The sequence below is a fragment of the Nuphar pumila genome, chromosome 16 (genome assembly GCF_984573655.1).
Source record: "Nuphar pumila chromosome 16, dmNupPumi1.hap1.1, whole genome shotgun sequence".
Taxonomy (NCBI): Eukaryota; Viridiplantae; Streptophyta; class Magnoliopsida; order Nymphaeales; family Nymphaeaceae; genus Nuphar; species Nuphar pumila.
In genome coordinates, this window is record NC_143264.1 from 5039189 (window position 1) to 5111277 (window position 72089).

Below are 72089 nucleotides of genomic sequence, written 5' to 3' on the forward strand. Positions count from 1 at the left end.
AAATTTTGACCATATAGATGTGACCTCGTTTGAACTGGGGAAAAATGGGGTCCCACCCCACCAAACCCCATTTGGACAGGAGATCCAAGACATAAAATAGGAATGGAGTTTAAAATCAAAACCCCTGTGAGAATGATGATGGGGATGAAGGGCAGCCATGACTAAAGAGAGTGTAGTGGCAATATACCTGACATGTACTTGATGGGCTTTTTTAAAAAAGAAATTGACCTCACGGATGTGTTATGCATAATCGATTCACTAGAAATAGGCTTTGGATCATGCATTTTGGATGAAAAAACAGTTTTTGAAGCCTCAAAAGTTTTTAAAAACTGTAAATAGTTGATTCTGCAATCTTATAAAAACCTATCCATGCATGGGAATCAAATGATCCAAGACTCAATTCTTATGAAAATGAGCTATAAGGTTAGAATTTCAAAAAAATACCTAAATTAAAAAAAAAACTCATCTAATATGGATCGGGCATGGATGAAGTCAGATAGGCTTCCATTTTAGTATATACATATATCCCCATTTTTTATTCTGGCCCATAGTTTTGAAGTATTTTATGATAGATCTGAACCATTAGATGTGTTTAGCAAGCTCAATTTAGTGGAAATCGACTCTTGGATCATGTTTTTCGATGAAAAAAGTATGTTTTTATGAGCTGAGAGAAACTGGTACCTTCATGGCTATTGATTTTGGATCACCTAAAAAACCTGTATACAGATCAGATTCGGATGATCCAAAAAGCTGGTTCCCAGTAAACAAAACCTATAGATGGCATCTATGGCGTTAGATGTGATAAAAATACCAAGAAAATGTGATTTTGAGGGGCAAAACCAGTGTATATATATATATATATATATATATATATATATATATATATATATATATATATATATATATATATATATATATATATATCGCATCTAGCACATTGTAGGCTATTGATTTTTTAACATTTGTAGAATTTGACATATATATAAATCTGAAAAAAAAAATACATTTTTTCACTAGGGGTTCCTTAAACACCCAGGTAGTAAATATTAATATATAGATGTATGAGTTTATCTAACATCAAATTAGTTGGGTTTAACATTAAACAGAATCAACCTTATGAAAATAACTGAATGCCCTTAAAAGATTGGTAGGGCTACTTTTTGAGCCAGGTCTTTTGAATTTGGAGGAATTGAGAAGTCAAACACCAATTATAAAAAAAGTAACTTTATGAATTCATCAAATTTTACCTTTTGACATAAAAATAACTATACATTTTTTAAAATATCACTTTTAAGGGTATTTTAATCATTTTAATATGATTAAATTCATCTAATATTAAACACAATTAGTTTAATGTTAGATATATATACAATATATATATAAAGAAAGGATTTATATTTGTTACATGCAATTGAGTGGAAATCTCATAATACAAGTTGTTTTAACTAAATCTAACCTTATAGATGTATTCAACATGCTGGATCTAGTAAGAATAGACTCTTGGCTAATGTTTTTTATTGAAAAAACATGTTTTTTATGAGTCAGAAAAATCAATTCATTTATAAACTTGTATACAGGTCAGATCCCGATTATCCAAAAGTTCATTTTCACTAAATAAAACATGTAGATTAGTCCCCCTACTTTGATTAGTCGATTGCTAAAGTATCCAACATTTTATTCCACACGCATGGGTCCAACGACGTGTGTGCAAGTGTCCACATGGTTAAATCTCTCTCTCTCTCTCTCTCTCTCTCTCTATATATATATATATATATATATATATATATATATATATATATATATATATAGAGAGAGAGAGAGAGAGAGAGAGAGAGAGAAGAGCCCGTTTCATCAAACTGTTAAACTGTCCAACACAAATATTTCTGTATTTTACACATTTTAGCAGTGGTAAAAAACCATCACTAAACAGTCATTTTTGAAAAAATTTTGGGGAGCACGACCGTGTGGCCGAGCCTAGTTGAACAAAAACTCCTTAGATGATATATATATATATATATATATATATATATATATATATATATATATATATATATATATATATATATATATAAACTCATATCATCAAACACATAAATCATCCGACATAATCGAATGTTGATTGGCACCCACACTTCTCTGATCACACGTTGATTGGCACCAACACTTCTGTTTTAACGTAAAAAAGGACCTTTAGCGGCATTGACCGCTGCTAAAAGCCATTTTTTTGCCCATAGCATTAGCGGTCGTGACCGGCGATGCTCATTTTTTTGTACAAAATCGATCCACAAGGCACATCCGATGATTGTTCGATGATCATTGCGGGTTTTCGTGTGTGTATTATATATACATAAGAAACAGTGTATCGTCAGATACACAGTGTCTGATGATAATCGAGCAAACACAATTTGTCGACTTCTGGAGGCTTTAGTGGCGGTCCAAGACTTAAAGCCTTTGAAAATGTAAAAAAACAAATCCATAAACATTCCAGGCACATCCTATGGCTGTCGGACTAGGAGGGTCTCACGACACCCACACTCTCTCTCTCTCTCTATCTATCTATATATATATATATATATATATATATATAAGGGAAAGGCAGGTCACGCGTTAGGCGTGAAATCATACATGTTAAATGGGTTTTTGTGCCTTTATGTGTTTTTTTCTCAGTTATGACCCCATAAATGTGTTGGGCATAGTCAATTTACAAAGAATCCACACCTGGAACATGTGTTTTCGATTAAAAAATTTTAATATTTGGATCCTCAAAATTTTACAAAGCTTTGGGCCATTGATTTTTTGAACCTTATAAAAACTGGCCCATGTGTCGAAATAGAACCCTTCAAGAACTGGTCCCTATAAAACCAAGTACATAGATTACATCCGTACGGTCAGAATTTAAAAATAAAATGTGAGTACCTCTCTCTCTCTCTCAGAGAGAGAGAGAGAATATCCATTACTATCCATGTTTTCCTTTGTTTAATGCATCATTTTCATGAAAATGTGGCCGCAAGCGTTCTTCCCATGCACATGATGTAAGGCATGCATTTTCCTGCACCAAAAGGAAATTCTGATGTATATCATATTGGGTCCATCCCTATCCCTCATTAATGATATGGGGAAGTGGAATAGCTACTCACTGCTTCTCATTAATGCATGAAAAGTTGAAGGGCCAAAACCTCTAGAAGGTTCACATCTAGAAGGCTCTATGACATATATAAGTAGGAGGGCAGAGTGGTGGTGTGCAGAGAGAAAAGAAGTGAGAGAGAGTAAAGAGAAGAAGAGGGAAGAAGGTTAGTCACCACGCATTGATCCTCAGAGAGAGGTGTTGGTTGTGGTGTGGGTTTTGACTCGGGTTGTGCACCCGAGATGTAATCTTATATCCCTCTCTTTCTGTGATTCCTTTGTTGTTATTCTCTTTAGCTTTTGACAAGCTATTGGACGTTGTACTCTATACATTGTACTCTTTACTCTTATTATAGTGGATTATTCTCTCTGTGCCCCGTGAATGTAGGTCGTGTTGACCGAACCATGTAAACCCTTGTGTCATGATTTAATTGTGCCTTTATTAGATCTTATATTGCTTCCGCTCAAATTTTTGTTACCCTCATTACTCAACATATCATTCACTCTCTAGAAAGGTTTTGACAGAAAATTCAAGACATTTCCTCTTTGTTCTCACAAGCAAAGAATGACGCAGTTTGCTTTTCAAAAAATAAAAAAAGAATCAAAATTTCCAACCTTAATGATTGAAGGTCTCTCTCTCTCTCTCTCTCCATGTTTCAGCAACCAACTCTTATTTTGTAAGCCTGTCCTTAGTTGGATAGAAAAAGAGTAACTCCAAGAAACTACACTGGCAACCATATCTCTCAAAGGCGATACATTATTTATGATCACATCGGTCATACATCATAAACTGCCACTAATATCTCCAATATTTGGAAAGTACCAAGCAACATTCTCCCACAGGTTTTCTTTCAAAATGAGAATATCCAAGATTATCCTTATTTTTAAAAATATCTATATCTGAATTTAGACATTATCTTGTTATTATCACAATAATACCACAAGATTACTTTTACATAACCCCAGAACATGGAATATATAAATTTGTGCGTGATTTCTTAGGAAAGCATCTTTATTAAGATCTCTCAATATATTATTTCTCAGACCTACAACTGTAAACTAGAAATTTTGATTTTCTTCATAATTAGATTCATGTGATGCCAACAACTTGTTAGACTATGTGACTAGGCAGAGTTACAATGCAATGTAGCCCAATGTTCCCAAGTTCAAGGCTAAACAGAGATGTCGCTTAAATACCAAAACCCATTGTAGATCCTCAGTAGGGATGGCAGTGGACCGGGGGATACCGGGGCTCCGCCCCGCCTCACCCCGTTTAGACCGGGGATGAAGGGCATGAAACGGGGATGGAGGTGAGGCTGAAGGTTAAAATCTATCCCCGTGCGGGGATGGACTTACGCTTTCCCCCGCCCCGTCCCTGCCTTTCCCGGTCCCGACCCATCCCCAATCCTTTAAGGAATGACTATAGACCGAGGGGAAACGGGGCCCCGCCCCGCCTCAACTCCGTTTGGACTGGGGATGGAGGACATGAAACGGGGATGGAGGCAGGGGTGGAGGTTAAAATCCATCCCCGTGCGGGGATGGAGGTGGGGATGAAGGTTCAGATTTTGAAACGGGGCGGGGGTGGATACCTTGTCCCCCACCCCGGTCCACTGTCATCCCTAATCCTCAGTGGTTCTGGCCTGCGCCCAAGTAATTTAAGCTATTTTTTCAGGATGCAACAGAAACCAACTTTATAAAAGCAAAAAGAAAAGGATACACTAAAACTAAAGTCTTTTATTGTAGACCTTATTTTTAGTGAATATAGCACAAAACTGATAGTTCTTTAAATCAGAAGGGAATTTACAAGCAGTTTCACGTTTATTCCTATTGCAATATCCAAATGTTTCACCGAGTGTGAAGATACAAAATTCACTCAGTTCCAACTCCTCTTAACACCTAACTGTATCTATATACATCCTCAGAGCAGCCCAAAGATGGCACCAACATAATCAATTACATATGTTTAACTATTAAAAAAGGGCCTCACCAAACTAGAAGAATGAAATATGGAAAAGGAAGGAAAGGGCAAAAGAAGGAATGAAACAAAAAAACAAGGAAAGAATAAAAGATCATTATTGCTTTGCTTTCTTTGGAGTACCATTAAGATCTGTTCCACTTCTCTTCATCATCTTCAAGTTGCTCTCAGTAGCTTCAGCTTCCTTGAGGATCACGGGCTCATCTTGTCTAGAAAGCTCTGCACTGCTACTGTGTAAATCTTCCTTCAGGCTTACCATCTCACCATCTGTCACACTGTTGCATTCAGGGACTTCGGCGTCCTTCAGGATCACCGTTTGGTTGTGCGTCTCAAGGCCTATGATGCTGGTTTCAGGACCATCTTCCTTACGGACCACTGGTACATTTTGTCTCAAGAGGCGTGTCCCATTGCTTTCAGGAACTCCATTTTCCTTGAGTATCTGGTATTCATCATGTCTCAAGAGGCTTGTTACCATGGCATGTGTAGTTGTTAAAGTATTTGAAGAAAGTTTTCTTTCAACCATAGCATGCTTCCCACATTGTGAATCTTCGAGTGCTGCATCCCTTAGTTGTTGGAAAATAGAACTCTTTTCACAATTGAAACTCTCATGAGAATCCTGCATGACATCACACAGGACCTCATAAAGCCTTGTGGATTAGGAACATCATGAAGCATTAAATTGAGCTTCTATTCTCATGTAAGAGATTCTGAATTTTTCTGTATTACCACAACAAGATACAGGTCCTAACAAGCATGAAAATCATACACCTCATATCTCCCACAGTAAAGAAATCTGAAATTTTCACTAAGCCTCTTGACTATCCAAGGATGAGGTTCAAAAAGGTTTCAAATCATTGGGCAATTTGGCTACACTTCCATTTATTAGATGCTCACATGATCCATATGCAGCTTCTGCAACAAAAAGAAAGACCAGTTTTACGGGCAGTTTTTGCTCACCAGAAAATCGACTGTCCTCTCTATTTTAATGGATGAACATCCACAACCTTCAACAAAATTGAGCTGTAATACCATCTTAAATGCTTTTGACCTAATAGTCTCCCTAAAAGAAACAACAAAGAAAAAGGACAAATAAAAAGATGCATAAAATTCAAACTATTCAAGAATAAAAAAGATAATGTACATTAATAACTGATTAAAGCACCTTGTTAAGGAGAATGGTTGATCACATAGAAGTGCATTTTTCATATCGGGTCTTTCTGGAAAGGATATCTATACAGCAGATCAAGTTGAAATGCCAACAGACTTTAGATGAGAGCCACATTGACTGAATTTAAAAATAAACAGACAGAAACAAGTAGAAAATTTCATAATAGACAATTGCAGGAGAAATGCCATCAGATTATTAGAATAAATAAAAACGACCCAAATTTGACTAAGGATTCATGATATTAATAGCAGTTATAGGACTAAACAAACATTTCTTACAACATGCATGGAAAGAAAAAATACAAGTGCTCAGCATTACATCAACTGATTTGAGGAATGGCAGTGGAGTCTTTTGTTCATCCACACTTGAAATCATGATAGTCCACTTTATAAATTTCCCCCCTGCAATGCAAAGTAATGGATCAGGATGCCTCAAAATTGGACGTCTTTAAAATAACACAAGGCACTAACCGAGATTTCAGAGAAACAAGAAGCATTCAAAGGGACCTCAAAAAGAAGAAATTCAGTGAATCATCATGAAATAATTAATACACCAAGAAAATCTACCAAAATTTGATTGTAGTTAATCAACAAGCAGAATGGACATTGCACTGGACCATATGTAACAAAAAATTGTTCTAGCAACACCATTTACCAATCACTTCAATCTTGGGTTTTCAATCCTTATCCAAATACTCGAGTGGCATACTTTACTCTGTACAGATATTTTCTTGATTGTTCCAACCAGAAGGCTATGGTTTAGAACAAATTCTTCACGCCTTAATGGAATAAGCACAGCTGCCCGGAGGTGAAAGAGAGAAACAGTATGGGAATCAGAATCGGGAAGCATGATTTTAAATTTCCAGAGGATTCAGAAGTGAAAATTGAGTAGAAAGTGACATGAGGAACTATTTAGACAGCGATAATTGTTTGGAAAACAATATAAATTTTGTCACATATCAAAAATCAATGGAGACAATAAAACTTTTATGAAATGAAAATCACGGTCAACAACTATATTTGTCTATTAGAAAATCTCTAGATCACTTATTTAAGAGAATACCATGCAAATATGTGATTCAGAAAAAGTATAAAATATTCCAGCCATCCATGAGTTGCAACAATCTTATCAAAGCACGAACAGCTGCAACTTTCAGCTACATTATAGGACATACCTCTCAGAGGATGCATACCTGCCATATTATAAGGCACATACCATGGTCACATGGATGTAATAGATTGGAATCACAAGAGAGCTACAAAGGACAAAATCTAAGAGTAGTGACTGATTGGCTTGAACATATTGGAAGAGCTCCATACAGTTGATCCAAGAACGATATTGAAAAAATAGTATGACAACAGATCTAATTCTTAATGGACATCTATATCACCAAACTGGTGAGAGATGTTTAAAAAGAAAAATAGCGAGAAACAGAAAGCAGTAGACTTGCAAATGTCATAAACATCTTCTGTGAATTCCATACCAGAATAACATAAAAAATTGATTTTACTTGTGCAAAAAATATCTTTATTGCAGATGGGTGTAACACAAATTTCAATCAATAGGATCTACTACTGATGCACTCAAGTAGATAACAGCATGGATATTATCATAATGATAATAGGTTAAGACGACCTAACTTTGAGCAATTGATATAATACCGTTAAGGATAACAGCGTGGATATTATCATAATGATAATATTAAATCAACAAGAGGACACTTGGAAACACCTTTTGCAATTTTATATAATATTAGATATTAAAATTTGTTGTCGTATTTTCATCAATTTTGGCATGTTTAGCTACCCTTTTCATATATTGTGCAATATGTCAAAAAGGTAAGATTGTTGGTAGGTGCAGAATATGCATGTAGAACCCAAATATGGCGAATGGAATACTACAATCTAAAGAAAAAATTAAAGTAAAAGCTATTCATCCCCCCTTATTCCTTCAAGCCCTTTTTCTCTTCAAAAACTAAGAAACTACCTCCCTCTTCATTTTTTATCTCTCTTTCCAGATACATCTCCTAACATGGTAATAACACAACAATAAGAAACTGCAAAAGCTTTTATCTGATGTTAAATATTTTGACGAAAAGATTGTTTTTCTTCCTGTTTTATCAAACTTGGTCATCTTATTGACTAACCAAAGACTTGAAAGACTCCACACAACTTGATTAATACACAGCGCTGGGTCAACAAAGATTTAGAACAAGTCAACCAAAAGTTCAGCTGATCAGCCCCCTTCTGGAAGACTAAGAATTCCATTTTGTATCTTTACTTCATGCAACTCTTGTCTTTTTTCACTGAAGCGAAAAAAGCACTCCTGAATTAATAAAAAAGGAATTACCGGTGATAGGTCTTCAAGTGTGTGCATCAATACTTGACAGAAGAAGAGTGAGTCACACGACGGAAGTGCCTTGCTTCATTCTCATAGCAAAATAATACTAGTGTGTGCATCAATACTTGAGAGAAGAAGAGTGAGGCACATGACAGAATTGCCCTTGCTCATTCTAGTCTAAAATTTAAATACAATACATACATGAAACAAAAGAAAAGGACATATACAAATAAAGAATGTCCCCTATATCCTTAATGTAATCTAGACGAAAACAATAAGACAGAAACAGAAGAAAGACATTTATGTCCTCAAGCAAAAATGAACACTATGTCCCTGATATGAACATACAACAACATACTCAGTAAACTGTACACAGGACACTATTTTCCACAAATAGGAAGTTCTAACTCAGACTTTAAGTTTACTTCAACTTAAAGTTGCAAATCCAGTCTTGATAAAATGCACATGATACAACCCAAGAATCAACCAAACAGGTAACAGCTTCCTGCATCATCAAGCTTCAAATTCAAAGCTTATGTTGAAGAGGAGAAATCATTAGAAAATGAAAAACGTATGCTTACTTTTGGGTGATTGAGAAAGACTAAGTTGAATAAGATCAATACGAACATACGGAGGGATGCGCAAATTAAGAAAATCCATAACACCTGCAATAATCTGCAGATAATCAAGTCAGAGATATATCACAATAAGCATCCTAAATGCACGATCATGGCAATCTGTATACATGCAATTTTAGAGAACTCGACATAAATAAAATAAACTTATATGTTATGGAAATTTCCAAACACCAATAACTACATAAACAAAATTAGGGTTATTCTCATGAAGAAACACCTCAATAATAAGATATTATTCAAAATACACTAGGTTAAGAAATTGCAACCTGAAATTAGTATTTCTCCTACATGCTGGCCAATGTCTACAAATCTAGGCAAGAGGACAACTGAAGGAATTTGTAACCTAATATGGCAGTGCATTAGGTGCTACTTAGACGTGCAACTGATGAACTCACGGAGTAATGAACTATGTGAAGGCAATGGCAATGCCCCACAACTTAGTATGACAATATTCCCTGTGCAGTAAGAGATAAACGATGCAAGGTCATTGCTTGTCTGCAATCCCCATTGTCATTCACAGATGGGAGCTAAGCAGTTGGTTTAGATATCACCATTCCAAAATAAACCATGTTGCTAACCTGTCATCCATTTTGCAAACCATCAAATGAGGATTTCCTATAGCCCAGACCAGCTTCTGTACCTAAACTTAGAGGGGGCTCATACTTGACCCTTAAAAAAACTGACAAAAAAAAACTCCCTAATAAGTAGAGCTGCAAGTAATCTGGTCATTTCCAAAAGCTGGCATATAAGTTGGTCAGCCTAATTCTCCAAGTCATTTAATAGACAGTGAGCACAAGATGAGATGAAAGCCCAACACTTCTTGACAGGTCAGATAGGCTTTAAGTATTAGACTATTAGTAATTCAACTAAGATGAGAAATGAAAGCATATATCCCAAAACAAGAAAGGAACAATAAACAAAGCAAAGAAGAAAGAATACAAGCCTAGATAAAGGAGGGTTGGTGTCAGTGGCAAACGGCTGTGAAACTTTAGCCACGTCCTTTGAAAATGAGTCCTAAGCAGTGTTGTTAAAAGCGCACCTTGAGGTGAGGCCTAAGGCATGCTTCATCAAAAAAAACTTTTTTTAGTATTTATTTTAGATTTTCTATTTTTTATTGCTTGTTGCTTCATCAATAAAGCATTTTTTTATTTATTTGTATTTTTAGATTTTTTAATAGTTTAATCCTTACTTTTTTTTCTAAGTTATATAATCAGTTTCATGTTAATCTCTCATATTTTTTAGTATTTATTTTGGATTTTTTAGTATTTTATTTTAGATTTTCTATTTCTTATTGCTTGTTGCTTCATCAATAAGGCATTTTTTATTTATTTGTATTTTTAGATATTTTTTTATAGTTTTTTTTAAGTTTTCAAAAAAAATTGAGGCATACGCTTTACGATCATTTTCTCAGTTACTTTAACATGTTAATCTCATATTTTTTAGTATTTCTTTTATATTTTCTATTTCTTATTGCTTCATCAATAAAGCATTTTTTATTTATTTGTATTTTTATATATTTTTTATAGTTTTTTTAAAGTTTTCAAAAAAAATTGAGGCTTACGCTTTACGTTCAGTTTCACAGTTACTTTTACATGTTAATCTCATATTTTTTAGAATTTATTTTAGATTTTCTATTTCCTATTGCTTGTTGCTTCATCAATAAAGCATTTTATTTATTTATTTGTATTTTTAGATATTTTTTATAGTTTTTTAAGTTTTCAAAAAAATTGAGGCCTACACTTTACGCCTCGCCTCAGTTTTTGGTGGAGCGCCTCGCTACGCCTCAACACTTTTCACAACACTGGTTCTAAGCTATGCCACATAGGTACGGGTGCAAGCACGTAGGGTACAACATTGAGATTTAAAAAAATGTGGGTACGGGGACATGGCTATATATATAGTGAGTGGTAGCGGCTTAATCCATAGTTGCTTGATGAAAATGCACCCTTGCTGAGCATCCATCAATGATGCAGTGGAGGAGTGGAAGCGTCGGCTTGCTCGTTCTTGACGTCGGTTGGAGAAAAGGGCACGACCCTCACGGTCGTGCGTTGTGCAAGAATGAAAAGAATGCCCACCGTAAATGATGGGGCTTAAATTTTATTCAATGAAAATTTTCAAACGAACATACAGAATGTAACTAAAGAATCAACAGTAGATTGGAAATAAAGAAAGCAAAGGAAAGGACGGCGGGAAGAAAACAAACACTAAATGACAAAAGGGAACAGTAAAAGGAGTCGACTGAATGCAAGCAATAACAACGAAAACTAAAGAAAAAAAAACAGAAAACCCAAGGATGCTGCAATCAAAACTGACAGATCATTAAAGAAATGAAAAGGCTGACAGGAAAGTAATAAAGAAAACAGAAAAGGAAGACAAAGGTTGCTGCCGACTGTGCGTTAAAGAAAAAACTCAGAAAAAAACATAAAGGAAAAGGTTGTTGCAGGATTGATATTTTCTTCCCCCCACTTTCAAGAAACCCTAGGCAGCTTATTTAAAGGGTTTTGGTTGGATCCCTGGTCTCGGGTCTGGACCCAGACCCGATATGAACTCTACGTGTTGTTGGATTTGGGCGCCTGGGATGTTCTGGGCCTGCTCTGCATCATACTCCCTGGGTTGGGAAGAAGTCGGCTCCGACGACTGATCTTCCCCACAGTAAGCATATAGAGTAGGCACACCGAAGATAGGCGCTTCCATTCAAAATTGTGATCTGCTCCTGACTCTGCAAGCGTACCAATGACCACCTCAACCCAGAAGTTGCTGCCTTCCTCATCCCGGAAAGTTCTTGATGATGGCTTGATGTAAAATCCTTCATGATTATACCGTGAGGCGACATTATTCCTCCCATGATTGATGGAGGTCCAAGCCTTCAAAGGATAGTAAGGAGATGAAGTTGAAAAGCAAAAGACATTGCCGTTCATGGTTGTAACAACAAGGTCAAGGTCATCTTCACCATCAACATTATCTGCATGTTGTATGAGGTTTCACCAATAGCAACATTAAGATCAAGTAAAAGAACCTGATTCATAACTCTGCCATGAGTACGATAAGGAAACAAACGAACTTGAGACCCATCTTTTCCACTAAGAACAAAGATGGTCCCTGATACTGTTGGAACCACAACGTCTGTCCTCTCATCTCCATTAACATCAGCTACTGTAGGGCCCGAGGGCGAGGTGGTGGCACGGACGGGCTGACGGTGCACCAGATGGACTGCTTCCGGGAAGAGAGGGTTCACGCAGGTCGCTGCTGATTCGAGTTGGAGGGGAGGTACCAGATGGGGAAAACTATCGCAACTTGCATCCCTGTGCATAGTTTTTTCAACAGCTTCACGTCGCGATGTTTGCTGGAGCGTCATCGGGGCTGGATCGACGACGGTAGTATCAACAGGGTGGATCGCGCGCGCGCCTAACTGATTCAACGGCACTGCGTGCGCATCCACCTTGGATTCAAGCGCACCCAACCGTGCTTCAACCCCATCCATGCGCTTCGACAAACTGGCTACCGCCTTTTCTAAGCATAGCATATGTTCCTGCATCTCCATCAACTTGTTGAGCATCCGCTTCATGATCTCCTCTCGCGCCTTTTCGCTCATAGGACCGTTCCTCGCTTATTAAGTCATGTCGTTGACGAAGGAGGAGGGGCTGGGCTTTAATACCATTTGATGCAGTGGAGGAGTGGAAGCGTCGGCTTGCTCGTTCTTGATGTCGGCTGGAGAAAAGGGCACGACCCTCACGGTCGTGCGTTGTGCAAGAATGAAAAGAATGCCCACCGTAAATGATGGGGCTTAAATTTTATTCAATGAAAATTTTCAAACGAACATACATAATGTAACTAAAGAATCAACAGTAGATTGGAAATAAAGAAGGCAAAGGAAAGGACGGCGGGAAGAAAACAAACACTAAATGACAAAAGGGAACAGTAAAAGGAGTCGGCTGAATGCAAGCAATAACAACGAAAACTAAAGAAAAAAAAACAAAAAAACCAAGGTTGCTGCAATCAAAACTGATAGATCATTAAAGAAATGAAAAGGTTGACAGAAAAGTAATAAAGAAAACAGAAAAGGAAGGCAAAGGCTGCTGCCGACCGAGAGTTAAAGAAAAAACTCAGAAAAAAAAAACATAAAGGAAAAGGCTGCTGCAGTATTGATATTTTCTTCCCCCCACTTTCACGAAACCCTAGGCAGCTTATTTAAAGAGTTTTGGCCGGATCCCGGGTCTCGGGTCTGGACCCAATATGAACTCTACGTATTGTTGGATCTGGGCGCCTGGGATGTTCTGGGCCTGCTCTGCATCAATCAAGCATGCAAAAATGCAAAAAAACAAAAAAAAAGTGCAAAAAATGCCCATTAGTGAGTGGCACTTAGCTGGGACCTTTAGAGGTACTTTGATACGCTGCTAAAATAAAAAAAAAAAAGAAATAGTGTGTGTGCCCCCGCTTGGCTTTTAACAGCGTTTCGAAGCGCCCCTAAGGGTCCTTGCGAAACTGGGATGCTTAGAAAGCGCCATTAAAGGGCATTTTCAGTAAAAGAACACATTTTTGCATTTTTTGGCTTGTTTTTTGTGCGCTGACCGTTATCACGCATGCGCGATAGGCAGTTGTACGTTTTGTTTAGGCTGCTATGGATCAAGCAGCTAGCACTTTTCATATATATATACAACAACAACAACAACTACGCCTTCATCCCAAAACAATTGGGGTCAGCGATATGAACCAAAAAAGAAATTCATTTTGGGTCTTCCACATGAATCCTTTTCCTCCAATCATTTCTATCCAACGCCATGTCCTCGGTGAGGTTCAAAGCATTCATATCCTTTCCTATCATCTCCATCCAAGTCTTCCTAGGCCTACCCCTACCTCTTTTAACTAATATATTTTCCCATTTCTCCAACCTTCTAACTGGAGCATCATTAGGCCTTCGCCGAATATGTCCAAACCACCGTAAACGATTCTCTCGCATCTTATTCTCAATGGGTGCAACACCTACCTTCTTACGTATCTCTTCGTTCTGAATCTTATCTTTTATTGTATTTCCACACATCCATCTAAGCATCCGCATCTCAGCTACACTCATTTTTTGAATATGATGTCTCTTGGCAGCCCAACATTCCGTACCATATAGTAAAGCGGGTCTAATAGTCGTCCTATAAAACTTTCCCTTCAACCGCAATGGCATTCTACGATCGCACAGCACTCCAGTAGCACTTTTCCATTTCATCCACCCAACCTTTATCCTATGATTTACATCTCCCTCAATTTCTCCATACTTTTGAATGATGGATCCCAAATATTTGAAATAATCATTCACCGGTATATCTTGCTCACCAAGCTTCACTACACTCCCATCACTACTTCGTTGCTTACTAAACCGACATTCCATATATTCAGTCTTACTCTTACTCAACTTAAAACCTCTAGCTTCCAATGTCTGTCTCCATAATTCTAACTTAGCATTAACCCCAGCTCTAGACTCATCAATCAAAACAATATCATCAGCAAACAACATACACCACGGTACATTTTCTTGAATTGATCTCGTAAGCTCATCCATCACTATCGCAAATAGGAAAGGGCTTAAAGCAGATCCTTGATGTAACCCAACCGTTATCGGAAAATTGGTTGTCACCCCTCCACAAGTGCGGACATTGGTTACTACTCTTTCATACATATCTTTAATTATACTAATGTACTTGAGAGAAACACCTTTCTTCATCATTGTCCACCAGAGAACGTCCCTAGGTACTCTATCGTATGCCTTCTCTAAATCAATAAAAACCATATGCAAATCTTTGTTCCTCTCTCTATATCTTTCAATAAGTTGTCTAAGAAGATGTATAGCTTCCATAGTTGATCTTCCAGGCATAAAACCAAATTGATTCTCCGATATCATGACAACCTTCCTCAACCTAGACTCAATCACCCTCTCCCAAAGTTTCATAGTATGACTCATGAGTTTTATACCACGATAGTTTGTGCAATCTTGTATATCACCCTTATTCTTATATAAAGGCACCAAAGTACTCTTCCTCCACTCATTAGGCATCTTATTTGTTCGCCAAATCAAGTTAAAAAGATTTGTCAACCATTCTAAACCTTTCTCTCCCAAGCATTTCCAAGCCTCGATAGGTATACCATCTGGGCCAACTGCCCTTCTTGATTTCATTTTCTTCAAAGCCTCTGCAATTTCTTTCTTTTGAATCTTGCGCATGAAGTCACGATTTATCTCATGAAAAGGAATGGAGAAGTCTCCAAGATCTTGAGCATGACTATCATTAAATAGCTTATCAAAATAATCTTTCCATCTCTCCTTAATCTCCTCATCTTTGACTAAAACCCTTTGCGTTTCATCTTTGATACATCTAACCATACCCAAATCCTTCGATTTCCTATCTCTCATCTTTGCAAGCCTATAAATATCCTTCTCGCCTTCTTTGGTATCCAACTTGTCATAAACCTCCTTATATACCTTAGCCCTCGCGTTTCGAACAACTTTTTTAGCTTCCTTCTTTGCTATCATATACTTCTCCAAATTCTCATTATCACGACTCTTACTTAGATTTCTATAACACTCTCTTTTAACCTTAATAGCTAATTTGACATCCTCGTTCCACCATGATGTATCCTTACCTAGTGGTGCACCGCCTTTAGACTCACCCAATACCTCCTTAGCTACTTTTCTCATACCACCCGCTATCTTATTCCACATTGATTCTGAATCCTCCTCGAGACACCAATCAACTTCCTTAACTACCTGCTCTACAAACATTCCTTGTTTAGCTCCTTTCAGTGCCCACCACTTAATTCTAGGATCTATCCTATGTCTATCCCTTTTGCGGCATTGTCTAATTCTAAGATCTAAAATTAAGACTCTATGTTGTGTAGCTACACTTTCTCCTGGTATAACCTTACAATCGATGCAACAACCCCTATCTCTCTTTCTAAGTAGGAAAAAATCTATCTGACTCGTATTAACCCCACTTTTAAATGTTACTAGGTGAGACTCCCTCTTCCTAAACCAAGTGTTTGCTAAGATCATATCATAGGACAAACAAAAATCTAAAATCCTTTCTCCACTTTCATTTCTTTCTCCTATACCATAGCCTCCATGGATATTCTCAAATCCATCCTTACTAATGCCTACATGTCCATTAAGGTCACCGCCGATGAAAAGCTTTTCTCCATAAGATGTCTCTTGTACTACTCCATCTAAATCTTCCCAAAATTGATGCTTAATGGAATCATCTAAACCTACTTGAGGTGCATAAACACTAATAATATTAATAATATCCGTACCTAATACTAATTTAATAAGTAAAATTCTATCACCCTTCCTACGGACCTCAACTACATTATCTATAAACTGACGACTCATAACAATCCCTACTCCATTCCTATTCCTATTTATTCCTGTATACCAAATCTTATATCCCCAAGGTTCTATCACTTTAGCTTTCTCACCTACCCATTTGGTCTCTTGAAGACATAAAATATCAATATTTCTCCTACACATAACATCTACTAACTCTACCAACTTACCAGTTAAAGACCCTATGTTCCAAGTGGCTAACCTAATTTTATGGTCTTGGACTAACTTCTTTACCCCCACCCGTCCAACAAAGTGAGGGAACCCTTGCCTATTTGACACCACACCCGGGCGCCGGTGTGACGCGTCGCTTCTGGGCGACGACCTAGCAACCCTTGCACATTTATCACTGCCTCCGGGCCTAGAGAGTACAGTGCGTCGCTCAGTAGGGAACGCCCCAACGAAATTCTCATATTGGTTCATTTTCATAGGATATGACAAAGTTTTTATGCTGGCTGTCACAGGCCTACCGCAACCCTCCTCCTTTATCCGGGCTTGGGACCGGCAGTGTATATACATATATGAGAAGAATTTGATATTTTGTATATAAAAGAAAGTTAACACTAAATTTTTGAAAAAGAGGAGGGGCTGTTAGAAATTTTTTTTCTTTTCTTTTCTTTTTACAATAAGAAGGTTAAGGGGGTTACGAGTTGACCTCTCTCTCTCTCTCTCTCTCTCTCTCTCTCTCTCTCTCTCGTGATCCCACCCCATTATTTCTCTCTCCCTGGACACTAGGAGGAGGAGAAGAAGATTAAGGAGAACGAGGAGGGACAGGTGGGTATCTCTCTCTCTCCCCTTCTTCTCCTTGTGCAATCGAAGGTGAAAATTAGGTAAGGGTTTTGAAAAAGGGGCCTCCATTTTGACTGCCATGAAACAACAAAAAAAAAAGAAATGAATTTTTGGGTCACGTCCAAGCTGAACCCAATCCGACCTGGACCCAACACATATATGTGCCGCACCCGGTACCCGTACCCATGCCAACACGGGTACGTGAGGTGTTTTGACGTGTCCCTGTTACATAGGTCCTAAGAGTTTTCAGCGGTCTTCCGTTTTTCCTAGCTCCAAGTAGCTAGGAAAAGAGGAAGACCACTGAAGACTTGGAAGGAGGCAGTTAGAGGTGACATGAAAGATTGTAAAGTGACCAAAGTTTTAGCTCTAGATAGACCAGAATGGAGAAATAGGACTCGTAAAACCGACCCTGTGTAGTTGGGATAAGGCCTGATGATGATGATTATGATGATGGAAATTTCTTTAGAATCTCCAACTGAACTCCACATTGAATGCCATGGACTGTTGGACATCAAGGGATCATCCCCATAGAACCAAGGTTATACCTCACCTGATCATATCCGAGAAAATGACTAGCTAGGATGACATATTGAACCATCAAAACTGAAAAGCTTCCACATCGAGATGGTCTGTGCCCCTCCAGGAAGAGCAGAGTAATAGGTAACCTTAATAAACTAAATGCAAGATTAGTTCAGTACTGTATTGAAAGAACAAACCTCCTATTGGAGTTATAAGTCTAAACCCCTTTTGAAATAGTAAAGAAAGCCTACCTCCTGTAGTTCCCTTTTCATATAATTAATGCACAATAGAGTCTGATACCCTTCAGCTTGTTCAGAAAATATCAAAGAAAGATGAAAATCATCAAAAAAAAAGTTTATATTACATGTCAATAAAAACCAAAATAATAATCCATCATATAGATTGCATACATGTTTTTGAATTTTCAGATATTTTTCTACCAATATGTGAATTCCTTTGTAAAAATTAAGGGAAAAAAAATCAAAGGTGCAGATGACTTTCTGGTTTGCCTCTCCTAGATATTGCCAAAACTAACAGTATTTGCATGTTTGAGTTTAGACAAAAATGTCTAAACAATCAAATCTATAATTGAGTAGATACCATAGCAACATGGCATACACAGACCGTGTTGTCCACCACAAGCATTTTAATTCAGAGTCAGCTCAAAAGACACCTTGCTCTGCGTTTACTATGATTTTGTGATGTCAAGCAATATTATATTGCAGCTTGTTATGGAATATAGTGAAAACCATCCAACACATGTCCATACCTTATCAACCTGACCGTGAATCACCAACGCTGCTTTCTTATCCTTGGGTGTTGACTGCAAAACAAAACATTCTCAACTGCTATACAACAAATATTTACAGCGTAAACACCATATAATGCCCATAAATGAACAAGGAGAAAAGAATTACAAAAAAGCAAATTAAACAAAAATGCAACCAAAAACTTATAAAACTTGGTCTCTACTTCCTATCAAGCCTGCAGTTCTTTTTGCCAAAATATGCATTACAAGAAAGTTATGATTCAGAACCTCACACAATTAACTAACAAGTCCCTTTTTTTCTCAATCCACTTTAGAATAAAATAGATCCTAACCAGTGTTGTGAAAAGCGTCGAGGCGTAGCGAGGCGCTCCACCAAAATCTGAGGCGAGGCGTAAGCCTCGAGGCGTAAAGCGTAAGCCTCAAAGTTTTTTTTTAAAACTTAAAAAACTATAAAAAATATCCAAAAAAATAAAAAAATCTTTATTGATGAAGCAACAACCAACAAGAAATAAAAAATCTCAAATAAATACTGAAAAAATATGAGATTAATATGTAAAAATAACATTAATGCAACAACTTGATCTATGTAAGTATCTAAGAAATAAAACATGAGCATTCATTAAATAAAAAATTAACATTAACAACGAAATGCATATTATCATTAACAATATCATGTCATAATTAGAAAATGCATTTTAGCATTAACAACCAAATGTTAATATATATATATATATATATATTAGAAAATGCATGTTTTCATTTCCATATATATATATATATGGTTGTGACTGCATGTAATTGCATGACTTGATTTTGCCACTAAAAGGGTTTAACGCCACATTCTAGAAGAGATTATTGCTCCTACTAAATTGAATACATTGAACAAGTTGACACGGTGATATTAATTTTCTGTGAAACGAAGCAACTAATCTCAATGACTTCATTAACGTGGTTGCTTTGAGTGTCTATTAGACTGCAAATTGGTGAACCTGCTACTAAGGGTGTCAATGGATTGGGTATGACCCGATCCTGACACATATTGGATCTTATAGGGCCAGGGTTTGGTTGCAAAGAAGGGATTCTGATTAATTATTCAAGTTGGACCCATGAGGTCGGATTATTATATGGGTTGGGTATGGTTTATAAAATTTTATACCAAACCAGGTCCAACAGGAGTTTCAGTTAAGATTCTCAAATTTTCAATGTAAAATAATTAAAAATATTATTTTGCTAGGTATGGGCTATACATCTTCTTAGACAACTTATTGAAAGATATAGAGAGAGGAACAAAGATTTGCATATGGTTTTTATTGATTTAGAGAAGGCATACGATAGAGTACCTAGGGACGTTCTCTGGTGGACAATGATGAAGAAAGGTGTTTCTCTCAAGTACATTAGTATAATTAAAGATATGTATGAAGGAGTAGTAACCAATGTCCGCACTTGTGGAGGGGTGACAACCAATTTCCCGATAACGGTTGGGTTACATCAAGGATCTGCTTTAAGCCCTTTCCTATTTGCAATAGTGATGGATGAGCTTACGAGATCAATTCAAGAAAATGTACCGTGGTGTATGTTGTTTGCTGATGATATTGTTTTGATTGATGAGTCTAGAGCTGGGGTTAATGCTAAGTTAGAATTATGGAGACAGACATTGGAAGCTAGAGGTTTTAAGTTGAGTAAGAGTAAGACTGAATTTATGGAATGTCGGTTTAGTACGCAACGAAGTAGTGATGGGAGTGTAGTGAAGCTTGGTGAGCAAGATATACCGGTGAATGATTATTTCAAATATTTGGGATCCATCATTCAAAAGTATGGAGAAATTGATGGAGATGTAAATCATAGGATAAAGGTTGGGTGGATGAAATGGAAAAGTGCTACTGGAGTGCTGTGCGATCGTAGAATGCCATTGCGGTTGAAGGGAAAGTTTTATAGGACGACTATTAGACCCGCTTTACTATATGGTACGGAATGTTGGGCTGCCAAGAGACATCATATTCAAAAAATGAGTGTAGCTGAGATGCGGATGCTTAGATGGATGTGTGGAAATACAATAAAAGATAAGATTCGGAACGAAGAGATACGTAAGAAGGTAGGTGTTGCACCCATTGAAAATAAGATGCGAGAGAATCGTTTACGGTGGTTTGGACATATTCGGCGAAGGCCTAATGATGCTCCAGTTAGAAGGTTGGAGAAATGGGAAAATATATTAGTTAAAAGAGGTCGGGGTAGGCCTAGGAAGACTTGGATGGAGATGATAGGAAAGGATATGAATGCTTTGAACCTCACCGAGGACATGGCGTTGGATAGAAATGATTGGAGGAAAAGGATTCATGTGGAAGACCCAAAATGAATTTCTTTTTTGGTTCATATCGCTGACCCCAATTGTTTTGGGATGAAGGCGTAGTTGTTGTTTTTGTTTGTATTTTGCTAGGTATGGGCTGGGTCTAGTTTATGTAATTTTTATCGGATCTGGGTATAGTTTTTCTTATAAAAATCCAGTTAAACCCGAATCTTGATCTGATACCTACATTACTTAGTCGGATTCAAGTTTGGACCCACTCACTTTAACATAGGTCCAACTGATGAGTTGTGGAGCCTGATTCAGAGTTTTTTCCCTTGCAGTAAGGCGGTCCGGGGGCTCCCCCCAACGCGGGTCCCGCTGCGCGTTCAGCGGGCGGGGGTTTTTTATGGATCAGACCCGATTTATTTAGGTTTAGGGTTGTCACCCTTGCCTTGTATAAATTCTTTCTTTTTTTTCTCTCTTGTATTTGTCGAGAAAGAGCAATAAAGTTTTTTCCTCTGAACGGTTGTGGTTTTTTTATATTTACACATAGAAACCACCACTAGGATCAGAGACCTAGCCGTGTTGGCTTTGCCGGACGTACTTACGATCAACGGGATTGAACAGGGTAGTAAATGCCCTTTTTACTAGCAGCTTAGTTAAAACTGCGTAAAAAAAACCCTAATTTTTGGTCAAATGAGGGCTTTGACCCTCATTTGACTAAAAAATTCAAGGCGTGTATGCCTCGGCTTGAGGCGTGCCTCGCCTCGAGGTGTGTGCCTCACGGCGTATGAGGCGCACGCCTCGGGGCTGTTGCGCTTTATACATGCGCCTCAAGGCATAAAGCCCCTCGCCTTGAGGCGAGGCGCACTTTTTGCGCCTTGAGGCGCATTTTCAATAACACTGATCCTAACATTTATGCATCTGTTTCCAACAAAATAAAACAACCGACAGTCATGTGCTACAAAATCATCAATTTGTACTGTAGGCTACTTCAATCTATATCACACATCAAATATGAGGAATGTCCCTTGAAGTATGATGCCAATAATGTTATGACATGTTATGGACACGGTCAGCACCGTGTCAAGCACTTGTCGACCATGTCCAACCCAAACAAGTTATTTCGAGAGAGAGAGATGAAATGAATTTTAAAAGAAATTCAAAATGGTTAAATCTTTCTTTTGAGAAGAGAGAGATGAAACAAATGCTGTTCATATGAAGTTACCAAATTATTCAGATAAAGGTCACCTACTAACATAGCCACAGCCATGGCAATACCTGAAGGTTTACAATAACAATCTTTCCCCCTCCGCGAAGACATTTCACAGGCAGGTTGCATGCAGGGGTGATCTGCAAACTGCAAGCAGGAAACTTGTTTCATATTTATCTTAAAATATAAAAATTGACCAACAGTTTCTGTCAAACAGGCAAAACAGACCAGAAAAACAAACAGGCAATTTTCAATTGCAATAAGTAGTATTGGCTCTCATGCACGCTCCCAAAGAGGAGATGCAAAATATGCAAAGACTTCATAGCTACAGCATCCAACCATAGATTGACACAGCCAATAAAACACCACATGACATTTATGCATAGGAAAGAAGAGAAAATGAAAAATGCACCGGAGCACCGCACAATAACTTAGTTCATGAACATAAAACTACCTCGTTCCCAAACATAAGACCACATCAGCCATCTTACAGTGCTTTGTTGCAGGATCCATTTCTGATGGAGGCAAAGCATTCTGCAAAGAAAAAATATAGCAATCCTAAGAGAATGTTAAAGAGCAAACTCAAAGGCAGACATTGTTCCTCATAATCTCCCAGAACTTTATTGCATATCTTATAAAAAATTATTAATTGAGCTGCCAAATTCAATTCTAAAATAGATCTCCATTTTCTATTTGATGTACCACTTAAGATGTGAATAAGACAAACAATTCTGGTCCAGCATGCTCTTTTAAGCTGCTGCAATGTTCAAGTCATTTTACAACGAAAGATTGAGAAGTATGACAGGGAATTATTTATAGAAACATATATTCCACCAACTTAAAGCTTTCAATCAGGAATAAACCATAGTCACCTATATCTTTCAAGGCAATTTCTCGCCAAGTTTTTTTTTTAAAAAGTGGTTTTTCTCGGGAAAATCTCAGAAGTTTTAAAATTTGAAAATATAAATACTAATTAAAAATAAGAAAATAATAAGCTTTGCATTGATTTTCTTGAAAAAATATAAAGAAACAAGTTTTAAAAGTTTAAAATATAAAAAAAAAGCAAAAAAAGTAGAAAAAGTAGTCTTAAAACATTAAAAAAATTCAAAAATATTGTGATAAAATCACGATATTTTGAAACATCGCAATATATTGCTGATATTGTTGTCATACCTTAAAATGCCAAATTTATCACAATATTTCAAAATATCAGCGATATTGGTAACTATGGAATAAATTAAGAAAAAGGTAAAATAGTAGGATATTGAAAAAAGATGTTAAAGAGATTCTCTTTTTCTTCTTCCTGGAAATAGTATTTCATTTCGCATGCCACCATACAGATCTTCATCTTAAACTCATAATTAAGTTAAAAAGAAAAATAGATCCCATCAAAATATTGCCTGAATGGTAATTAAATGTCTCAAGAGCAAGATAAAAGCTAACGTGTTTCTTCATTCTGCATTGATAAGTTACCTCCCAATCAAGAACAGTGTCCTTTAGTTTCCCTCCACAATTTTTAACAGAGCAACGCCGAGAAGTCTCCTTCATTCCAATAGTTTCCACCTCAAAGTCACGAATATATCTTCAAGATTTAATTGCAAGTAGATCAAAAAATGTGAATCGTAAATCACTATGGGTTATAAAGTCCTCTTTTTGGTCATAGCATCATCAGAATTCAATGAATAACCATGAAATATATTTATACACAATGTGATTGATATGTGGAAACCATACTCTACTCCACACTTCGGGCAAAGCTCCCTAAATGAATTTCCGTGCAACTCAGCTAATTTCTCCCTTGGTATCCCAGATCGAAGATGGAGGTTATCAATGTTCTGCCATGAGAAAAATAAAGCAAAACACATGAATTTCATCTCTGAAAATTATCCAGGCAAAGAACATTTTAAAGAAACAATTAAACTGAGATAAATGTATAATGCATAAACTAGCCAACAAGATCATGAAATAAGCTACCAAAAAGGGAAAATGACAACAACATCCTGGAGAGCCAAAAACTAGGCGGCGCGAAAAACAAAAGCAGCAAAAAAATTCTGATGCTGCTTCACATGACATACAGAAGAATATTTCCATGGACAGGTAAAAAAGGAAAAAACAGAACTATTTTTTTAGATTGGCAAGCTGGGGTCAGGCAGACCCCGACCAGAGTACAATGAAGAAATCACAATTACAAATCTGAAAGGGAGGGAAACCAATCAGGCAGCTTGTCTTTCCACACCCTATCCCTACCTAAGATATTCAGTCTAGCCAGGTTGCAAGCACAATAATTCTGGTCCTTGCTCACCCAAATACATTTAATGACAACAAGTTTTCGAAGTCTTTTCCGCAATGTTGTATGAAATCACACTTCGATCTCCTCTTCCTTCCAGCACCCAATTTGTGATCAAAACGATGTCTTTCCTGGAAGACTTAATAATGAGAGCAGATCCTGTAAAACACTGGGTGAGATTAGCAATCTCACCCAGCGTTTTACAGGATCCGCTCTCCTCAATAATAAGCTTAGTCTCACTAGGAATCATTTGAAGACAATCTGACCAGGAACACCACTCCCTATGTTTGAGGCTTGAACCCCAATTTAACCATCCCAAAGAGAGGTTCTGACGCTCATGATCTCTGATTGTGAACCCCCCCCCTCCAAGAAGCTGTCTGATTCCATATGCTAAATATATTTATTTATGATTATGGAATACACCTATGTCACACGGACTCGGCTAAGGAGGTGCCGCACCCGAGTCGACACGCCCCGACACGGGTGCGGACTCGGGTGCGGCTTCGGACTCGGCCAACGCCGAGTCGGACTCGGTCAACGAGTCCAGGCCGAGTCCGTCCACATTTTGGACTCGGTCAACTTTGACCGAGTCCAAAAATGTCCCTAAAAAATCAATTTTTTATATTTTTTATTTAAAAAATATATATATAAAAAGAGTCACAGACTGTGACTGTGCACAGTCACAGGCTGTGCAGTGTACACAGTCACAGACTGTGCACAGTCACAGACTGTGTGACTGTGCACAGTCACAGTGCTGTGGACTGTGCCTGTGCACAGTCACACTGTGGCATTTTAAAAATAAAATAAAATTATATATATATATATATATATATAATTTTTTTTTTTTTTTGCCGAGTCCCCGTGTCCAAAAATTTTAAAATTGTGCCGCACCCGTGTCGCACCCGCACCCGCACCCATGTGACATAGGAATACACTCAGTTTTTTAATTATGCATGTAAATTTCTAAAGTGACAAGGCAACTACTACAACAATAAAAGCAACAAAGAAGAGGTTTCAAAAATATTCACTATTTCATGAATTTTTCTGACACATCAAATTTAACAGAAGAATGGAAACCCATTTTCACTTGAGGTCTGACAGAAATTTATTACCTAGAAGATGACAATTCTCAAGGACATTCACCTGTCTAGCAGGATGAACATCCATTTTCCAGTGCCAAGGACAGGTGTCATGACATATAAACAGACCTGCCAAGCTTCACATTAAGCTGCACTGTACAAATGAAGAGCCTCTTTCACATTCTGACTCCATTAACAAGAAACTTGTGTATGACTCAGAGCATTGGGGTTGACAATGAAGAAAACAAAAGGAGCACTTCATCAAGGACTGCGCCCCCCCCCCCCCCCCATTTTAATAATTCAACTTAGAAGACATTAAGTAGTGGCAATCTTGTAATCTCTGCATAATGGTATTTATTTTATTGGGTAAATTGTAATCTTCTAAGTAAGAGTCGTGATAATGAGAATTTGGAGAAGTATATGGTAGCAAAGAAGGAAGCTCAAAAAGTAGTTCGAAACGCGAGGGATAAGGTATATAAGGAGGTCTATGACAAGTTGGATACCAAGGAGGGCGAAAAGGATATTTATAGGCTTGCAAAGATGAGAGATATGAAATTGAGGGATCTGGGTATGGTTAGATGTATCAATGGTGAAACGCAAAGGGTTTTAGTTAAAGATAAGGAGATTAAGGAGAGATGGAAAGATTATTTTGATAAGCTATTTAATGGAAGGTATGCCCAGGATCTTGGAGACTTCTCCATTCCTTTTCATAAGATGAATCGTGACTTCATGCGCAAGATTCAAACGAAAGAAATTAAAGAGGCTTTGAAGAAAATGCAATCCAGAAAGGCAGTTTGCTCGGATGGTATACCTATCGAAGCTTGAAAATGCTTGGGTGAGAAAGGTTTAGTATGGTTGGCAAATCTTTTTAACAAGATTTGGCAGACAAATAAGATGCCTAATGAGTGGAGAAAGAGTACTTTAGTGCCTCTTTATAAGAATAAGGGTAATATACAAGATTGCACAAACTATCGTGGTATAAAACTCATGAGTCATACTATGAAACTTTGGGAGAGGGTGATTGAGTATAGGTTGAGGAAGGTTGTCATGATATCGAAGAATCAATTTGGTTTTATGCTGGGATATAGAGAGGGGAGCTATACATCTTCTTGGACAACTTATTGAAGATATAGAGAGGGGAACAAGGATTTGCATATGGTTTTTATTGATTTGGAGAAGGCATACGATAGAGTACCTAGGGATGTTCTCTGGTAGACAATGATGAAGAAAGGTATCTCTCTCAAGTACATTAATATAATTAAAGATATGTACGAAAGAGTAGTAACCAATGTCCGCACTTGTGAAGGGGTGACAAACAATTTTCCTATAACGGTTGGGTTACATCAAGGATTTGCATTAAGCTCTTTCCTTTTTGCTATAGTGATAGATGAACTTACGAGATCAATTCAAGAAAATGTGTCATGGTGTATGTTGTTTGCTGATGATATTGTTTTGATTGATGAGTCTAGAGCTGGGGTTAATGCTAAGTTAGAATTATGGAGACAGACTTTGGAAGCAATAGGTTTTACGTTGAGTAAGAGTAAGACTGTTGGTTTAGTAAGCAACGAAGTAGTGATGAGAGTGTAGTGAAGCTTGGTGAGCAAGAAGTAGCGGTGGATGACTGTTTCAAATATTTGGGATCTATCATTCAAAAGAATGGAGAAATTGATGAAGATGTAAATCATAGGATTAAGGTTGGGTGGATGAAATGAAAAAAGTGCAACTGGAGTGTTGTGCGATCGTAGAATGCCTTTGCAGTTGAAGGGGAAGTTGTATAGGACGACAATTAGACCCGCTTTACTATATGGTACAGAATGTTGGGCTGCCAAGAGACATCATATTCAAAAAATGAGTGTAATTGAGATGCGTATGCTTCGATGGATGTGTGGAAAGACACTAAAAGATAAGATAAAAAACGAGGAAATACGTAAGAAGGTAGGTGTTGCATCCATCGAAAACAAGATGAGTGAGAATCGTTTACGATGGTTTGGGCATATTCGGCGAAGGCCTAATGATGCTCTGGTTAGAAGGATGGAGAAATGGAAAAATATATTAGCTAAAAGAGGTCGGGGTAGGCCTAAGAAGACTTGGATGGAGATGATAAGAAAGGATATGAATGCTTTGAACCTCACCGAGGACATGACATTGGATAGAAATGATTGAAGGAGAAGAATTCATGTGGAGGACCCAAAATGATTTTCTTTTTGGTTCATATCGCCGACCCCAATTGTTTGGGATGAAGGCGTTGTTGTTGTTGTTGTTGTTGGGTAAATTGTAATCTACATAACACAGGTACTTCTTGAAGGGTCCCATACAGGTACTGGTATTTTATGGGTATGGCTCAGTTCAGTTTCGATCTGACCTTATCCATTATCTGTTCTATTAGTAGTCAATATCTGACCAAATATGTGGGGCACAAAAAGAGTTGTTTTGATTCATTCTAGCATGGTGTTTGATATATACATAATACATACATGCATACATACATAGTTTCTAGTACCCATATTTAGAAATTTCCACACTGTGTTACCCTTACCTGCATCTTTAACTATGTGACAATTAGAATTTAGTGAAGTTTTAATTAGTTGTTTCTATACCTTGGTTCAGGTAATTAGGATCAAAGTAGAAATGGAACTTTCACAATGTCTCCCCTGAAACTGACGAGGAATTAGGGTCTATGTCACATCGATACTGACGTAGGTACGGGACACGATGCATCTTCGCTTGGTACAATAAGGCAATTTTCGAAAATTAGGTTTCAAGGACATGGATGTACATATATTATATATATTATTATTATTATATAATATATATTATCCATTAAAATTTTAAAAATATATGTATTTATAAGCACATTTTTTACTGTGTCGAACACCATGTCATGCATGTGGGACACCATATTGAGTGTGACAGACACCGTGTCATGCGTGTGGGACATGATATTGAGTGTGCCAGACACCGTGTTGAACGTAGGGGTGGCAAAACCTGACACGACCCGCCAACCCGCTTCTTAGGCGAGTTCGGGTTTGGCTTAAACGGGTTCGTGTCATAAACGGGTTGACCCGCCTAACCCGTTTATTAAATCGGTCGGGTTCATGTTAGGGGTATGCCAACCCGCCAACCCGTCTGACCCGTTTAATAAACGGGTTAGGCGGGCGGGTCAACCCGTTTACCCGAACCCGACCCACCAACCCACCCACCAGCCCGTTTACCCGACCTTGACCTGCCTGCCAACCCGTTTACCCGAACCCAACCCTCCAACCCGCCCACCAACCCATTTATTAAACCCGAACATCTGCTCGAGAAAACCCTAAGTTCGACTGTTCGAGGGATGCACTGCGGTGGGAGTCTGGGAGATCGAGAAGCAGCGATCCGCAGATTCCGCATGGAGTTGATCGCGGCGGACATCGAGAGAAGGCGTCGGATCAAGGAGGAGGTCCGCAGGGAGATCGCGCTCAAGCTGGAGAGTCGGATGCTCGATGCGATGGCTTCTTCGGTCCCGAAAATTAGGGCGGAGAACTGCTTCTCGCTCGCTCTGCAGCCGTTGCCGGAGTTGAGGTCGGTGATCAACTGGTTTCGGCCAGAGGTAGGAGCTTTCCGGTCGGAGGCAAGGGATTTTGGCCGGTGGTTTCTGGAGCCGAGGGTTGTGGAGAGAATGCCAGCGGCCCGCCCGAACTCGTTCAAACTTAGGGTTTTCTCGAGCAGATGTAGCGATCCGCCCACCAACCCGTTTACCTGAACCCGACCCGCCAACCCGTTTACCCGACCCGACCCAACCCGTTTATTAAACGGGTTAACCGTGTCGTGTCGGGTTACCCATTTAATAAATGGGTCGGGTTCGTGTTTGCCACAGCCGACCCGTTTAATAAACGGGTCGGGTTCGTGTTGAGGTATGCTGACCCACCAACCCGACGACACGAACCGCCAATCCGACCCGATTGCCACCCCTAGTTGAACGATACCATGTCAAGCATGTCGGGCACCTTGTCTATGTGTCGAATCCGTGTCAGATATTGTGTCGATGTGTCGGACACAATGTTGATTGTGTCCTACATGAATCACACTGAATTCCATGCCAGGATCCATGTCATATCATACCAACATGTGATTTGCCCCTTCGGGAGGCGTGCCCCTGTGACATAGATTAGGGTCACTTCAGCATCTGGTTACTAAAAATTGAGGACCAGGACATCACACATTTTTGTCTATGGTCCCTTCTTTCATGAAAGTATGAATATTAATGTTGTGTAAACCCACTAACATCCCTAACCATGCTTGGGGCGTTTGTTTTACCAACACGCCTTCCCTACAACTTTGTGATGATTAAACAAGTCAAATAAAGTTGCTTAAAGAAAATGTAACAGTTCCAATTTATCTTCCAGTAAAAGTTCTGCTTTTTATCGTTGTCTCCCTTGTCCTTGAAAATGTGTTTGATGTCCAATTGATACTGTTAGAGTAGACGTTACATTCAGTCGCTAGGAACCATCTCACTGATTGGCTTTAGTCCCTCAATTTCGGGAAGGCTTTCCTCTTTTTTTTCATGTATACACCTGCCAAAACAAACAGTCCATTGTCTAATCTCACTGCACATGCCACTTTGAAGCAAAATATATCAGCAATTCCTCCATGAGTTCAGTGCACCATTAATCTCCTTTTTCCACCCTACACTCAAACACTTCATAGCAAGTGTTCTATCTCGTTTTTCATTTTCTTTATACTTTATAATATAGTCCATAACTTGGTGGCAAACTTTCTTCCTGATTGTCGATGATTTATATGCTAAAATATATTTCTAAAACACAGCTAACCACCTGTAGTCATGTTTTATGACAACACTTCAATTCTCCTTCCACTACATCATAGGTACCTTGATTTCCTTAATTTCTTTGCAAGGCTTTCCACGCATTTTTTGGCAAAAGTGCATGTGAAAAACAGGTGATTGTGGGTCTGTATTTTTCACATAGATGGCATCAGTTTGGAAAGAAGTGTCATGTTGTTGCAATATGTCTTAGGTGTGCAGTCATGTATTAACTGTAAAAACACAGTTCATTTAGATCTTGGGAAACCATTCTTTATCCAGATGAATTTTCTTAAGCTAAATTTTGACCATTTATTATTATGTACCATACCACTTTCAACATTCAGTAGCTACATGCATGTAGCAGAAGCTTTCTTACAAATATCAAAAGGTAAACATTTACACAGAAGAAAACATCCTTAGAAATATTACACGTTTGATAAGGAGTTGTGCAGCACTATGCATGGTAATGCAGACAAGTATTACAATGCAGAATAAGTTTTTTTTTTAAAGAAAGAAAATTCCATTAAAATGAACATATAACATGGTGAGAACAATGACAAGCAGGCAAGGAATCACCCCAAAAACTGGTGGCATGAGAAGCTGTAATTCAGTACAAGCATTACCACCACTGAACTGCTTCAAAAAGAATTGTGTTAGTTTCTCTCTCATGTAGCTTACATATAATGGTTAACTTGGCTTTTATTTCTGGTCCATTTACACTATAGGCACATAATAGACACTCACTTTCATTCCATGATTCACAATTTTCATACCATCCCTCTTTTGGCATGTTTCAGTTTTCAAATTTTTCTTTCTGTTAGTTAGACACAAACTTTCAAGCTCCACCTCAACAATGTGCCTTGCCCTTCAAACTTCTAGTTCAAATTCACATCACAACTTGCTTTAAGATTCATGGCTTACAGCAATGAGATATGCCAAAATTCATTTAAAAGACAGAACCATGCACTTCATATTCAGATACACAGTTCACAACCCCAAAGCAAAGATTCAACAACCTTAATAAATCTCTCTTGACAATATTTTTCCTTTATGCTTAAGAAGAAAAATTTGCACAGTATTGTACATAAAATTAAATCAATAAAGTGAACCGATATTTCCTGTTCACAGTTATAGGAGGATCAAAACTAAGGTGCTTAACTTATTAAACCATTAGAGAATTTTGGTAACACACCTTTTTGACAATCAATTCATGACACAAGGTCCACAATTTTAGAGACTTCTAACTCATAACTGATCAAATTCATTTATGATGGAAGGAGAACTAAAAAGCATGAATAATAAATGCTAAGAAACCACCAATATTCATAAAAGTGAAAGAAAGAACAAGAAATACATACTTGACTAATAACGAACTTCAAAATGCCAGTCTTCTCCAGCTCTACTAAAGCCATATGAGTTAAACTTGGCATTGCACGATGAAATGGCAGTGATGCTTCAGGCAACACTTTTCCTTCACGCTGCATATATAATTCCAGAAAATCTTCTCATTAAATGAATCTACCAGCATTTTCTTAAATGAATTATGTTAGCAAATATTTTGTGACAAATTCATGGAATGTTGGCCTTCCAACTATCTTAGATATCTTAATGATATATAAAAGTTTTACCAACCCTTCATGTTTGTCTTCTGAATACATTTCTTAACTATCCTAGTGTTTCTGCACATGAAGGCATTATGATCCCCTAGTCAATCATTTACCCTTAATAGATACCCGGTTTAAATCATAGACAGATATTGTTCTCGCCAGTATATTCTTGGCAATGGAATATCACAAGACATTTTCAAAAAATTTGTTTTCATGGAAAATCTCAAAAAAAACCTGCAAATTAAAAAATAAAAAGTAATATAAAACAAAAAAATTAAAAGAATACATGTGTTATTTTGCATTTAAAAATAAAGAATACCTTAAATAATAACATACATCTGTAACATATTCTAAAAATCCTTCAAAACAACATTTATATCTTTAATATAACTTTTCTAATCGAAGACGGAATTAAAGAGAAAGACAGAGAGTTTCTGAAATTATCTCACTGGAAATCTGAAGGGGATTCACCACATGAGAAAAAGATTTAAGACTCCTCGATTCTCTGATTTGGGTTCTCCAATTGGTAATCACTGGAATAACCGAGAGGTCAAAGACACACACAGCAAAGGTGTGTGTTGGGGGGAAGGGGGGGGGGTGCTAAAACCTAGTTTTAGACTTATATTGATGTGGAGTTAGAAGGGTCACAGCACCTTTTAAAAGGTAGGTTTCCTTGTGACTTCAAATTCATGTGTTGAACTTTTACCATTTCAAGCCCACTTTTCAAACTGCAGTTTTTAAGGTAAAATATTATTTAAGCAGTGCCCTTTTCTGTTGCAGTCAAACAATGAAAAGCCCTTTAGAATACTTATAATATTATAATTATATTGTCATGAATTGTATGTGATATTTTGGTAAAAGTGTAATAATATCATGATAAATTAAAAATAGTGATAAATTACACTTATATCTTCTATTTTATACAAATCTGATTATAAGAAAACATCTACTTTATACAAATCTCAGTTTTTGAATTTAACACAAAAAATATGATAAAAATAATTTATCAATCATATCTGTAACTAGGGCTGAATGTTACTTTGCTGACAAAGACCACTGATTTTTTATGTCCAACAATAGTTAAGAATCAAGTGAATCATTGACCACTGATTTTCTTGCGTCTCATTAATGAAATACAATTCAAACAAATATGCTCGAGTCTTTTAAAGTTAAGCTAATTCATTTAATTGAATGCCAAGTACATCGATAATTCTTTCTTTTTCAATGAGACATTCTTAAAGCTGGGGCACTGGTTAAGACAAATATATTGCAGTACATATAAAGCAACATAAATAGAGATTGGACAGCATAACATAGTGTATGCCCATGTCACAGGGACATAGACATGACTCAAACAGTGGATACATATTTAAGCATTTCGAGAAATCACACACACACAGCACTCATATTCTTAAGCAAAAGCAATACAGTTTAAATGAAGTACCTTAAGAGAATTAGAAGATTTTGACTAAAAACAGTTATATCATTCAGATGGTAGCTAAGGCATTACAATCATTTAGCTGAAACTAATGACCTACTAAAAATGAATTAATTAAAAATGGGACATATATATCATTTTAAAATTCAGTCATGTGAGTAAACATGTGTACAAAAAGGTAGGAGGGAGCATTAGAGAGAAAGGTTGTACTTTTAAGTTTATTGGATGCAATAACATGAAGTAGTGTCATTTTGACTTCGTTCATTCTTATTTATTTTAACATTGCTTTAATTTATATATGAAAATTATTCTAAAAGTTGCGACAAAATATAACTCGGATATGATGTTAACCATATTCAATATGGTTACATTGTTTGACATTGTAATAATACATCTTCAGATGTTCATATTGCTTTTCTGTAGAAACATAGAGTATTAAATTCCAGAAGGGTTTGGTCACGAAACCACAAAAAACATGATCCACAAATACACCATGAGACAATGAACAGATAAAAACAAAAACAGCTTCTCAAATTTATAAAATATTTCAGTTGAACGGCTTTATATACCTGAAGAGTCCAAATTCCCTTAGGACCCCGAAAATCAGGTATACCACTGGAAGTTGATATACCTGCTCCAGTAAATGCCACCAAATGCTTGCTCTGCGAAAATAGACAACAATAAATGATAGAATTACTACTAAGTAGCCTGAAAATGCAATTTTCATTAATAGCAAACAAGGTTATATTTTTTGCATGGGAAGCTTCTAACCTTTTGTATCAACATGGCAAGCTCTTCGATCTGTTTGCAATGGTTAAGAAAGCAGAGATCAGTAATAGTAAGATGAAAGTATAAAATGAGACATCCAACTAATAGATTCTAGGTGAATCTGGAGACAGCCAATCTCAGTAGTAGAATAGACACATCATACTGAAGATTACCCAATGATGAGGTGCTCAATCATGAGAGAAACAAAGCAACTTAATAGAAACAAAATTTGCAAATTCTTTGACAATTTTAACTGAATCAAGATCATATAAACTAGAATACACATTAGAAATTGCAACTTAATAGAAACAAATCCAATAGGAGATTCTATATTTTTACCTATACCCAAAATTATAGGTAGGAACAGACAAAAGATTTCATCCAAGCTTTCTTCAGGACTACCAACACCATAAATTAGTTTTTCTGGTTGAACTTGATGATCTGTCAAACCAATCTGAGGTTGTCATCTGTCATGGAACCTAAAAGAATCTTAATTATTTGCCCCCAGAAAATATTTCCCAAGCAAGACACCAGGCTACAGTTGGCTCTAGTACTTCCTGTTCATTCTTTTATTTGCAGTAACATGAATATGTTAAGCACAAGACTGGATTTTATAGGCTAGAAGGCCAATTGTGAACCACACGATCAGCATTATGTCTATTGAATTGTTGCAAGTCTTACAGTGTTGGTATTTCTCACACCACCATTCTGGTTCTCTTTGAGCCACTTTGAGGTGCTGATTAGGTAAAAGTAAAAGGCTAGAAATGTAGAGGAGGAAAGAAGAGTCAATGAAGAGAGAGAGAGAGAGAGAGCACTAGGGCACAACAAAAAATTTCTTTTTCCATTCTATCTTTTACAACTTATACACATGATCTACAAAGAGACCAAAATGACCTTAGGCCTTTTCAAAATCAAAGAAAAGACTCTTTTTACACCACTATTGAAAAAGGACAACTATGCCCTCTAGCAAAAATATAACTCCAACATTTCCACCTCAAGTTGGGGAAAATATATCAAGCATCCCCAACTTGCTGCTAACATCTTGAATTGTTTACACCATTTGTTAAAATGTCTGCTAGTTGAAATTGAGTAAGAATGTGGCAAAGGGAGAACAACTTTGCTTCAACTTTCTCTCTTATAAAATGACAATGCACCTCAATATGTTTGGTTCTTTCATAGTAAACTAGATTAGATGTGATTTGGATGGCAGCTTTATTGTCACAAAATAAAGAAATAGGTGAATTAAGTTCAATCTTCAACTCTAAAAGTAATGATCTTAACAATAAACCTTCACAGATACCTTGGGTCATAGCCCTATATTCGGCTTCAGCACTTGACCTAGCTACAATCAATTGTTTCTTGTTTTTCCATGAAATTAGATTCTCACATACCAAAGCACAACAACCTAATGTAGATCTTCTATATTCAACAACTCCTGCCCAATCAGCATCTACATATATTATACTGTTGAAGTAATCATGATTACATACAAAATTCTTTTTCTTGGATTCTGGTTCAAGTATCTCAATATTGTAATGAAATACCCAATGCACAAGTACAAGCCCCTTATGGGCAAGAACAATACACATGAACAAGGACTGTCTAAATACAAAAATATAAAACTCAATCACAAATGCCTCTTATGGGAAAAAACAACACAAAAAAATAGGAATTTATTGGATAATTGCTTGAGAACAAGCATACATCAAGAAGGGGATTACTCCCCTTTATATAGAGAAGAGATGTCATATAGAGCTCTTGGGAACCACCTCAACAGCTATAAATATAGCTGTTGGGACCTTGGAAACCACAGCTCTAATAGCTAAGAACCATTATATCCTTAGCTAGAAATAAAAAGACAAAAATAGAAAATAAAAAGGAAAAAAGTAAAAATACTAAAGTGCCCCTAATGGGCACAGCCTATTACACAAAGTGAAGTGACAACAATACCCCTAATGGGTATTACCAATTATAAGCACAAGAAAAATATATATACATATTTATATGTGTGTGTATATATATGCATATACACCTATATATGTACAATTTAATACTCCCCCTCAAACTTACGGTATAATCACCGAAAGCTTGTCAAGTAAGAAATGAAATTGGAGAGAAGAAAGCGCCTTTGTGAAAAAGTCGGTTAACTGAAATTCCGATGCTATATATGGCAGGATGAAAGTTTTCTTAAGGTATTCTTCACAAACATAATGGCAATCCATCTCGATATGCTCAGAATGTCTAGTTGTCAACTATATAAATGATGTTTTTGTTCTCACAACATCATCGTGAGGGTGACTTCATCAACACTCCCATGTCTTCTAATAATCATCTCAATCATACAATCTCGAACGTCGTGGTAGCCATGGCGCGATATTCAACTTCGATTGATGACAAAGAAACATTTTGTTGCTTCTTGCACTTCCAAGACACCAACGAATCACCTATAAAGACACAAAAAACTAGTGGTTGAGCATCTATCATTGGGATTTCCTCCCCAATCAAAGTCAGTATATGTTAACTCAAGGGAGGAAGAAGAGGACAAAATAATTTCTATAGAAACAAAATTTTGTAAATATCTAATAATACACGTAACAACACTCATGTGAACAGTAGTAGGAGAGTGTTAAAATTGACTTTTTGTATGAATATCATGAGATGTCAGGTCGGGTAATGGTCAAGTAGGTAAGAGCCTCAATCATTTGACGGTACGGAGTGAGATTATCCAGGGGTGTCCCATCATTGATTTTCATCTTGACATTGATAACTTCAGGGGTATCCACCCTCTTCTCATCTGAAATGTTTGATCTGTCAATAATCTCAGTATTAAACTTGGATTGAGTTAAAAAATATCCCCTAGCTGAGTATGCTACCTCAATCCCTAAAAAATATCTAGGAAATCCTAGGTCAAACATTTAAATTTTTTGTTTCAACATATTTTTAATATGAATAACTTTTAGTTTGTCTCCTCCAGTAATGATCATGTCATCAACATAGAGAAGAAGAATCACAACACCTGCATCAGAATGCTTAACAAAAATAGTAGTGTCAGTACAATATGATTTAAAACCAATATTAAGCATAACAATATTGAAACAATCGTACCAAGCCTTAGGGGCTTGTCTCAAACCATACAGTACTGAAACGATCATACCAAGCCTTGGGGGCTTTTTTATATTATGTATTTTTTTTTTGTATTTTGTTGGTCAACTTGGTCCGATTTGCAAACTTCCAGTTATTAACCGTAAGTTTAAGGGAGGTGTTAAGATAAATGTGTGGTACTTACCGAGGTGTACTTAGGTATGTTTATTGGTATAATCTTTGTATTTATAATTTTTGTATTCTTTTCGTATTTTAGGTATATCCTTGGTGTACCTATTAGGTATAAGTATTTGGTCTTTAGATTGAGTATACTCAAATTATACTCCTAGGGGCAAAATAGGAATTATTATTTTTTGTCATTATTTAAAATGACAATTTTTGTATTGTGTATTTTTTTTGTTTATTTTGTTGGTCAACTTGGGCTGACCAACTAGCTGTTGGACTAGTCCCAATGGCTAGTAGGAAGATGTACAACTAGCCGTTGGACCTCTCCCAACTAGTTGTTGGGCTAGTCTCTCTCTTTCTTTTCCACTCCTTCCTATAAATATAAGTGGTGTGTGCATTTGTAGGTGAGAGAGTGATGGGTAGTTTAGGTGTGTATGAGTGTGTTTTGTAGTGAGGATTAAATGTATTTTGTATATTCTTTTTTCATTACTAAAATTATTTATTTTTTTTACTCTTGGTTCATACTTTTGTCTATGTGATATTTATATCAAAATGCATTGTGCTATGGAATTTGGTACATACATAAACTTGCTCACCACACTCAGAGCATAAGCAATGTCTTATCTCGTGATGGTAAGATACATAAGCTATGTAGTCAAAGGCGCCGACTAGGCACCTAGTCGAGGGGGAACCTAGGAATCAGTATGATTCCTAGGTCACCCCCATCAGGGGTACCAAATTTCTCGCCTAGGCGCCAACTAGGCACCTAATCAAAGGGGAACCTAGGAATCGGTATGATTCCTACATCACCCCCATCAGGGGTACCAAATTTCTCGCCCAGGCACCAACTAGGCCGCCTAGTCGGCGCTTACCTTGTCCTCGCCTAGGCGAGAAAATTGGTACACTAGCCGGGGGCGAGGGTTTATAAACCCTTTCTCTCTCTCTTCATCTTCTTTTTTCCTTCCCATCTCACCTCTTCTTCCTCTTATCATTTTCTTCTTCTCTTCCTCTTCTTCTTTTCCACCTGCCTTTTTCCTCCCTTGTCTTCTTATTCTTATTCTTCCTCATGTCTCCCAATTTTCTTCTTCCTTTCCTCTCCTCCTTCCTCTTCTTCTTTTCCTTTTCTTCTTCCTCTTCTTCTTATCATTTTTGTCTTCTTCTTCTCTTCCTTTTCTTCTCTTTTTCTCCCTTGTCTTCTTCTTTTTTCCTCCTTTCTTCCTCTTCTTCTTTTCCTCCTGCCTTCCCTCTTCTCCTTTTTTTCCTCCCTGTCTTCTTTTTTTTCTTCTTTTTCTACTTCTTCTATTTTTTTCGGCTGAATGGGAGTCTACATTTTTCTGTATTTTTCTTCTGATTCTATGGTGTGCGATGATTTTTTATGAAGTGTGATTTTTGTCTCCTGGAATATGATTTTTTTTTCTGATTTTGTTAAGCATGGTTTTTTTGTGATTTTCTGATTCTACCAAAGCAAGTTATGTATTTTTTCTCTGATTTTATGAAGCATTAGTTGCTTGGCTGAATGAAAGCAATGTTACTTAATTTTATGTTGGATGCATGTTTGTTGTTAGTTTTAGCACTTTATTTTAAGAATTTAATTATTTTTAAATTATTTGGCATTTGTTGATAGTTGTTTGCTTTGCTTATTCAATTGTTTTTAATATTTGGGCAGGTTTTGTAATGTTTTGTGTTCAACATATTTTTTTGGTTTATTGCTTATTATTGATTAATTTTATGATGCATACATGTTTGTTACTAATTTTAGCAATTCATTTGCATATTTTTTATTCTTTTATTTTTTTTAATTAAGGTACCGACTAGTCCGACTAGGCTTTTTAGGGGTCCACCGACTAGGCACCGCCTAGCGCTTTTGACTACATAGTATACAAGCTTCTCAACTAGTCTTTGATATTTCCCTATATCTTTAATTTTGCCATCCTTATACAATCCCTAGTGATTTGACCAGGGTTACCGAAAGCGCCTAGCTAAAAGGGGAAGCGCTCTTCGGAAGCGCGAAACGCCGCGCTTCCGAAGCGTGGGGGGAAGCGTCCCCCTTTTTTTGGGAAGCGCGCTTCCCTTTAATGGGGGACGCGTTTCCCTTTAATTGGGGACGCGCTTCCCCCACGCTTCCCCTGTTTTTTTCAATTTTTTGTATTTTTTATTTTTATTTTTTTCGCTTCCCCCTCGCTTCCGAGACGATTCCTAGGTCGCTTCCGAGACGCTTCCTAGGTCGCTTCCGAGACACTTCCCGAATCGCTCCTAAGTGGTCCCACGCTTCCCCGCTTCCTAAAATTTTGAAAGTGCCTCGCTTCCCGCTCCCGCTTCCCGTATCGCTTTCCGCTCCCGCTTCCTCAACTGACAACCATGGATTTGACTCTATAGGTGTATAACCAAGTATTCTCACTTTGTCCAATACATCAAGCACAGATTTACTCTGGGATAGTAATATACTTTTCTTGGATTTCAACACTTCATTCTTTTTGCTAGATAAACAGCACCTTGGAGAAAAACTCATATAAATATAAATAAATATATATAGTAGGCCGTATCATCAAACACCGTGCAATCAGCGGCGCACATTTTTTTTGTGTTTGACGCTAAATACCCTTTTCAGACGCCAATACACTCTTTCATATATAAAGGGTAAATATTGGCTACTAATGAGCTAAAAATCATAGGTGCAAGTTGTATTAACTCAATCTAACCACATAGATGTGTTCAACATAGTTTGTTTGCTAAGGATCAAGCCTTGGATCATGTTTTTTATGTATAAATGTGATCTTTTGAGTTGTGATATTTTGGCACATTATGGGCCATTGATTTTTGGACCCCTTTAAAAACCGAATTACTTGTCATAATCACATGTTTCAAAACAAGTTTCTTACTAAACAAACCATGTAGATCACATCCATAACATTTGATCTACAAAAAATTTAAAAATTTTGAAGAAAAAAATGATTTCTACTCATTAGTTTCATACTTTCATTAGTAGCCAATATATATATATATATATATATATATATATATATATATATATATATATATATATATATATATATTCATTCATGTTGCCTTGAAGGAATGCATCTTTTACATCAAGTTGGTGTAGTACCCATCCTCTCCGAGCTGCCAAGCTAATTAGAACTCTACTAAATGTCAATTTAGCAACAGGAGCAAAGATCTCTTGATGATCTGCAGCATAAGATTGGCTGTACCCCTTAACCACCAAACTTATCTTGTATCTCTCAATGGATCCATCTGCATTATATTTGAGTGTTTAAACTTTACACAAACTTGCACCCAACCAGGTTTCTTTCTTCTGGTAATGGCACTACCTCATGTTTAGTTTTCGTCCAATGCATCTATCTCTTGAGACATAGCCTCTCTCCACATTATTAGGGATTCGATTAGATTGGAAGTTAGCTACAAATGCCTGGTAAGCTTGAGATGTAGCAGTATAAGTAACAAAATAGCACAAAGGATGTGAGGTACACAGTCTTTTACCTTTCCTGAGAGTTATAGGTCAGTCCAAATCTGATAAAAGATTGGGTTCAGTTTCCAAAATCTCAATGTTATGTTTCTTTTGACCCCGAATCATGATAAGTTTCTTCAATTGTGATAATGATTGAGTCAGGCATCACAACATTTTTCTCTCCTCTTGCATAGGTCCTTATCATCGTAGTATCTTCATTTTCTGAACATTCCTTGTGATCTTTTCCAACAACTAAGGGAGTAAAAGGTAAAAATGGTCTAATCTCAACATTTTCTTTGTTAGTCTCCCATCTCCATCACAATAGAATTTGATTTCAAAAAATGTTACATCTATGGTAACATATTTTCTTCTTCAGTTCTTCTAAAAGGTTCATAACACTTATAACCTTTCTGAGCTAGAGAATACCACAAAAATATGCATCTAATAGGACGAGGATCAAACTTGTCCCTAGACAGGGCAAAGACATGAATATAGCAAGTACATCCAAATATTATGGGTGTGACATGAAACCTCTTGGTTTTAGGATCCAGTATCTCTAAAGAGTATTTTCCTCCCATGAGTCACTTGGCATCCTATTAATCAAATAGGCAGTCATTAAGACAGCATCATCCGAATAGTCCTTAGGAATATTATTATCAAACGATAAGGTTCTAGTTACCTCAAGAAGATAATGGTTTTTCCTTTCAACTACTCCATTCTGTTGAGGGGTATAGGGACAAGTTGTTTGGAGTTCAATACCATGCTTCAATAGGTAGTCTCTCAATCGTTAGGAGATAGACTCCCCTTATTATTTGATCACGGTACCATGATAGAGGCATGATATTGCCTTTCCAATAATTTATGCACAATGGAAATAATGGAAGAGACTTCATCCTTGGATTTTATTAAGTAAATGATTGTCATTCTAGTATGGTTAAGAACAAAAGATACAAAATAGTGATGCCCGAGAAGGACCCCATACAACAGAATGCAAGATCCCAAAGGGTCTACAACTCCTAGACTCACTATTGGGAAATGAAGTCCTATGGTGTTTGGCCTTTTGACATACATCACAATCCAAAAACTCATTTCCTACATTAATTACATCAGGGACAACCATTCTCATTTTTGACAAAGATAAGTGTCCTAACCTACTATGACATAGTCTGACATCCTCTATGACATGAAACACGTTGGGCCGCTACATAGACATCAAAACTCTAGGTTCAACCAAAATGTAAAGGCCTCTTTGTGTTAGTTGTTGTCTTTTTAATATTCTATGTAATAAGGTCTTATTAATGTCAAAAATAAGACCCAGTCATCTCTTTGTGTTAGTTGTCATCTTTGTAAAAGCCATGAACTTCCATTTTCTAAGTCTACTACAGGAGTTTCATTTTCATTAAAACTTATACATTCTGATGTATGGGGACCTTCCGCATTATGTCTTTGTTAAAATCCAGATATTATGTCATTTTGTTGATTATTCTCGCTTTACCTGGATATACTTCTTGAAAAGCAAGGATCAAGTTCTACATGTTTCAAATTGTCCCTACAAAATGATAGTGGTGGTGAATATTTTATGAAATGAATTCACTCAATTTCTTCATGATAATGGCATTCAATGTGAGTTGAGTAAGGACTTCTCAGCAAAATGGTGTTACGGAACAGAAGCACCGACACGTTTTAGAAAATGTTGTAACTATGATATGTGATGCTAATTTAAAAGATGGTTTGTGTTCAGAGGCATTTCATACGGCTGTATTTTGGATAAATAGAATGCCCTTGTCTAATCTTGGAGAGTCTACATACTTTCTATTATACGGAGTGCATCAAGATTATGCTCATTTACGTGCATATGGTTGTCGATGTTTTGTTCACATTGATAGCACTTTAAGAGATAAGTTGTCTCAAAGGGCTACTACGTGTCAATTCATTGGCTGCGATGATGAATATGTGTGGTCCTGGTGCTATGATCATGCTGCCAATAACATTTAATATCTTGTCATGTTGTCTTTCATGAGGAAATATGTGAAAAATCATCTGTGTCATCTGATGATAGTGCATTTCAAGCTTTCTGGCCTTCGACAGGGACCTCTCAACATCATCAGAATATTAGAAGTCATAAAGTGGCAGCAGAAGAGCAACTAGCAGTCAACTTATCTCAGCATCCACAATCAGGTTTTCAGTTTTTTAAACATGTATACAGCAGGAAAAAGCATTCAGTTGATAAAACATCTCAAGAGAAGTCTGTTGTTTTTGGCAGTAACAATGACCAGTAGAAAGATATAAGTGTGATAGCTGCTGGCCAGTCACTTAGCCACGGCGAAGACATAGACAGACCAAGCCAGTGTTATTAAAAGCACGCCTCGCCTCAAGGCGAGGGGCTTTGTGCCTTGAGGCGCAGGCATAAGGCGCAAAAGCCCTGAGGCACACGCCTCATACGCCTTGAGGCGTACGCCTCAGGGCGAGGCGCGCCTCAAGGTGAGGCATACACGCCTCACCTTGTTTTGGTCAAATGGGGGTCAAAGCCCCCATTTGACCAAAAAATAGGGTTATTTTGTCGGGGGGGCTCATTATCTCGTCTCTCTCCCACCTCCCTGCTTGTCTCCCACCTCTCGTCTCCCCCTTATCTCACTCTCTGCTCTCTCCCACCTCTCGCTCGTCTCCCACCTCTTGCTCATCTATCAACCTAAGAAGAAGAAGAAGAAATAGAAGACGAAGACTGCTCCTCTGTCAGCCTCGTCTATGAACCTCTCTCCTCTGTCAGCCTCTTCTCTCCTATGTTATTGCATGCATACCTATGTGACAGTTTATAGATTCAACGATATTTCAATAGAAAAAAGTTACAGTTTATAGATTTCAACGAGATTTCAATAGATAAAGGTTGATTCAAGCTCTTTGCAGCATGGTTAGCAAACTCGGTGAGTCAACTCGTGACTTGCCTGAGTTGGATCGGATCTATCCCTAACTGAGTTAAAAAACAATATCTTAGTTAGGGACTAAACTCGTCGAGTGTGCTAACCCCAAGGTGTTTTGCAGCTGATATATTACGATGACAGAAGTTGGAGAAATAGAGCATGTGTATTGTGTTGAGTCTGTAGACATAAGTTAGATTCTTTATCAAATTCAGCCGATGCAATACAAATGACATGATATACTTTTAATATTGATTTTCACTTATTAGATATACATATAAATATATCAAAACCGCAGGCTTTAGATGCTTCATAGATGTATACATGTTATTTTCATCTAAATAATTGATGCAATTGTGATTGCTGCATATTTGGTAGAGTGTTTTAAGTTGTTGATACACATTTGAGTATTTGGGTCTTTTTCCTTTGTTGTTGAATGATTCAGCTCCATCAGAATGATTTTATAGAACTGTAAATGTTCTTTTATTTGGATTTTGATAACACTTATGCTTCGGTTTTGCGCCAGTTAACTTCATTGCTAGCTGAAATTAGATTGAACACAGAAGAGGCCCATGCTTTCTCTACTACAGATGGCTATTCTCCGGATGTTTTTTTAGCTCTGTTTTTTTTCCTGCAAATGCGGCAAGAGATCAATTTAATTGAAGAGAATTTTGGTTTCTAATGTTTGAAAAACAACATAAATAAGATCTCATGCTGTGAGAGAATTTTGGTTTCTTAGATACTTATGTAGATCAAGTTGTTACATTAATGTTACTTTTACTGTTTTACATGTTAATCTCATATTTTTTCAGTATTTATTTGAGAATTTTTAGTTCTTGTTGGTTGTTGCTTCATCAATAAAGCACTTTTTATTTATTTATAATTTTAGATTTTTTTTATAGTTTTTTTTTAAGTTTTCAAAAAAAAAATTGAGGCTTACGCTTTACGCCTCGAGGCTTACGCCTCGCCTCAGATTTTGGTAGAGCGCCTCGCTACGCCTCAACGCTTTTCACAACACTGGACCAAGCTATGTTGATGTTGACCAGCCTATAGTTCAGCCGAGCAGTAGAATAGTAGTTCAAACTCTCCAGCCCACATTTTGTACATCTAGTAGAGTCAAACATCTGTCAGAAAGATGGCTAAGCTAATGAAACATTCTCCTTAGATTTTCAGATTTATGCATTGCACTTGAAGACATTCAAGAACCATTTTTTAATGAAGCCTGCAAAATTAGCGATGGATTGACGCCGTGAATGAATGTGATATATGGGGCATTGTTCCAAGGCCTACAGATCCTGGAACTCGTACCCGTGTCCAAGCGTGCCGACATGGGTACATGGGCCTTCCAGCAGTGTCCTTGTAACATAGATTAGAGGAGAAGATCAAATAGCCGATTTATTAACCAAAGCTCTCACCACAAAACGTCATTGGTATCTGAAGGCCAAATTGTCCATGGTCTTAACCCATGTATAGTTTGAGGGGGCATGTTGAGAATATGGGTCCAGGACCTGAGATCCATATTCGAATTGTTTTATATCTATGGGGTGTGTTGTATTTATAACACAAAGGGTAGTTTTGTAATTTATCTTGTAAGATTAATATATATATATAGAGAGAGAGAGACTCCAGCCCTAAAGAGATATGTTGGACGTCTCTTTTGCTCCATGTTTTCTCTTCTTTCTTTCTCTCCAACCCTTCCTCCTCAGTTGTACTTGTTCCATAAGGGCACGTGTTTCAAGGCAGACTTTCACAATAGACTGTAACATCAAAGCCATCGCAGCACGCAGACACCCACATAAACAATTCACAGTCAAGGGAGTGAACAATAACTGAAGTGCATTAATCAGCAGCAAAAGAACAACTAAAACAGAATTAAGTACCAACAGCACAACAGCTTTATATGGAGAACCTACTATTTATAGTTGATACCCTAAAAGAGTGGTGCCCAAACCTACAGACACCTAAAATATTCCTCAACACATCAACTCAACAACAAATCTTTGAGTTTTTCACCTTCCACATCTCTTTAAATAGTTCATCTAAGCTATTAGAGGTATTTTGACCAACTGATTCGGTCCCAGAATGTTGACTCATCAAAATACCCAAATCTAAATGGGGCGGCAGAAAATAGGATATAAAACCTGTTACTTCACCAGGTGATCTTCAAAAAACCAGGGAAAATCACCTTAAATCTCTATGTTTACACTTCTATTCACAGTCCAAAACCCAACTTCAAAAACCCTTAATACCTACCAGTAGTTCCCACTATTTTCCGATGGTCTTTTGCATGTTGTGAGATTCAAAAAGAAGGTTCAATATCTAGAATCCTGCTATGATACCATCTTACAGTTTGTTGGTACTTCTCACGCCACCATTCTGGTTCTCTTTGAGCCAACTTTTAGGTGCCAATGAGGTAAAAGTAAAAGAAGAAGAATAGAAATGTAGAGGAGGAAAGAATAAGAATAGAAATGTAGAGGAGGGAAGAAGAAGAGTCAATGAAAAGAGAGCACTAGGGCACAATGTAAAAGCTCTTTTTCCATTCTATCTTTTACAACTTATACACCAAGGTCAAGTATTTTACATACCACCACCACCAACATCATCATTATCAATCCTTATCTCATCAACAAAGGGGTGGAACTTTAAAAGCACACGCTGCATCCATTTTCATCTACAGCAAACATTTGTTTACCCAATAACCATCCACATTTCTACTCATCATCTCCCTCCAAAATTTTCATTGGTCCCCAAAACCTAGACTTTTTGATATATCTCTCAGTGAAATATCCCAAAGCAAATTGTTCTGGGTTTTCAAATTTTGCAACACAAAACCATAAGGGTAAAAATTTTCTAATACATATTCTAAAGATAGGATAAATATTCTTTCAAATTTTCATTTCTCATAGTCCTAATATTCTAAGCAAGTGCTATGGACTTAGGTGCAAGCTATATCATGCAGTTAGAAGAGATGAAGAGAAACAATGTTTGGTTGTGCATCCTAGGAGTTTCACTATGTCGAATAGATACAGGTGCTAGTACAAAGAAGGAGGCTACTGATATAACGGCACACAAGCTGGGAGTCTGAGACGGGCCCCAGCCTACATAGTTCAAGCTCAGCTTGGTAGGTCACAAAACAAGCTGCAGCTCGAGCTTGAACACCAATTCTTAGGCTCAACTCAATCAAGCTGAGATATATTTATTAAAATAAGTTTCCTCTAACCTTTACATAAGGGAAGAGGCAAAAACTGATTCATATTTACCAAACATTGACTTGAAAAAAAATTATGGAAGGGGTGAGATAGGAATCAAAGATGCCACCTCTTATTAAAAGTGAAACGCAATATGTTGTACATGTGTTTTTAAGTTATAAGGTTGTATAAGAATATATGAATCTTCCAATATCTTAAAAGCTTATGAAGCTCTTTGTGAGCCTAACTAATCTCGAGCTTATGCTTGGCTTATTTATTAAATAAAATGAACTCGAGTTTAGTGTAGAGCATCTTGAAGTACCCATGTTATGCAGATCCTTGATATTTCTACGTGGTTCATAACCATCTTCCCTTCCTAGTAAGAAAATTATAAGATGTAATAGACACCATCTTAACTCCGCCTGTGTATAACTGTTTAGTTATACACTGTCGGTCCCAAGCCCGGATAAAGGAGGAGGGTTGTGGTAGGCCTGTGACAGCCAGCATAAAAACTTAGTCATACCCTATGAAAATGAACCAATATGAGAATTTCGTTGGGGCGTTCCCTACTGAGCGACGCGTTGTACTCTCTAGGCCCGGAGGCAGTGATAAATGGGCAAGGGTTGCTAGGTCGTCGCCCAGAAGCGACGCGTCACACCGGCGCCCAGGTGTGGTGTCAAATAGGCAAGGGTTCCCTCACTTTGTTGGACGGGTGGGCAAGATTCAAAAGAAAGAAATTGCAGAGGCTTTGAAGAAAATGAAATCAAGAAGGGCAGTTGGCCCAGATGGTATACCTATCGAGGCTTGGAAATGCTTGGGAGAGAAAGGTTTAGAATGGTTGACAAATCTTTTTAACTTGATTTGGCGAACAAATAAGATGCCTAATGAGTGGAGGAAGAGTACTTTGGTGCCTTTATATAAGAATAAGGGTGATATACAAGATTGCACAAACTATCGTGGTATAAAACTCATGAGTCATACTATGAAACTTTGGGAGAGGGTGATTGAGTCTAGGTTGAGGAAGGTTGTCATGATATCGAAGAATCAATTTGGTTTTATGTCTGGAAGATCAACTATGGAAGCTATACATCTTCTTAGACAACTTATTGAAAGATATAGAGAGAGGAACAAAGATTTGCATATGGTTTTTATTGATTTAGAGAAGGCATACGATAGAGTACCTAGGGACGTTCTCTGGTGGACAATGATGAAGAAAGGTGTTTCTCTCAAGTACATTAGTATAATTAAAGATATGTATGAAGGAGTAGTAACCAATGTCTGCACTTGTGGATGGGTGACAACCAATTTTTCGATAACGGTTGGGTTACATCAAGGATCTACTTTAAGCCCTTTTCTATTTGCGATAGTGATGGATGAGCTTACGAGATCAATTCAAGAAAATGTACCGTGGTGTATGTTGTTTGCTGATGATATTGTTTTGATTGATGAGTCTAGAGCTGGGGTTAATGCTAAGTTAGAATTATGGAGACAGACATTGGAAGCTAGAGGTTTTAAGTTGAGTAAGAGTAAGACTGAATATATGGAATGTCGGTTTAGTAAGCAACGAAGTAGTGATGGGAGTGTAGTGAAGCTTGGTGAGCAAGAAATACCGGTGAATGATTATTTCAAATATTTGGGATCCATCATTCAAAAGTATGGAGAAATTGATGGAGATATAAATCATAGGATAAAGGTTGGGTGGATGAAATGGAAAAGTGCAACTGGAGTGTTGTGCGATCGTAGAATGCCATTGCGGTTGAAGGGAAAGTTTTATAAGACGACTATTAGGCCCGCTTTACTATATGGTACGGAATGTTGGGCTGCCAAGAGACATCATATTCAAAAAATGAGTGTAGCTGAGATGCGGATGCTTAGATGGATGTGTGGAAATAATATAAAAAGATAAGATTCGGAACGAGGAGATACGTAAGAAGGTAGGTGTTAAACCCATTGAAAATAAGATGCGAGAGAATCGTTTATGGTGGTTTGGACATATTCGGCGAAGGCCTAATGATGCTCCAGTTAGAAGGATGGAGAAATGGGAAAATATATTAGTTAAAAGAGGTCGGGGTAGGCCTAGGAAGACTTGGATGGAGATGATAGGAAAGGATATGAATGCTTTGAACCTCACCGAGGACATGGCATTGGATAGAAATGATTGGAGGAAAAGGATTCATGTGGAAGACCCAAAATGAATTTCTTTTTTTGGTTCATATCGCTGACCCCAATTGTTTTGGGATGAAGGCGTAGTTGTTGTTGTTTGTTGTTGTTGTAATAGACACCATCTATGGAAAAAATGTGGTTATCATCCTACTATTGTCCTGTATATGTAGCCATATTGTTAGTTTATTAGGTGTATCACCATCTTCTCAAGATAGATTTAGTTTGTTTTCTTAGTTATATCTATTATCACCCTTCCTTTTATTGAATGCCGACGACACGCAATCCTTGGCTTGGTGATCCCTAGAGACAACAAGCTCTTTAGCCATAACAACAATAACAGGTAGCCAACTAGAAATGGCTATAAACCAACATATTAAAAAAAAATCAACTTTACACTCATGATCAAAGTTCTCAATATTTATGCAAAGCAAACTAGCACGCATCTTAGAAGTGCAATCTATCAACTTTGTGGAGAGTACTCGGACCATTTTTGCAAACAAAGACACCAGGGTCATCGCCATTAGAGAAACCTGACCACCCAAGTGAAAATACAAACAAAAAAAAGGATGCCAAGTCCAAATCCAAAGACCAACCAAGTGAAGATTGCAAGAGAATCGAACTGAGCAAATTATAGCAAAAAATCAGACTATTCAACTGTGAAAAATGCATCACCATCATACCAAAATGCAAAACACAGAGAAATGGCATAAGGAAAGGAAAGATGGACGCTCTTTCACCTTCTTCTGCAAGGCGTTCGGTGGGTCAAAGATCTCATCCATCCCAACGGAGCCAACGTCCTCCCTATAGGAGAGCTTCTCTGCATAACCCAAAGACATGGTGGGAAACGGGAGATCCTTCTTACCTTTGACCACACCTGAGAGCCTTCTTACAAGGACAGAGAAACAGTGGGATAAGTCCCCCGCAGAGAAGGATCAAGGAACTAAAGAATAAATCAGGGATTTATCTCTCTCTCTCTCTCTCTCTCTCTCTCTCTCTCTCTCTCTCTCTCTCTCTCTCTCTCTCTCTCTCTCTCGGTGTTTTGGGATCCCTCCTTTGGCTGTATGGGAGAGCAAAGGCGCCCCTACAAAATCATTTGGAACTCAAAAGCACTTTGGAGGGGAGGGGATGGATTGGTTCCATTGGCCCTGAGGGCTGGGAACAAAAACAGAGGAAGTAAAGTTTGGGAGTTTGGGGGGGAGGGGCGGGGAGAATGGGAGTCCACAACGAAGGACCCTTTTATGGGTTTTTATTTTGGAAAAACATTTCCCACAAATGCGTGTATTTGCTAGAAAATGTAATTTAAATTGGATGGTTTCCACATAAAAATATGGTTTTCTTAATATTAAAAGTATGAAACATTTAAATCGATGAATTTTGTAACCCTTACAAAATATGCTTATACAACACAATTGAACCATATAAAACTAAGCAAACCAGACAGATCATTTTTTAGGAAGGATAAGTGGTTTGTGGTTTCTCATAGAGGTTATTGTGCACTTGAGAGTAGCCAATAATTTTCTTTTAGATTTTGACAAATCTTGATATGTTAGTAAAGGTTCACATGGGACATGGCCACATCATGTGTAGAGTCCTCATGAGACTCTATTTTGTCTTTTGACTTTCCTTGTACATTAAGAAAGGTAGTGTGAGAGTTAGTTTTGGGGTGAAAAAAATAACAAGAGAGAAGAGAGTGGGAAATCGTTAGAGTGCAAGGTTTGTTCCTCTATTGAATACCCATATAGAGGTTTCTTTCTTTACATATTACATATTGGTGATTGAAAAAGAGAGTTTTGGTTGCAAACATCATTCCATTTGATGGACAGACAATAAGTGTTATTGTTCTTCTTTTGTAATTTTAAATATTTCTCTTATCTTGTGGACACAGGCACATCGTTGAACTCTCCTCTAAACTACGTAATTTTTCTTGTCTTGTGGTTAATTGCTTATTTGCTTATGTTTGGGTAATTTGTGTTGCCTCTTTTAGGCCTTATAGAATCTGAATCTTTATTTAATTTTAGGTTTAAGCTTTAAAACTATAACAAATTGATATCAGAGCTATTGATTGTAAAAAATACCAGATATGGTCTCAAAGGTGATGAATATTAAGTTTGAGATGCAAAAAATTGATGGTAAATTGAACTTTATACTATGACAACAAAGGATTAAGGATCTCTTAGATTCAATAGGATGTGAACAAAGAATTATTTGATAGGTCGAGTAAACCGGTGGTGTCAATTGGTGACAAGGCAACATTCAGTGAGACATCGATTATGAGCAATAAGGATTGAGAGAATTTAGATTTTAGAGCATCAAGCATGATTCAATCATGCCTTGCAGATGAAGTAATGTATAATGTTCTTGAGATAGAATCTGCGAAAGAGTTGTGAGAAAAAATATAGGGTCTATATATGACGAAGTCCGTAACAAACAAACTATAGTGGAAACAACAATTCTATGATCTAAAGATGAAAGAAAGTAATAGTGTGTTGGAGCATTTGAATGTCTTAAACAAGATTGTGAGTCAGCTCCTGAAATTGATGTGGTATTTGAATTTTATGATAAATCATTATTTTTTTTTAAATCATTGTCTTTAAGGTATGCAAATTTGAAGACTATTCTTTTGTATGAGAAATAGAGTATCAAGTTTGATTATATAATTGCATCATTATTGTCTAATGAGATGCTTGAAAAGATTAGCCCTGGTAATCGACATGATGATGGCTTGGTAGCGAAAGCATCAGATTATGATCAAAGATTGTTCAAGGAGCATGACCTAGACAAAAATCACAATGAGAAGGTCAAGTTTGTTATTAGGTGCTACTACTACAAGAAACCAGTCCATAAGAAGATAGAGTACAAAAAAAGTGAAGAATATATAAAAAAAGAAAGTCCAATTGTATTGATCAAGCAAGTGCTGCAACAAGCAGTTCTAAGGTTGATAAAGAAAGTTTGGTTGTCTCCTCAGGTATGAATTTCTTTAATGATTTATAGATTTTAAATTTTGGTTGTTCTTATCATGTGTCATAGCATAGATATGTTTGACTCCTACACTACATGTAATGGTAGAATTGTTCTTGTGGGGAATAGTTCCTGTTATAAAGTAAGTGGAGTTGGTTGGTTAAGATAAGAATGTTTGATGGAGTGGTTCAAACTCTTGGTGATGTCAAACATGTGTCAGGATTAAAAAAATTATTAATTTCTTTAAGTATATTAGATTCGAAGGGTTGTTTCATTGGTGCAAAGAATAAATTCATGGTTGTTAAGAGGTATGCATTAATATTGATGAGATCAAAGAGGTTTGAAAATCTATACTGACTAATTTAGAATGTAATAGTTGAAGCAATTAAAGTATCTTCTTCTTTAAATGGCAGTGTTAGAGAAAATGACTTGCTTGGATTGAAGAAAATAAGTATCACCAGTTGTAATGAGAAGCATGACTGGTTGTGATGTTGATATCGTCAAGAGATCTATGGCAAAGTTAAGAAAATCAAAGGTTTAAGGTGACAAGTCTTTGTTGCAGGTGAATCAAAATTTTGAGAATAAGGGAATGAATGATTGTTCTTCATCAAGATCTTTTCAGATTCAATCACAGAATAACCCACTGTATAAGGAGATTTGATTTCAGAGAAAGATCACTGAGGCTCATGGACAATGTGGATGGATAATGACATGATAATATATGCTTTGTTGGTTGAATATGCAAGTTCGTGCATAGAAAATATGGCTTTTGCAGGTGAAAAAAACAAAGCAACAAAGATTGTGGATTTCATGGTTTGCCTGAACTTGGTCTCTACTATGAGTTAGATTACTACGATCCTAGGAAGATGCGGTGTTTAAAGAGAATTGGTTGGAGTGCATTCAATCCAAGACAAATAATGATAATTTATGTGTTTAATGAGGCCAAATGAGACCTTCTTGTACCACATGTCCTGTAAAACCCAAGAATTTTAATGAATAAAAATAAGCATTTGCATGAAATAATAAGATTTTTATAATATTTAATGTGATTTTGATGCTTACGGGTTAGTTAGAGTGGACTCGATAACAAATACTAGAAAGAGTATTTAGATCCGGACTTTAGCGAGATCCGATGATTCGACACGGTTTGTAAGGCAAATATGGAAATTCAATTGTTTTGGGATGATAGCGTGAGATCCAAAGCACATTTAAGGTGAGAGAGTGCAAGGTTGAAACAAACGAGAAAAAAATTCACGCAGTAACGGGAGAAATCCACCAACGGGGGAAAATGTCTCAATAAGACATAAAGAATTTTTTTTTGCAAAAGTAAACAACAAATGGAGAAGTGATGTTTTGGTAGGATGCACGATTGTGTGGAGCCGCAACCCTAGTTCAAAACCCATTGTATGCCTACATTGAAAGGAAAAATATTTCCTTTTTACATGGAAACCAGAACGAAATTAAAAGGGTTAAATACAATAAAGTTCACACACTTTACAACGAAATCAAAGATAGCATAAGTGGTGGGGTCTATTGCCCCTTTGGTGGAAGTCCTTGGTTCAAAACCCTCTATGCATGAATTTTTCCTTTTTGCACAGAAAAGTGATGATTTTTACTTTAGTGAGAAAAAAAGGAAAAAAACGTGAGACCAAAAAGCTCCTACGTTTTAGCCCATTTCAACAAGAATTTTGAGGAGATAGTTCTCTTTTTTCTCTTTCCACGTTTTTAGGAAACTCCCCACCATAAGAGGAGGAAGGGTAACAAAAATGAAAAGCAAATTAGTTGGAAAAGCAAAAATCCAACTAAGGAGTAAGGGGCAACATGGGAAGTTGAGTGGAACTTTTAGAAAAAAAGGGAGGTCGTGTATAAGGGGACGGTTTCCACCTTCTTTTCAAAAAAATTTGAAACAAAAAAAAGGGTAAAAAGAAACCTAATTTGATGGAGTAAAAGTAGGGAAGGCTTTTAGAAAAGGTGAATCACGAGAGAACTCTCTCTCTCTCTCTCTCTCTCTCTCTCTCTCTCTCTCTCTCTCTCTCTCTCTCTCTCTCTCTCTCTCAAAACGTCTTTTCATCTTCTCTCCCACCGTGAGTGTGAACTTCATTGCTGGACGTGATCGACTACATTGTTGGAACGTGAGGGTGTTCTTCCTTGCGGTGACGTGTTGCTCCAACGAAAGAAAGAAACACCATTATCGTCGAGTAAAGCTTCGAACAGGTAAGAGGCAAGATATTCTTTATGTACATGTGATGTGCCCTGTAGTACACATATCTTGTTGCATCATTTCAAACATACCTTGATTTTGTTCCTAGTGGACATCGAATCATGCATTGGACGGTAGGGTTGCTATCGTATCGCATATAGTTTTCTTTTCACTGTTGAAGTAAAATAGACATGGTGGCCTTTCATCTCGTTAGTTCATGGGCATGATGGTTGATCGATCCATCGAGTAGATCACTCGATTCAATGATTCACCTAACGTCCCAACCCAAATGATGGATGTGGTCATTACCTTTTCTGTGTGAATGCATTAGGATCCTCTATTGTAAAAATCTAGAATTTTTATTTGAACTGCTATGACCATGATTGTTATAGAACATTTATTCAGTGGGTATCGATTTTTCTCATATGGTAGGTGGTGATTTTCATTTTGTCAGCTCATATTATTGTCTGAAAATAAAAAAATAAAAACCGGTAAGCCTCTTAAGAATGATGGGCGATATCATTCTCCAGGGGTATATGCATACACTTAGAAATGGTGTATGTGTATAAGCATAGGCGTTTTAGTGAAAGGAAATTTTCATATGGTCTGGTCACCTATGTGAATGCCAAAAAAAAACTATAGTTGGACTGTTAGTGAATGTGTAGTAGCTGTATGAATCATATATTAAAATTTAGTGCTTGTATGTTTAAAAAAAAAATTTGTACATGACTGAGTCATGTAGTCAGGTGGGCATATGCAATGTCACGACTTCATGGCATGCATGCTAACGTAAGAAGAATATTGGAATGAAATGACGTGTAAGTAGGATAATATATGCATTGTCAAGACTTTCAAAAGAAAAGTGTATACAACATAGTCCAAACCCTATTTTAATTTTAGATGTAAATTACTATACGTATGCAGCATGTATGCAGGATGGGGTGCCATGATATACATGAGTGGGGTTTTATTTTCGGTTACAAGTCCAAAAAATTTATTGAATACCCTTTGATTATGTTGGATTAATATAATTTACGAAAGGTGTTATCATCTTGCGTGATGTCTCACCTTTTATAATACCCAATCAAATCTGGTTATTAAGTGGTGTGTATGTGTGTGCAACGGAATTGGAAACCAGGCGGTGGTTGGTTTGAACCCAGCCTCGTTTTTTTCTTTCTGAGGTAATCGTGACTGGACAGATCTAACTAGTCTGGTCGATCTGTCTTAGCCGACCTGGGTTGATCCAAGATGGCCCGAGGTAGGTTGGCGCTGTTGGTGCTACGGACTGCAGATCCATATGGGTTTGCCATAACTGGTAAGGTCTGGAACACCACCCATTATGACCCAAACCTTGGCCTTCCACTCAGAAGTGCAGGAAATTGAGTGTATTGATTATGACTCAATCATACTGGGTAATGAAATCAAGTGTATTGATTAAGACTCAATCATACTGGGTAATAAATGAATTATAGAGTTCATGACTTACGTAAAGGATGTTTACTTTAATTGTGAAAAAGTTGGGTATCATTTGTTTGGAAGGTTCTAATACCCATGTTTGTCAATATAAATTTTATTTGTTTTGTTTCATGCTAATTGGTATTCAATAGCAAACAACATGTGGTAATTGGTATTCATTCCTACCATTGATTAGCACGTCCTCTTGTCTTGTACCCAGACAACTAGCTGAATGCACTACCCTGTTGATGCACCTATTTTGTGGCCACAACGGATTTGCAGCATGCCAATGACTTGTCGCAACCCGATAACCGTCTCATGAATATATATATATATATATATATATATATATATATATATATATATATATATGATAAAACATTTTGAGAAGATAGAGGGGCTCAATACAATCTTATAAGAAAATAATTTCTCGAATTTGCAAAACGTCAATGGTGTATGTATCCTTATTCTATTTGATACTCAAAAAGAAAAAAATTTGGTTTTGGCCATCATAGCGTATGCATACACATTTTTGCATAAGTTGCATCTTTGCATTGTTGGTTCCTGAAATGAATGCTATCTCATTCTTGAGTTGTGCAATGCCAAGTGTACTTGTTATTTTCCCTACAATAAAATGTGTGTCACATTTTAAATTCACTATTATGCACTTATTCAACATATGTCAGAAATGCACTGATGTGCATATACATTGGTTAGGGCAAAGGCTCACTTTAGTGCATATGCTTGTGAAAAGAGAGTTATGCGTCAATGAATGTAGCACATGAATGAGATATCCATGACATATTCATGTGAAACCCGGGTTGCATATGTAATTGCCATATGAAGGTTATGACTAATATTTTGATGCATGAATTGCTTGTGGTTAAATACATATTTTTGTTATAATTGCACAAACAAGGAAATACGACAAATGCACGATAGTACAAATTGAAACTGAGCATGTCAAATTCTAGTGGTGTCATATGGGCACATATGATGCTAAGTGAAGTGCATACAATTGAAGCATGATCGCTTGTAATGTTATGACATGTCTTGTGTCGATTGATATATGCTTGTTTTGCAAATATTTGCCTAATAAAGGGCATTTGTCATGTCATGATCATGCGAAAGCTTAAAATTGAGCTTGCGGTCTTGCGAGATCATTGTGGTGTCATACGAGCACTTAAGAAAAGTTGTACTTGAGACATGCCTTATGAGTGCATGGTCAGTGGGGGTACGGAATGTGCACCCAAGATTAGAAATGAAACTTTGAAAATGCTTAAGTACAAGTACTCGGCTCATAGTTGAGCAAAAATTCTGAGAAATTGTGGTTTGTGCCTATGAGGCATTCGATGGGTAATGTGCATATATTGAGATCACCCCGAGTGTGGGTTGGGATTTTGGAAATCTTTTGTGGTGCAATGACTTGCACATAAGAATAAATAAAATTGAAATTATGCACACATAACCTAAATGCGGAATTTTGGGTATACCTGAAAGACGGTATATGTTACCGATTTTCTGAAATACTGGGTATACCTGAAAACAATATATGTTACTGGTTTTCCAAGGATTTAGGTACACCTGAAAGACGGTGTATGTTACCAGACCCATGGTCTACCTTGGAGAGGGTAGGTGGTACAAGCTTCGTAGACATTCTTATTTTTGTGAGAGCTAGGTGTCTCACCCGGTCCCCAGTCCACAGAGTTAAGGGGTTAGGACTACCAATGTGTCCTAGGTGGTATATCCAAGTCTTCTGCAGAAATTATCATGGTGCATCCTAATTCTAGCCATTGAGGATTATTCTCTCGGTCACGGACCGTGTAATACCCAAAATTTTTAATGATTTATAAATTCTGAAGAAAATTCAAGTTTTAATTTTTATTTATTCTGAATGTGAATTATAGTGTTAAAACCCTTATTTTTATGGTTAGTATTGTTCAAAGTAAAGATCTGAATATATATTTAAAATCCTGATAAAATTTTGTTGAGGCTTGTTCAAAAATCAGAATTCAGGGACATTCTAGTCATTAATCAAATTGTCAAAGGGTAGCTTAGTAATTTGCCAATTCAGTGGCATTTTTCGGTAAAATACCCAACTATATAAGGTCAAAATAGTAATCTTTCTTTTAGGATATTTTCAGGGAATTAATAAAATTGTCAGGGACGAAAATGGTAATTTACCATTTTCAATGGCAGGCTATGTAATTTATTGAACTACAGAAGGACACTCAAGTAATTCTAAATCTCCTATGGCATTTCTGAAAGATGGAATTGAGCCAAGGTTAACTTGGGTATTAAAAAGTAGCAAATTGAATAAAATATATTAATTTATAATATTTTAATCTCAGACCATGGTTTTAGAAAAACCACTGGCCCAAAACCATGGACAGGCCATGGTTTTCCAAAACCATGGGAGGACAAGTGTCACTCCTCAGTGAGGAGGTGACACTAAGCCTCTCTCTCTCTTTGACACTTGTCAGAAGAATGACAAGTGTCATTCAAAAATTAATTTTTTATTTACTTTAGTGACAAATGTCACCAAAGTGGGCCCCACAAGGGGGGGGCGACCTCCCTTCTCTCTCCTATAAATACCCCTCACCCCCTCTCTCTCTACTCAAGTTCAAAACCCTCCCTTCTCTCTCTAAGCTCTCTCTCTCCTACTTTCTCTCTCTACCTTTGATTTTCTCTCTCTAACTTTTAAACCAAAACCTCCGTAGAATCTCAGATTTTTTCTGAGAAACCTCTTCTAGCCCTTTTCCTCTTTCTTTTAGCAAAGTCCGTTCTTCTTCAAGAAGCTCCGTCAAATCAGAAACAGCCTCAGAAGCACTACCTGCAGGAGTTCTGCTAAACTTAGCAGAAAAGTCAGATTTGGATAGCGGAAGCGCTGCTCAAATCAACTAAACAAGGTTAGTATTCAAGAACCATCTTCTGAATTCAAATTCTCCTTCTAAACCCCAATTCTACTTTGTGTGGATTTAAATTTTGACAATTTTGTCAAAATTTAATCCAACCCAGCCTCTACGCAAGGGAAGTTCTGTTCAAATTTTTCTAAATATTTTTAAGTATTCCAAACTACTTTAGCAGTAGTTCTGGCAAAATTTTATAAAAGACTTTTGAAAAATTAAGTTTTTATAGCAGGAGTTCTGTCAAAATGATTTAAAGATTTTTGAAAAAAAGTAGAATTAGTATAGCAGTAATTCTGACCAAATTTTTAAATAATTTCTAAAGATTAATTATTTTAATCAGAATTTTAGCAAAAGCTTTTCAGATAGTTTAGAAATTTTTAGTAGAAGATATATCAAAATTTTTATAATTATTTCAGAAAAAAATTGATTTTTATAAAAGAAATTTTGTTAAAATTTTTCAAAAATCCTTTTAAATATTTAAATCAAAATTTTTGAAAAACCTTTATAAAAATATTTGTGACGCAAAGTCATGTTCAAATTCTTACAACTCGAATTCAAGTTCAAATTTTTTTTCGAACATTTGAGTTATTACAGAGGAAACTCTGTGAAAATTCTTATAAAAGTTTTAAAGTCAATTACAAATAATTTTTTTTTAGATTTTTAATAATTTCTTCAAAAGATACTTCTTTAAATCATAGGGCAAATACTACTCAAAATTTGATATAAAAATATTAACTAATATAATGAATTCTATCAGATTAAATCAAAGCACGAGCGCTTTATCCTATCGAAATCCAAGTAAGTTATTCTATCAAAATCTTATAATTTTATATTAGACATGCTTTTGATTCATGTTTTTGATTCATGCATGATTATCTAAATTTGATTTATGATCAAATGCATATTTCAATATCTGCATATTTCAATTTCAAATCTTATGATTTTAAATCGAATACTATGGTTAAGACATTGATGATATTGATAAATAGAAGAATTTTGTATAGCATGTTGATTTTTGAAAGATTTTATTGCTGCATGAGTCATGTCTACACAAACTTAATTCTCGCCTTCACAGGCGAATGCTCGTTATGATAGAGCAAAATTCTGGATGGGCTGGATACATATGAACCGTGTTTATTTGAAAGGAATGATTTGGCTATTGAGCCTAGTTTTTGAAAAGATGAAAAGTCCTATAAAAGAATCCTTCAAGCCCATCTAGGTTTAGCCTACCCTGGAAGGGGTAGTGGTACAACCAGGAGTGACATTGTGAAGATGATAATTGTTGGGAGCGATAGATTCCCTGGACCTCCTGTCACTCGGGTTGAGGAGGTCGAGACAACGGGTCTCAAGGCTGCCGCATGCCAGTGGATGCATCCAACTCTCCTTGTTTGCTCGCCATTGCTGAGAATCTTCCCGGTCGTTGACTGCTCGCATGGGAGCCCGTTTCACTCAGGTATCCGGGTAATCCACAATAGAATAATATACCCCCGGAATACTTAGTTTGAGATCGGAGTACTCTCCACCGTACCAGGAGGGCGTTAATATCGAAACAATGACCTCTTTCTTTCACAGAATTTGATCTGAGATTATGCATTATTTTAAATTGTTTTTAATTGCCTTATTTTGCATAATTGTTCTTGAATAAATGCATTTTGATTTGTAAATTATTGAAATCATGCTTAATATTTGAATTGTATGATTTTGATTAATGACTTACTTGGCTATCATAAGTCTAACCCTGTTTTATGGGGATTTCAGGTTCAAATATGGAATAGGAAATCTTACAATGGATGTTGGACAAGTGTGGCATCGAAGAATCCAGATTCCCAAGATCCTGAGATTAATTTAGGATTTATTTTAAATTTAATCCTAAATGTTTTCATTTTTGAACCTTGTGAAAAGACTATGTATATAATGTTGATATAAATTATTGTTGTTTTTGTTGTTAATTGGAATGTGACGTGCCTGAGGTTTAGGAAACCGAAAATCAAAAATTATTTCCGCTGTTTAAAAAAAAAAAAATCTGCATTTTTAAAGATTTTAAAACCCCGGGGCGTTACAGTTGGTATCACAGCAGAGTTTTGGGAAATCTGGTTCGAGATCCACCTTGTTCATACATTACACTGTAAGTATGTACTTTAGATTTTTTATTTTATTATTATTGTTAAATCATTATTCTTCTTATAGATGACTCCTCAAGATCTGGTCAATATCATTAAAGAACTTGTCAAGGATGTTCAAAAGCTAGAAGAATCACAGACAGTACAAAAACGGCTGGTGGATCATTTAGAAAATCAAGTTCTAAGTCTCACAAAAGAAAAAGAAAACTTAGAAAAATGTCATAGGTGTTTACAGACTCATTTATCACAACCTTGCCCACTGGAATTGGAAGAATGTTTATTTTGTGGAGAAGTTGGGCATATAGAAAAAGAATGCCAAGTGAAGACGGGTTGCATTAAAAGACAGCAAGCTGCTGAAAACCTACCAGATCAACAATCCCGTGTGGATATTCTTGCTCCTCCTCCTCCAATGGAACCTATTGTCATTTCATCCGACTCAACCATAATACCTGCTCCTGCACCCACTTTAACTCCTTTGGACTTTGTATTTTCACTCCAACCTCCTGATCCTATATATACCCCAAGGGAACCTACGGATGACCTTAGCTTATATTTAGGAAATCCAGATAAACAAGTTTATAATATAGATCCAAATATTGCAGGGCCTTCTCATCCACCAGAGCGGATTTGAAACAAGAGGAATTATTTGGGAAAATTCCTCAAGCTTCCATAGGATATCTTTTGTTTACTTTTGTTAAATATGTAAATTCTTGTAAATATGGGTTTTGATGTATATATATGTTCATATGAATAAATGTTCTTTCTACTTTAATCTAAGTCTGATCATTATTTATCAAGGATGCCTCGTCAAACATCAAAGAAGCAACCCAAGGAGCAGAATGGTCAACAAGAATTCATTATGGAAACATTAAATAATTTGGCAGCTGTTATAAGAGATCAGAATCAGAATAGGCAAGACTCAGCTACATCTTCAAAATCCTATCAAAACCATAATGAAGTATCTTATGAGAAGTTTCTCAAATTAGATCCACCTACATTTTCAGGAAAGATGGATCCAGAAGCTGCTGAGGTTTGGATCCGAGAAATAGAAAAGATTTTTCGTGTTCTGACCGTACCTGAAGATCGTAAGGTGAACTATGCAGCATACAGATTAAAAGGAGATGCAGAAAGATGGTGGGCATCCACCTTAGAAATTAAATTTAGCAATGGATCCGTTACTTGGGAGCAATTTGTTGAAGTTTTCTATGCTGCATATTTCCCCAAGCATGAAAGAAGCCGTAAAATGAGGGAATTCCTTGAATTACTACAAGGAGGACTCTCTTTATCTGAATACATTACTAAATTCAGAAATTTAGAGAAGTATTGCCCAAATGTCTATAATACGGAAGACGAGAGGGCAATGAAATTTACTAGAGGATTGAAACCAGTTCTACGAACCAAAGTCCTCACTAGTAGGCCAGAAACTTTAGACAAGGCGGTGGAAATAGCTACATTGATACAAGAAGATTGGGAAGAAATACAGAAGAATCAATCTGGCAGAACGGTTTCTCAATTCAGAGGCCAAAGGAGTTGGCCTAAAAGAAATTTTGAAGGAAGAAGGTTCATCCCTCCAGCAAAGAGGCCACGACAGCAGTTTCAAGTCAATCAACCACAATTACCAGCTACACAACTACCAGCTAGATCGTGTCAGAATTGCTATCGATCCCATCCAGGACAACCCTGCCCCCGAACAACTGGTGGTTGTTTATATTGTGGTAAGTCTGACCATTTCATTAAAGACTGCTATAAAAAGGAAATGGATGAACATGCTCGAGGCCTTATTAGACCTCGCCCTCAGCAACAACCCCAGTATCCGTACCAGCAACAACAACAGCATCAACAACAACAACAACAACAACGACCGCAGAATAAAAAAGTACCAGGTCGCGTTTATACCGCCAATATTGATCAACTACCTAAGGGTGACCTGATTCAAGGTACTTTATCTATAGCTGGACATGCTGCTTTTACTCTATTTGATTGCGGTTCAACTCATTCTTTTATTTCCAAGAAGTTTACTACTTTACTTAATATGCCTATCAAGTCTTTGAACTGTGCTCTGGAAGTGGTCAACCCAGTAGGATGTAAATCTTTTTGTGGGTTATACTTGCCGAATCTAGAAGTATATATTGAAGGACAGAATTTACCTGCTGACCCAATTCTATTAGACATGTCAGATTTTGATATTATATTGGGTATGGATTGGCTACATCAACATCATGCAAGAATATTTTGTCAGGAAGGAAAAATTACTTTTTCTCAACCAGGTATTCCTAAGGTAGAATTTAGATTATCCAATTCTACTCCTAAAAATCGAGTTATTTCTTCTTTAAAGGCCCAGAAATATTTGAGGAATGGATGTACAACCTTTCTAGTCAGCATTACTCTTGCCAGACCAGCAGAAATTTCTCTTGAAAGTCTGGATATTGTTCATGAATTTTCAGATGTTTTTCCTGATGAATTACCAGGACTTCCTCCACATAGAGAGATAGAATTCGGTATTGAGTTAATGCCAGGAACTGCACCAATTTCTAAAGCTCCTTATAGGATGGCTCCAGCAGAACTCACAGAATTAAAAAAACAATTATTGGAATTAATGGAGCTGGGATTTATTAGACCAAGTATGTCTCCCTGGGGTGCACCAGTATTATTTGTAAAGAAGAAAGATGGGTCATTAAGATTATGTATAGATTACAGACTTCTTAATCAAGTTACCATAAAGAATAAATATCCGTTGCCACGAATTGAAGATTTATTTGATCAATTACAGAAGGCTAAGGTATTTTCAAAGATTGATCTTAGATCTGGATATCATCAACTTAGAATCAAGGAAGAAGACATTTCTAAGACAGCCTTTCGGACAAGGTATGGACACTATGAATTCACTGTCATGCCTTTTGGACTTACAAATGCACCAGCAGCCTTTATGGATCTTATGAACCGTGTGTTTAGACCGTTTGTAGATACATTTGTGATTATTTTTATTGATGATATTTTAATTTATTCTGAAAATAAGGAACAACACCAGGAACATTTAAGGATTATTTTGGATACTTTGAGGAAAAATCAGTTATATGCCAAATTTTCTAAGTGCGAATTTTGGCTGGAAAAAGTTATGTTTTTGGGTCATGTAATTTCAAAAGATGGAATCTCAGTAGATCCTGCTAAAGTGGAAGCAGTATTAGAATGGAAACAACCTAAGAATATTACAGATATTCGAAGTTTTCTTGGACTTGCTGGATACTACCGAAGATTTATTCAAGATTTTTCCCGTATAGCATCACCAATGACTAGACTTCTGAAGAAGGGTGTTAAATTTGATTGGGACATTAAATGTGAAGAAAGTTTCCAAATTTTGAAAGAAAAGCTCACTACATCTCCAGTGCTTACTTTACCCTCGGGACATGGTGGATTTGAGGTATATGCAGATGCTTCTGGTACTGGTCTAGGTTGTGTATTGATGCAACACGGAAAAGTTATTGCTTATGCATCAAGACAGTTGAAAAATCATGAGAAGAATTATCCAACCCATGACTTAGAACTTGCGGCAGTTGTTTTTGCACTAAAGATCTGGAGACATTATTTATATGGAGAACAATTTGAAGTATTCAGTGATCACAAGAGCCTCAAATATTTGTTCTCGCAGAAAGAATTGAATATGAGACAGCGACGTTGGCTAGAATTTATTAAAGACTATGAGTTCACACTTTCTTATCATCCTGGAAAGGCGAATATTGTAGCTGATGCTCTTAGTCGCAAAACTAGAGACACTTTGGCAAGTCTCATAGACAAAGAATGGAAACTTATTGAAGATTTCATTTATTGGAAACCCTTTGCAACTAATACAGGAAGGATTTTATTATCAAACTTAATTGTTCGACCAGAAATCCTCATCCGAATTATTTCTGAACAAAGTAAGGATTCTCAACATGAAGAATTTTTAGCTCGAGCCCAACAGGAAGATGATGTTTCTTTTCAACTTAAAGAAGATGGGAGTATTTTGATGAATGATCGAATATGGGTACCAAATAACCCTGAATTGAGAAATGAAATCCTTGAAGAAGCCCATAAAAGCAAGTATACTATCCACCCAGGAAGTACAAAGATGTTCAAAGATTTGCAAAGAAAGTACTGGTGGACTGGTATGAAGAGAGATGTGGCAAATTATGTTTCAAAGTGTTTGATTTGCCAACAAGTTAAGGCAGAACATCAGAAGCCAGGTGGAATGATGCAACAAATTGAAATTCCACAATGGAAATGGGAAGAAATTACTATGGATTTCATAGTGGGTTTACCAAAAACTCGAAAACAGCACGATGCAATTTGGGTTATTATTGACCGATTAACTAAATCAGCTCACTTTCTACCTATTCGTATAAGTCAATCTTTGGAAAGTTTGGCAGATTTATACATTCAAGAGATTGTAAGACTACATGTAATACCATTTTCAATTATCTCTGATCGTGATCCCAGGTTTACTTCTCGATTCTGGAACCAACTTCAGCAGGCTTTGGGAACAAAGTTAAAGTTCAGTTCTGCATTTCATCCCCAAACTGATGGACAATCAGAGCGTACTATTCAAACTCTGGAAGATATGTTACGCGCCTGTATGCTAGAATGGAAAGGAGATTGGGATATTCATATTATGCTAGCTGAATTCGCTTATAATAATAGTTATCATACCAGTATTGGAATGGCGCCATACGAAGCTTTATATGGAAGACCTTGTCGATCGCCACTCTATTGGAATGAAATTGGTGAACGAAAGTTAGAGTCACCAATGATACTACAACATTATACTCAGCAAGTAAATTTGATCCGAGACAGACTACGCGCTGCCCAGAGCCGACAAAAAGGATATGCTGATCAAAGACGAAAAGAACTCGCTTTTGAAGTTGATGATATGGTCTTCGTCAAAGTATCTCCAACCAAAAGTGTGTTCAGATTTGGAAAGAAGGGAAAGTTAAGTCCTAGATTTGTAGGACCTTTTAAGATTCTAGAACGAATCGGTGAAACTGCTTATAGAATCGAATTGCCTCCTCAGTATGCACAGATTCATAATGTATTTCATGTTTCAATGCTGCGAAAATATGTTTATGATCCATCTCATATTATCCAGCATCAAGATATAGCAATTCGAGAAGACATGACTGTTGAGGAAAAGCCTATAGAAATTATGGATAGAAGAGATCAAATTTTGAGAACAAAGATTATTCCTCTGGTTAAAGTCAGATGGCAGCATCACGGAATTGAAGAATGTACTTGGGAACCTGAAAACAGCATCAGAGAGAAGTATCCAAAATTGTTTGTTTAAATTATACATAAATTTCGAGGACGAAATTTTTTCTTTTAGGGGGGTAGAATGTAATACCCAAAATTTTTAATGATTTATAAATTCTGAAGAAAATTCAAGTTTTAATTTTTATTTATTCTGAATGTGAATTATAGTGTTAAAACCCTTATTTTTATGGTTAGTATTGTTCAAAGTAAAGATCTGAATATATATTTAAAATCCTGATAAAATTTTGTTGAGGCTTGTTCAAAAATCAGAATTCAGGGACATTCTAGTCATTAATCAAATTGTCAAAGGGTAGCTTAGTAATTTGCCAATTCAGTGGCATTTTTCGGTAAAATACCCAACTATATAAGGTCAAAATAGTAATCTTTCTTTTAGGATATTTTCAGGGAATTAATAAAATTGTCAGGGACGAAAATGGTAATTTACCATTTTCAATGGCAGGCTATGTAATTTATTGAACTACAGAAGGACACTCAAGTAATTCTAAATCTCCTATGGCATTTCTGAAAGATGGAATTGAGCCAAGGTTAACTTGGGTATTAAAAAGTAGCAAATTGAATAAAATATATTAATTTATAATATTTTAATCTCAGACCATGGTTTTAGAAAAACCACTGGCCCAAAACCATGGACAGGCCATGGTTTTCCAAAACCATGGGAGGACAAGTGTCACTCCTCAGTGAGGAGGTGACACTAAGCCTCTCTCTCTCTTTGACACTTGTCAGAAGAATGACAAGTGTCATTCAAAAATTAATTTTTTATTTACTTTAGTGACAAATGTCACCAAAGTGGGCCCCACAAGGGGGGGGCGACCTCCCTTCTCTCTCCTATAAATACCCCTCACCCCCTCTCTCTCTACTCAAGTTCAAAACCCTCCCTTCTCTCTCTAAGCTCTCTCTCTCCTACTTTCTCTCTCTACCTTTGATTTTCTCTCTCTAACTTTTAAACCAAAACCTCCGTAGAATCTCAGATTTTTTCTGAGAAACCTCTTCTAGCCCTTTTCCTCTTTCTTTTAGCAAAGTCCGTTCTTCTTCAAGAAGCTCCGTCAAATCAGAAACAGCCTCAGAAGCACTACCTGCAGGAGTTCTGCTAAACTTAGCAGAAAAGTCAGATTTGGATAGCGGAAGCGCTGCTCAAATCAACTAAACAAGGTTAGTATTCAAGAACCATCTTCTGAATTCAAATTCTCCTTCTAAACCCCAATTCTACTTTGTGTGGATTTAAATTTTGACAATTTTGTCAAAATTTAATCCAACCCAGCCTCTACGCAAGGGAAGTTCTGTTCAAATTTTTCTAAATATTTTTAAGTATTCCAAACTACTTTAGCAGTAGTTCTGGCAAAATTTTATAAAAGACTTTTGAAAAATTAAGTTTTTATAGCAGGAGTTCTGTCAAAATGATTTAAAGATTTTTGAAAAAAAGTAGAATTAGTATAGCAGTAATTCTGACCAAATTTTTAAATAATTTCTAAAGATTAATTATTTTAATCAGAATTTTAGCAAAAGCTTTTCAGATAGTTTAGAAATTTTTAGTAGAAGATATATCAAAATTTTTATAATTATTTCAGAAAAAAATTGATTTTTATAAAAGAAATTTTGTTAAAATTTTTCAAAAATCCTTTTAAATATTTAAATCAAAATTTTTGAAAAACCTTTATAAAAATATTTGTGACGCAAAGTCATGTTCAAATTCTTACAACTCGAATTCAAGTTCAAATTTTTTTTCGAACATTTGAGTTATTACAGAGGAAACTCTGTGAAAATTCTTATAAAAGTTTTAAAGTCAATTACAAATAATTTTTTTTTAGATTTTTAATAATTTCTTCAAAAGATACTTCTTTAAATCATAGGGCAAATACTACTCAAAATTTGATATAAAAATATTAACTAATATAATGAATTCTATCAGATTAAATCAAAGCACGAGCGCTTTATCCTATCGAAATCCAAGTAAGTTATTCTATCAAAATCTTATAATTTTATATTAGACATGCTTTTGATTCATGTTTTTGATTCATGCATGATTATCTAAATTTGATTTATGATCAAATGCATATTTCAATATCTGCATATTTCAATTTCAAATCTTATGATTTTAAATCGAATACTATGGTTAAGACATTGATGATATTGATAAATAGAAGAATTTTGTATAGCATGTTGATTTTTGAAAGATTTTATTGCTGCATGAGTCATGTCTACACAAACTTAATTCTCGCCTTCACAGGCGAATGCTCGTTATGATAGAGCAAAATTCTGGATGGGCTGGATACATATGAACCGTGTTTATTTGAAAGGAATGATTTGGCTATTGAGCCTAGTTTTTGAAAAGATGAAAAGTCCTATAAAAGAATCCTTCAAGCCCATCTAGGTTTAGCCTACCCTGGAAGGGGTAGTGGTACAACCAGGAGTGACATTGTGAAGATGATAATTGTTGGGAGCGATAGATTCCCTGGACCTCCTGTCACTCGGGTTGAGGAGGTCGAGACAACGGGTCTCAAGGCTGCCGCATGCCAGTGGATGCATCCAACTCTCCTTGTTTGCTCGCCATTGCTGAGAATCTTCCCGGTCGTTGACTGCTCGCATGGGAGCCCGTTTCACTCAGGTATCCGGGTAATCCACAATAGAATAATATACCCCCGGAATACTTAGTTTGAGATCGGAGTACTCTCCACCGTACCAGGAGGGCGTTAATATCGAAACAATGACCTCTTTCTTTCACAGAATTTGATCTGAGATTATGCATTATTTTAAATTGTTTTTAATTGCCTTATTTTGCATAATTGTTCTTGAATAAATGCATTTTGATTTGTAAATTATTGAAATCATGCTTAATATTTGAATTGTATGATTTTGATTAATGACTTACTTGGCTATCAAGTGTCTAACCCTGTTTTATGGGGATTTCAGGTTCAAATATGGAATAGGAAATCTTACAATGGATGTTGGACAAGTGTGGCATCGAAGAATCCAGATTCCCAAGATCCTGAGATTAATTTAGGATTTATTTTAAATTTAATCTTAAATGTTTTCATTTTTGAACCTTGTGAAAAGACTATGTATATAATGTTGATATAAATTATTGTTGTTTTTGTTGTTAATTGGAATGTGACGTGCCTGAGGTTTAGGAAACCGAAAATCAAAAATTATTTCCGCTGTTTAAAAAAAAAAAAAAAAAAAAAATCTGCATTTTTAAAGATTTTAAAACCCCGGGGCGTTACAGACCGTCCCCTTTGGACCTCCGTACGGCTAGTCACACGGGGTATTAATTGAAAAAGGCATAATAAACCCCCGTGTGGTCTCGGCCCGCTACGATGTCTATGCCTATGCGTACCCACATGGTAATTAACAAGAGAACCATAAAGTCAGTATACTTTTTAAAGTCTTCTAGTATACACACAATGCTTGATGTTGCATTTGTTATAATAAGTTTGTGATTCGCTCATATGATGCATAAGTTAGCAATGTTTTCCTTTACATTCAAATATGATAATCTAAATGTGATTCATTCATATGATGTCATTCATAGATATCTTTCTTTTATATAGTAAATCATGAAATACTTGAAGTTAATGAACTGTACATTCAGAGCTTGTTTAAATATTGTTAGATTTTATATTCATGTGTTGCACATATACTTGTACACATGACACTGAGCATATTCATATAGATATTTTACTTCTTACCCAGACGGGGTAGTCTGACCCCTTCTGAATTAATATTTTTCAGAAAACAAATAAAGATGGGCAATTGCAGTCATCGTGCGGATGGGCCATGAGACCATATCTTCTTGGGATGTCCTGAGGAACTTTGTTTTTAATAAATTCATTAAATTTGTCATTTATGATTTGTAAAATTTTTAGGCAAGATTTTAATTTGCCTAATGTTATTAAGTGTGCTATCACCTGTAACCTGCCCAAATTACTTGACTGAGAAACTAATAAAATATTTTCGTTGTGGTTTTAGAAAGAAAAAAAATCCTAAATTTTCAAGTTAAATATTTGGGGTGTTACATGTCCTCTTTGAACTTTTCTTTTTGTCTTTTATAGTATCTCATATGAGATGAAATCCATGTAAGATTTAACTTTTAGAAACCCAATATGATAGGTATTTTGAGGAGAGGGGAAAATGTATGAGAGGTTTTCTTTTTCTTTTGGGTAGTTAAGTTTCTATATTGAGTTATTTTGGTGTTAAATTAAGGGAGGGAGAGAAAATGTCTCTTTTAAGGGTTAAAGATCTTGGTCTTTGATGATTAAGGGAGAAAGATGATGATTTTGCGTTTTTTAGTGGTTATCTAATTTTTGCTCTTTTTGGGGGCTTTGAGAGGAGTGTAAGAGATAAGATATTGGTTTCTTCTATGTGATAGAGAGGAAGGATTGTGTTACACACATCGATACTCTTGACGGGTCGAACGGTAGGTGAAGTTGTTTTCGTTTGTGGTTTTATTTATTCTCTCTTATATTGGTGATTGATTATGTCAATAAAGGCTCTCAATACTATTTCACGTAGATGTAGACTATTTTATAGAACTACGTAACATTTTTTCTTGTGATTATTTGCTTTTTTGTTGGTTTTATTATAATTATTTGTGTTACTTAATTATATCAATATCAACCTAATATGATCTTGAGCTAGCGGCCCAAAATCACAACACTTCGAGGGTACCTACACCACCTAATAAAAGCTTTAGTTTTTCAAGTTCTTGAGTTTTTTTTATTGAACCATATAGATATGATATGCATGCCTGTTTTTAGTAGAAAAGAAGTTCTGAATCGTGTGATTGTGACTTACATGCAGGTTTTCAAAATCTTCAAAAATAGATGGCCCACAATATGCCAAAATTTCATGATTTATTTCTAGTCTAAAAAACATGATCCAAGGCATGATTCTTATTAAATAACAATGTTGAATGCATCTATGAAGTCTGATTGTGAAGATGCAACTCGCACATGCTCCAGAGTAATGCGACATTACTCTTTATATATAAGTGTTTAACATATGAAAAAATTATATTTAACCACCCTAGCTTTCAAATATTTAAGATAGAGGTCTGACCTTTTAAAAATTTACTCAAATGATCGTCTGAGTTGCTTTTTGTTTACATAACCTTGGCTAACTTTTGCAATGACATTTTTAACCTTTTGTTACACACAAATTACTGAACCTCACTTTTGTAGCCCTTACTTCTGTGACTAATATGCTTAGGGTTTAACAAGCAATTTCACTGAAAGAAAGGTTATGATTGTATCTTAAACATTTGAAACTTGAGACCACTAAATGTGTATGCAAATTACATTTTGGGTATTTTTTTTTGTTGAGGGAGGAGGTGGAGGGGAGGTTTTCATTTAAAGTCTCAATCTGTTTGTCTGATATTTCAAAAAGAGTATCATATTTTCTTAAATAATATTTTAGGACTCGACTTTTAATGAAAACTGTCAAGTAGAGACCTTGTAATTCAAGTTGATGGTAAGTTACCTAAAATAAAATGATTAAACTGCCCCTATTGCATAATAAAATATGCAAAACATATTTTCAAAGCAAAAGTTAAGAATGATATTTTTATATTAATCTTAATCATGAAATTAACTTTCTGGTCTGTAGTTGATAATTTGGGTAAAAAATGGGATTTTGATATGCCATCATAGAAAAACGTGGGACTCTTTTGAAATATCAAGCAAAAGGTAGGTCTCTAACTGGAATTGTACCTTTTCTTTTTCTCCTATCAGATGGAAACAAATCATTACGTGTAAATAGTTGTGTAATTTTTGGCTTGTACAACGATGAAATAAAATCCTACATGTAAGGGGTTCGGCATAGTGGGATGGGGCTCAGGGTGCTTAACGGGAAGTCTAGGTTCAAATCCCATAGGTGTTACCTCCTGCATAAGCCCGAGCTTGGCGACTCTTTTGGGTCAAGTGGTAAGTCCTTGGAGTTTTACGCCGACAGGACGGCAGCCGTAAGTATGGCTGGCTGAGCCAATGTGACTAGGTCT

The 72089-nt window shown here is 36.6% G+C and overlaps 1 protein-coding gene across 1 annotated transcript; it reads right to left on the bottom strand.

Annotated features, from left to right (window-relative positions):
- Positions 1-4885: 4885 nt before the first annotated feature.
- Positions 4886-50291, bottom strand: LOC149812760 (NAD-dependent protein deacetylase SRT1-like). The gene is made up of 14 exons (XM_089992006.1): positions 49895-50291; positions 34162-34191; positions 33960-34052; positions 31704-31823; positions 23913-24013; positions 23652-23760; positions 22633-22712; positions 22247-22325; positions 18682-18735; positions 9188-9281; positions 6585-6667; positions 6261-6328; positions 6056-6158; positions 4886-5714 (listed from the first exon to the last, which is right to left on the bottom strand). The coding sequence occupies exons 1-14, from the start codon at positions 49991-49993 to the stop codon at positions 5196-5198; spliced, it is 1632 nt and encodes a 543-aa protein (XP_089848132.1). The 5' UTR covers positions 49994-50291; the 3' UTR covers positions 4886-5195.
- Between the last annotated feature and the right edge of the window lie 21798 nt (positions 50292-72089).

What these genes read in the sequence shown, in the direction of transcription:
- LOC149812760 (XM_089992006.1), bottom strand. Translation starts at nt 49,993, where the DNA reads ATGTCTTTGGGTTATGCAGAGAAGCTCTCCTATAGGGAGGACGTTGGC. An exon ending in CATTCCTCAAATCAGTTGAT is followed by an intron (nt 6,329 to 6,584) that starts GTAATGCTGAGC and finishes TCTGCTGTATAG; the next exon opens with ATATCCTTTCCAGAAAGACC. An exon ending in AGAGGACAGTCGATTTTCTG is followed by an intron (nt 5,715 to 6,055) that starts GTGAGCAAAAAC and finishes GATGTCATGCAG; the next exon opens with GATTCTCATGAGAGTTTCAA.